The sequence below is a fragment of the Lactuca virosa genome, chromosome 8 (genome assembly GCF_052849685.1).
Source record: "Lactuca virosa cultivar CGN04683 chromosome 8, Lactuca_virosa_CGN04683_v6, whole genome shotgun sequence".
Lineage (NCBI taxonomy): Eukaryota > Viridiplantae > Streptophyta > Magnoliopsida > Asterales > Asteraceae > Lactuca > Lactuca virosa.
This window is the reverse complement of record NC_136433.1, coordinates 231,350,435-231,422,523: the sequence shown is the minus strand read 5'-3', so window position 1 is coordinate 231,422,523 and position 72,089 is coordinate 231,350,435. Positions and strand designations below refer to the sequence as shown.

General features: G+C 33.5%; 7 protein-coding genes across 7 annotated transcripts; 4 read left to right on the top strand and 3 right to left on the bottom strand.

The window, feature by feature from the left end:
* The first annotated feature begins 16,514 nt into the window (after positions 1–16,514).
* Positions 16,515–20,630, top strand: LOC145132107 (LOW protein: exocyst complex component-like protein). Its single transcript, XM_079066759.1, has 7 exons — positions 16,515–16,805; positions 17,758–17,852; positions 17,967–18,957; positions 19,050–19,565; positions 19,638–19,829; positions 19,927–20,063; positions 20,219–20,630. The coding sequence occupies exons 1-7, from the start codon at positions 16,710–16,712 to the stop codon at positions 20,508–20,510; spliced, it is 2,319 nt and encodes a 772-aa protein (XP_078922885.1). The 5' UTR covers positions 16,515–16,709; the 3' UTR covers positions 20,511–20,630.
* Positions 20,631–32,974: 12,344 nt separating this feature from the next.
* Positions 32,975–34,208, top strand: LOC145128712 (FKBP-like peptidyl-prolyl cis-trans isomerase family protein). Its single transcript, XM_079063519.1, has 4 exons — positions 32,975–33,373; positions 33,457–33,579; positions 33,662–33,778; positions 33,950–34,208. The coding sequence occupies exons 1-4, from the start codon at positions 33,032–33,034 to the stop codon at positions 34,070–34,072; spliced, it is 705 nt and encodes a 234-aa protein (XP_078919645.1). The 5' UTR covers positions 32,975–33,031; the 3' UTR covers positions 34,073–34,208.
* Positions 34,209–34,288: 80 nt separating this feature from the next.
* Positions 34,289–36,438, bottom strand: LOC145128710 (Mitochondrial transcription termination factor family protein). Its single transcript, XM_079063517.1, has 2 exons — positions 36,309–36,438; positions 34,289–36,181 (listed from the first exon to the last, which is right to left on the bottom strand). The coding sequence occupies exon 2, from the start codon at positions 36,150–36,152 to the stop codon at positions 34,389–34,391; it is 1,764 nt and encodes a 587-aa protein (XP_078919643.1). The 5' UTR covers positions 36,153–36,181; positions 36,309–36,438; the 3' UTR covers positions 34,289–34,388.
* Positions 36,439–36,839: 401 nt separating this feature from the next.
* Positions 36,840–39,036, bottom strand: LOC145128711 (uncharacterized). Its single transcript, XM_079063518.1, has 3 exons — positions 38,697–39,036; positions 38,173–38,575; positions 36,840–37,895 (listed from the first exon to the last, which is right to left on the bottom strand). Exons 2-3 carry the CDS (start codon positions 38,551–38,553, stop codon positions 37,092–37,094), a joined length of 1,185 nt encoding a protein of 394 aa, XP_078919644.1. The 5' UTR covers positions 38,554–38,575; positions 38,697–39,036; the 3' UTR covers positions 36,840–37,091.
* A 14,889-nt stretch (positions 39,037–53,925) lies between these two features.
* Positions 53,926–55,312, top strand: LOC145131316 (uncharacterized). The gene is made up of 3 exons (XM_079066024.1): positions 53,926–54,069; positions 54,154–54,928; positions 55,062–55,312. The coding sequence occupies exons 1-3, from the start codon at positions 53,926–53,928 to the stop codon at positions 55,310–55,312; spliced, it is 1,170 nt and encodes a 389-aa protein (XP_078922150.1).
* On the top strand, positions 55,309–56,724 carry LOC145131315 (uncharacterized). Its single transcript, XM_079066023.1, has one exon. The coding sequence runs from the start codon at positions 55,309–55,311 to the stop codon at positions 56,722–56,724; it is 1,416 nt and encodes a 471-aa protein (XP_078922149.1).
* A 9,193-nt stretch (positions 56,725–65,917) lies between these two features.
* NPR3 (NPR1-like protein 3) lies at positions 65,918–69,386 on the bottom strand. The gene is made up of 4 exons (XM_079064354.1): positions 67,928–69,386; positions 67,096–67,843; positions 66,670–66,867; positions 65,918–66,375 (listed from the first exon to the last, which is right to left on the bottom strand). Exons 1-4 carry the CDS (start codon positions 68,453–68,455, stop codon positions 66,113–66,115), a joined length of 1,737 nt encoding a protein of 578 aa, XP_078920480.1. The 5' UTR covers positions 68,456–69,386; the 3' UTR covers positions 65,918–66,112.
* Positions 69,387–72,089: the final 2,703 nt, after the last annotated feature.

Genomic DNA, 72,089 nt, shown 5'->3' with positions numbered 1-72,089 from the left:
CTGAAAATGTGGCGAGTGAATCCCTAAGAGGAATGGATAAGAACTTGGTAATCAAGGGTGGCGGAGCCTTATATTTCATGGATCAGATCTGGACACCGAAACACGGTGGCTTCAGAGAGTTGGTCATGACCGAAGCGCACAACACACGATATTCCATCCACCCAGGTTCAGATAAGATGTATCTGGATCTTAAAAAGTTATACTGGTGGCCTAACATGAAAGAAGAGATTGATACCTTCGTGAGTAAATGCCTTACTTGCACCAAGGTCAAGGTCGAATACCAGAAACCCTCAGGTTTACTATAGCAACCAGAGATACCGGAATGGAAGTGGGAGCGGATTGCAATGGACTTCATAACCAAGTTGCCCAAGACAACGGGTGGTCTCGATACCATATGGGTTATCGTTGACAGGTTAACCAAGTCCGCACACTTCCTACCTATCAGAGAAACTAACAAGATGGAGAAGCTCACAAGAACATACATTCGGGAGATTGTACGACTGCACGGTGTTCCCATATCCATTATCTCTGATAGAGATAGTAGATTCACTTGGAGGTTCTGGCAGTCGCTACAAAGTTCCCTTGGAACGAGGCTGGACATGAGTACAACCTACCATCCACAGACCGACGGACAAAGTGAGAGGACTATCCAAACCTTGGAAGATATGTTGCGAGCCTGTGTGATCGACTTTGGGAAGTCATGGGATACTCATTTACCCCTTGTCGAGTTTTCCTACAACAATAGTTATCACACGAGCATAAAGGCTGCTCCATTTGAAGCCCTCTATGGCCGGAAGTGCAGATCCCCTCTGTGTTGGGCTGAGGTGGGTGACACCCAGTTAGCTAAAGCACGAGTTCCTGACAGCACTCTCACCGGTCCGGAAATCATTCGGGAAACGACAGAGAAGATCGTTCAGATTCGTGAACGATTGAAGGCCTCTAGAGACCAACAGAAAAGCTACGCAGACAAACGAAGGAAACCGTTGGAATTTCAGGTGGGAGACCGCGTTCTTTTGAAAGTCTCACCCTGGAAGGGCTTGATACGCTTCGGAAAGCGTGGAAAGCTAAATCCAAGATACGTAGGTGTGACAACCGTCAAAATTCGAGTCGGTTCTAGATTTGAATAAACTTAGTTGCACGTATAGGCACGACACATACTAGACTTAGTAACTAGAAGTTAAGATATAACCTATTAGAAACTTGGAAACAATTAGAAACAATGGATAATATGCTTAGATTTCACATTGATATGTGAATTCTACTACTACTTAACTGTAGTGACTATCTATATTTGGGTCACTCTTTGACTCGAACACCTTTTCATGAATCATATACACACATCATGCACTTGACCTAGTAGTAGAAATTAGGTCAAAGTCTCATAGAAACTTAAGTCAAAGTTGAAGACTATGACTAGTATACTTGATTCCTCAATTTCGCTTGAATCTCGGAATCACTACATAGAATGCCAATAAACCGATAAAAATAAATTACAAACATTATTTATAACTATAAAAGAGTTATAATACCATAAGATAATTTAAAGTCTCAAATATTCTATTTATTTTGATATCCAAAGATTTACAAAATCTCAAGACCCTAAAAGTCATAAAAACTCATATTTATAAACTTTAACCTTAAAAATTCTATAAAAATAATTATGAAACTTATAATATGATCTTATAATAATTAAAATTATGAAAATGCATTTAAGGAAAATAAATTTTAAGTCATTAACAATTGCGCTAAATTTATAAGTCAAAAATCAAGGTTTCATGAGCAAAAACTTGGTTAGGGTGTATATTTTATAAAAAGTTTGATATTTTTATAAAAGAATTGAATTTTTTTATAAAATTAAAAGAGAGGGAGGGCATTTTACACTCAAAACCGTCCACCCTCTTCCCAAGATGCTTCCCCTCTTCCCAAAACACATAATCACTCCTCTCTCACACTCCATCTCCTTCACTTCTCTCTCTCTCTCTACACTCTCTCTCACACTCCACCATTTACCACACTCAAACTCTCTCTTTCCCTCTCTAAAACCACGAAATTCTCCAGCCAAGAACATCTCTTAACCTTCAAATCTTCATCTTCTAGGGTTGTTCTTCATGGTAATCACGAAAATCCTTCAATCTCCTTCACTTTTCTTTCTAGTTTTTAAAGGTTTTTCTTGCATTTCCTTGTTCTTCTACACCATTCTCTTAGAAAATTTGTGTGAATGTTCATTCACTTCAGTTTTGATGATGATGGTGGTAGATTTTCACCAAAAACATCTTGCATGTTACAAAATGGTGAAGATCCATGACCTAAACCTAAGTCAAAACCATGGAAATACACTTTTCTACACGTTTTGGTGGAAAATCACCACATGCATCCAAAGTTTTCTTTTAAAAACGAATTTTAAACATTTCAAACTCATGAATGAACTTCAAACAAACATGCATGTGATGATCTTCAATCTTAGAAGCTAGATCATCAAAGTATGTTGTTAAAAGCTTTCAAATATGTTCATGAAGGATTTATTTCCAAATAAATATCTAAAACTCATTTTCTGACCAAATCCAATTTTTCCCAGATTCCCATCAACAAAATAAGATGCTCTGTAAATTTCCAGAAGATAATTCATTTATCTCGAATTACTATAATTAATGCAAGAAAATAGGGCAATAAATCATATAAAATACTTTCTGGGGTCTATAAATCCTAGTTAAATTCGTGGATGACCCCTGTGCTAAATAATGATCCCTCATTAAGTTTCATCGATTTTTGCAACTGTTTAATATGGTTTTGAATTTTCTTTTTGTTTGGCTCCAATAAATCATAAAAGCACTTTATAAAATCTTAAAATGATATATAACAATTTTTCCAGTTACTACCAGAGGTATAAGACTCAGAAAAATATTTTCAGAATTTTTCATAATGCATTCCTATTTTTCCCCGATTTTTGTATTTATAATGGCCTAAAAATAGAAAAAATAGTTCTGCTCACCCAAAATTCATGCAAATTTACCAGAACACTTTGTAGTACATTAGGAGGCTACATAAAAATTTTGATGATTTTTCTCTTCTGTATACTATTTTGCTCCTATTTTCTAATATTAAATACACTTAAATACACAAAATCGGATTTCAGTATATAAAAACCACATTTGGTATTTTTCCCAGATTATTTACTTTGTAAATGAAGTGTACAAAAATTTTGGTAATTTACTTTAACTGTTTAATAATTATTCTCCAATTAATGATTATTTAAGAGGATAAAACAAAGAAAAATAGAAAAACTAATTGAAAAATATCTTTTATATTTTTCACAGCTTCTACATGTATAATAAAAGTGTTACAAAAATTTTGGGTAATTTTGGAAACTGTTTTCTATTTATTTTAATTTTTATTAGAACAAATGTTTAAAAATCATAAAATTGGGTTAAACAGTTTAGAAATCAATTTTTATATTTTTCCCAACTTAAGAATGTTTAATAACAATATCACAAAAAGTTTGGGTAATTTTGGAAACTGTTTTCTATTTATCCCCATTTTTATTAGAATAAATGCATAAAAATCATAAAATTGGGTTAAACAGTTTAGAAACCCCTTTTTATATTTTTCCCAGCTTAAGTATGTGTAATGACATTGTTATAAAAAGTTTGGGGTATTTTCATAACTGATTTCTATTTTTCATGAATTTGTATCTATTTAGAGAATTAAATATATGAAAAATTGTTATACATATTCATAATCCATGAAAATTTATCTAGAAGTCTTTTAGTACATTTAGAACCCAAATCTGAAGTTTGGTAATTTTTATTAACTGTTTAGTATTTTTCATGATTTTATGGTTATTCAAGAAACTAAAATCGTGAAAAATAGTCAGACAAATCAAAAATTCAAGAAAACTTATCTTAAGATCTTTGACTTCAATTAAAACTTAAATGCAAAGTTTGGGAAAGTTTAGAACTAAATTGATTTAGTTTTCAATATTTAATCATTGGAACACCTCTAAAATGTTAAATATTAACATTTCAATAATGAAAATTTTCCACTTAAATTGTTATATAACAATTGATTCTTTGAAACTTAATTTCCACAGAAAAATGTTTGTAACTTATCAATATTAAATTTTGACACATTATTGGCATAATTCTATTGTAGTAGTAAGTATACTAGTGTTAGATTTCGATTAGAGACTCACTAGCGAATACCATTATTGTAGGAATCGGTAGTGGTACACGTGGAACGTAGTTCAAGGCACCATTTGCATCATCTAAATGCATTGTGAGTATTCACCACTCCCCTATTTTCGGTTTTTAAATGTTTTGGGGTGGAAAAGCATGTCCTAAACTATTTATGCTCATTGTATTTTATTTGACTCGTATAAACTTGGTTGCTATATTTTGCATATTGTGAGTATTCACGCACTCCCCTATTTTCAGTTTTTATGTTTTGGGGTGGAAAAGCATGTCCCGAAAAACTATTAGTTGTATTTAAATTGATTTGTATCAAACATGATTGCTATTTTATTGCTATGTCTCTCTATGTATGTCTATGCAACACGGAACATGAGAACTTATCGTACTAAGGCCCTTCCCTTATCTCTAACCATTAACTCTTTGAGCCAATGGTCATTATGGATAGCGCTATTAGGAATTGACAACTCCTCACTCGCCCTATTGCTGGAGTGCATGATACCATATTCATCTATGGAACGATAAGCATAGATCTTGATAGGGCTTCAGTCATAGGTTTGGTTGAGACTCATTGTTTGCTCATACACATACAAACTCGTTTCTCGTTATAGCAATAAACTTGTTATTAATTATAGCAATGAACTTTGTTTCTCATTACAACAGCGAACTTTTATTACTGAAAACTTATATACATGTTTTAGCAATGAAATTGTTTGCTCCTTGTAGCAACGAAATTGATTGCTCATTTTAGCAATGAAACTTGTTTACTCGTTTGAGTAACGAACTTTATCTTCCATGAGAATATGAATGTTGCATCTTATTTGGGCAACATACTTTATCTCTCATGATGACAAAGAACTTTGTTTTTACAAACTTATTTACTCATTTTAACAATATACTTTATTATTGGAAACTTTTATCAAAACTTTGATTTCAATTCATGGAACCAATATTATTTTGTTTATCTGTGAGTACTCACCAACTATTTTTATAGTTGACGCTCGTTTTACATGCTTTTTCAGGAATCATCGAGTAATTTCTTTTAGGAGCATTCGCATGTGTTGTATTTCAATTTACATTGTAATTTCTTTTAAAAGTTGTTCAAACCCATTGTAAAATTGTAATGATTTTTAATACTATGGTTGGTGTTGTATTTTAACTTTTGCTATGAAACCCTTTATACTGCCACGCCTCGTGTTTCTGCTTTAGCGGGGTGTGACAGTAGGGCCTTTCGAGATTCTCGCTAGAATCGGCCCTGTAGCTTACAAACTCAACCTACCGCGTGAACTCAGTAACGTACATTCTACTTTCCACGTCTCGAACTTGAAAAAGTGTCTGTCCGACGACACTCTTGTAATCCCACTCGACGAGATCGAGATCAATGAGAGCCTCAACTTCGTGGAAGAACCTGTAGAGATCATAGACCGAGAGGTCAAGCAAACGAAGCAAAGCCGTATCCCGATAGTGAAGGTTCGCTGGAACGCCAAGCGAGGACCTGAATTCACTTAGGAGCGCAAGGATCAAATGAAACTGAAATATCCTCATCTCTTCGCTTAGTTATTTGTAACTTAATTGTTTAAATTCTAATTTCGGGACGAAATTCTCTCTAACGGGGGGATGATGTGACAACCCGAAATTTCTATCTTGTACAAACCATTCACTTCAATCAAAGTCGGACTCATTTCTGCTAACTTTTAGCACTGTTTAGAGTCTTTTTGAGCATTCTGAGCCTAGTGCATCAAAGGAATCAGTGTTTGGATGTATCAGTTAATGTTCCAAACCATCTAGCAAACTGTAAACCTCCTCAAAAGGAGTTTACGGTCAGGAAGCTTAGCGTTTACGGTCATGGTGACCGTAAACTCCCTATATATGCATAATTCATGATCATTTTGATCATTTCTTTCCTTTACAAGCCTAGTAAACTGAATTCTCTCGCAAGTATCATAAGATCTTCATCTTGATCTTCCAAAAATGTAAGAATTATTTCCTTTGATTTGTTGTTACATCTCTTTATCTAGTGATTATACATGATTTCATCCATGAAATCTCTTCATTTTGATAGATCTTCAAGTGTTCTTCATTTCACCAAGAACACACAGTAGTGTTTTTGAATCCTAATCACCCTTACAAGCTTCTAATCAGTAAGTACACTACCCTTAGCTTGATATATTCTTGAATCACTAGTTAATCACCTTTAAAACATCATTTTTAGCCAAGAACAAGGTGTTTATGGTCTAAGTGTATCTCCTTAGACCGTAAACCATTATAAATGGTGCATTGCGACCATTAAACCCTCCTAAAGCCTAGAATGGAACTTAGAACCCTTCGAAATGCTTGGAAATCATCCTATGCACAAAAGGATGTGAGTTTACGGTGGTAAACTCACTAGACCGTAAACCTTATGACTGTAAGGTCATAGGACCGTAAACATATGGGACCGTAAACCCATTTGAACCATGAACTCAATGGACCGTAAACCCATTGAACCGTAAACACATAGGACCGTGAACCACTTAGACCGTAAACTATTATAGTCATGCCACTTGGACCGTGAACTCCCTAGGCAATGCCATTTGGACCGTAAACTCAATAGGGTGACCATACACCCTAGTTATGCAATCATATGTGATTGTATCCCTTCAATCTAAGAGTTTGCTAGTCTATTAGGGTGTTATCCCTTATAATTAGTTGTTTATCCACTAATCAAATGCACATACATGTCATTATATTTTTATTAGGATCTTTGTGTGCTCAAGGTTTCACCTGACACTCTACATCCTGTTTCCAAACTTAATTCTGTGTCACTCACTACAGGTGAGTTCATACCCCTTAATTTATCCTTTTAAATTATTTTAAATGCTTTTATGGGGGGGATACAAGTTGAAACATTATAGTTATTATATCAATCACATGTGATTAATAACTATCAAACAATGGATTTGCTATACTTTTAGCTGTTTTATCAAACAAACTACTTCAAAATGTTTATCAAACTCTTGTGCATGTTAAACTCTTTATCAAACTTGTTATTACATGCCAAACCTTTTCGTTTAACTCTTTCAAACTAATATATTGTCAAAACCATGTCTAATGCATGTATAGTTATATAAGTAAGGTTGGAAGGACTTAGGACTGATAACACACTTTATTTCATGTTCCTTGTTTGGTTGTGGACTTAGAGTACCCTGTTGTTTGTCCGAGTGTCGTTTGATCCTTAGTTATATATTATGTATATATGTATAGACATAAAAGCTTTTATCTCAGTTCAATACACTCAGTTATACAAACAACTCTACTAGTAAACTATAATAGGTATAGTTTAGGAAGATACTACTCATTACTTCTAGTACAATGAATCATACAAAGAGTCAGTTCATACATGAGTCAAAACATACTATTATGAGAAACTAAGAGAACATACTATTTTGAGAAACAATACATACTATACACTATACAAGAGAACATACTATTATGAGAAACAATACATACTATACACTATACAAGAGAACATACTATTATGAGAAACTAAGAGAACATACTATTATGAGAAACAATACATACTATACACTATACAAGAGAACATACTATGATGAGAAACAAAGAGAACATACTACATACTAGACAGAGAGAACATACATTACACTAGTACATACAATACATATACAAGAATACTATAACATAAATGTGAGCCACGGTTTCGGGGCATGGCATCACCTGTCATGGCCCGATTTGTATCCAGAGTCTCCTAGAAGGAGAGCGTGAATTTGTGTATAGATCTATACTGGATTGACTATCCTACACCTTGTTGCTCGCTACAGTGGGACTTGCAAGTCTACGGGTGCCAAATGTCATTTCTTCCGACGTCTTTCATCGTCGTGTTTTTAGTCAATAGTATGGTACAATCATATCACATTATACCTTAAATAACAATTGGTTTAAGGTAGTAGGTACAACAGTAGTTACTATAATACAACACTACAGTACCTTATTATTTTCCCATTGCATTCACATTGTGAGCTTTTCACATAAAAGGTAATGTAAAACTACATTTTTGGTTAATGATAGTCACACTTGGGAAAATACACACTCTTACAAGAAACAAACATACAGAACATTTTATGCCTTGGTAGAAGGCTACGTTTAGTAGAAAATATAGGATTTTCTAGGAGATACAAACATTTACTACAAACATTTACAAACTTATACATCAAATACTTACAAACATTTTCATACAAACAATGACACTAAAATGCTTATGAACTCACCAGCTTTAAAGCTGATAAACTTTTTCAAAATAACTTGTATTCTCAGGTCATCAGTAGATAGGTACCGATGCCGGGTTTTGAGAAGATGGAGCTCGTTCAAGACTCATCTCTTATTTTGATTTACATTTTTGGTGTCTTATAAACTTCACAGAACACACTTGTATTAAATTATATTATTAATGCAATGGATGATGTTGTTGCTTGTTTACTACTATGCTTTGTTGTGATACTGTACATGACGTCCTCTACCCCCGAACGTTTCTGTCGTTCCGGTTTTGGGGTGTGACAATTTAGTGGTGTAGTGTCATAAAAATCAAGACTTGGTCGTTGGAATCAAGCGATGCATGACATATGAGCATTTTGAGCTAAGAAAGTGAGGGTTTTGTGTGTTTGTGGCCTTATCAGCCATGCAAAGGCTTAAAGTCACTGACTTTATGGAGTAAGAGCTATTAAGGAGTCCAGATCTGTGATATGAGCCAAGGTCTTAACTGATTAAGACCAAATGAGTAGAAAGAGTGAAGCTAGGACGTACGTTGGGCGTAATCCCAGTACCCGCATCGTAGAGGTCGAGCATCCCCGATGCCTGCATGGCAGCAAAGTACGCCTAGCGTAGAGAGCTGGTACGCGCAGCGTACTCTCTTCGGTTGACTTTTTGGTTGACTTTTAGGGTTTTGTCAGTTTGTGGACTATTAAGGCCATGGAGGGGTAAAATGGCATTTTCCCCATCTGTGAGTTTGTAGAAGGGTTAATCTAGCTTCTTGAGAGCCGTTATTAATTAGGGATAATTATCGTATGTGTTAGGCGAAGGCTAGACCGGTGATTCGAGTTCGAGGTTATCCGATTCTTACGAGGTGAGTCTTCTCACTATACTTACCATGAGTGGTATCTAGGTGTGACCGAGGTGTCTTATGTGCTTACTTGTGTATTGTGATATTCTGCATTATGTCATTGTGATTTATGCCGAGTATTATTATTATGAGCTTACTGAGTTAGGACCGGAGGGTCCACCCGATTTGTGGGACCGGAGGGTCTCCACTGAGACACATTGACCGGAGGGTCGTATTGAGTTAGCCTTCGAGTAGCTAATATGATGTGTGCGGTATTTTGGGGAACTCACTAAGTTTTGTTCTTACCGTGTTACGTGTAATGTGTTTCAGGTACTTCTCAGGATCGCGGGAAGGCACAGGCTTGATTATACACACATTTGCACTGGAGATATGTTTTTGGAGGATCCTGGATTTGTAATAAACAATTTTGAAATATGTGTTGATAAATTGATACTTGTGATTTTTGAGAAAATGAGACATGTTTTTATTATGTTTTAAAAATGAAAATTTTGGTTTGAAAATTTTGGTGTTACAGTAACTATTTTTTTTATACACATCTAGGTAACGAACTTGTTGGAAGTGTTCATATATGACAATTATGACCGAATATAGCATGTTACATCCGGTCATAATGATCATATGCGAACATTTTCAACAAGTTCATTACCTAGATGTGTATAAAAAAAAGTTACCCAAATATGAAAAAAAAAACGAAAAAGGTAATTACCTTGATAAGTCAATTCGCATTTTTATCAAGGTAGTAGATCATAATGTTAGTAATATTAATAGATTTAGTTAAATTTCCTTAAATAATATTAATAGATTTAGTTAAAAACTATTTCTACTTTTATATTTAAATTCCTATAATACATAGAGCAAACTTTATTGAACATGGTGTTGTTTTTAATTTTAGTGATTTTCATTTCTGGTATTTTTAGTCTCTAGTAAATTAAAAATTTTATATTTAATATTTTAAACATTAAACTTCTATAAAACGACGATGTGTGTTTTTCTATGTCAAGTCTAGAGTTTTTTTTAATTATTTTTATCGAAGTAGTGTACTTTAAAAAGATATTTAACAAAATGGTGTGATTTTAAAAATATTTACAATTTAGGTTAAATTTTATACCAAATCAAAATTAGAAGGTAAAAAAAATTTGACTTACCAGGATAATTACATTTTCGTTTTGTTTATATTTGTATAACTTTTTTGTACATATCTAGGTAACGAATTTGATGAAAATTTTTACATACGACCTGCTACTTTCTGGTCATAATGATCATATGTGAACACTTCTAAAAAATTTATTATCTATAGATAAAAAGAAAAAAAAAACTCAAATATGAACAAAACAAAACGGAAATATAATTATCTTTGTTTCCAACATAAAATAACAACTTCCTAATGCTACCTGATGCTAAAATGACAACTTCCTAATACCTAATGCTACGATAACATTATCCCCTTTTGAAACAATGATCAAACAGTGATAGCCCTTCGTTTTAATTCAATTTTGTCATCAAACAGTGATAGCCCTTCGTTTTAATTCAATTTTGTCATTATCCAATAAAAAATAATATTATGAGTGATAAGATTTGGTTAAGATGAACTTTTTGCATTTAGTCTAAGGACACCTTTATTTGTTTTTTTATGGAAATAAAACTTCCCTAACGAGGGTTTCCGGACCAGCTTGAGGTTTTGCCTCATGTCTTAGAGTCACTGTAGGCGAACCTCCATAGCCACAAGTGACACCTTTATTTGGGTTAAACGAAGATGATATGGAGTTTAATGAAATTGAATAATATTATTAGTGATAAGGTGGACATAAGATTTGGTTAAGACCATGAATGATCTAGATTAGGGATGAGTTATAAAACCGGAAAACCGGACTGGAACCGGAACCGGTATAACTGGAAAATGCTTAAATGGTTCGGGTATTGGGTTTAAAAAATAGTCTTATCCGGGTTCCGGGTATTCCGGGGTACGGGTCCAATGGGTCCAGGTATTCCAGATATTAGAACCGGATTTGTGGAAAAAAAACGGAAGCAGTTTAGTGGGCTAGGGAACTGGAATTTGAGGGTTACTAAAAAAAATTGGCTACTGATGAATTATGCTCCTCTCCTGCTATCGACATCAACTAGAAACACAAAACCAATCTCGTTTTTTACATATCTCTATATATATTAAAGCAGAAACCTAATTACATCACCTAAAACGATCTGGCCCCTTCAATGTTTTTCATTGATTATTTTAAACCACTGGATCAATTTCGCTGATGTCATCGTAACAAAATGGAACTACAAATACGCATTTCTTACCGTCTATAACCATTTTTCCTCTAAAATAGGGATTGCTCTCTTTCTCTTTCTCTCTCTCTGATGAAGATAATATTAAGAGCCGATGATCTCTCCAATTTCTATCAATGTTCTTCCTCCTCAAGAGTCGATGATCCCTCCAATTTCTATCCATGTTCTTCTCCATCAATGCATCTCCTGCATCGTGTTTGTCACCAACAACTTGAAATTGAGATTCACTGCCGAAGATTATTCCCATTGCACTTTTCTTCTTCTCAAGGTATTTGAATTTTTGTGAATCTGCAACTGGTTTTCCATTTTGATTATTCTAACGGGAATTTTGATTTGAATCACTCTTATTTGGGTTTTAGGTTTATATTATGCGTATCCGATTTATGTTTCTATCTATGGTTTTTTTAGTAATCAATTTGAAATGGTATTGATTCGTTTTGGATTTGACTGCGATTAACGAAATCAAACAAGCTGTTGGATGTGAAGCAAGGTGTAAACAAAGATGGGAAGACAGTCCTCTTGGGTGAAAAATCTTAAAAAAGTACCATTTCGATTGACAAAATGGTTAAAATTCTTAAAAAAAAGTTAATTTGAATATTGCTAAATAACTTTTATCATTTCCGATATTGACCCTTTGGTATAGAGCTCCAGAAGTCCTTTTGGGTGCTACTCATTATTCAACAGTTGTTGACATGTGGTCTGTTGGTTGCATATTTGGTACTCATTCTTTCTGACTTAATTAAGCACGTTATGTATTAAGTCAAAAAAACACTAACGTGTTCTTCAAATTTGAAGACAACAGTAGTCAGAACACAGCCGATGACATTGTTACCACATACACATACTATGATTATACTTATAGATTCATCCATCATTGCAATCTTACTGATTTGGAGGTACTAATTTTGATTTCTACTACCAAACTTTCTTATAATTCGTCAACATTTAGGATCTTTACCCTAATTAAAAGAAAAAAAAATTTGGAATCATATTGATTAGTTATGTTTTGCAGCATGATACTTTGCACATCTGCAATAAGATCTCAATATTTGACTTTACCGGTTAGACTTTGGCCAAAAAGTTACTTCGTCATCCATTAATCTTTGGCTTAAGCCCACTGAGTTTGTTATTCTACAAACAAGATTTTATAACAATAATTTTTTTAATTGTTCGTAACAAACTATGTTGACCAAGTCTATTATTGTCAATTTGTTTTAAGTTTAAAGGTAATCTCCTTAATCTTTGGCTTAAGTCACTGAGTTTGTTATTCCACAAACAATATTTTCTAACAATAAATTTTTTTTATTGTTCGTAACAAACTATGTTGACCAATTCTATTATTGTCAATTTGTTTTGAACTTAAATAACAAACTATGTTGACCAAGTCTATTATTGTCAATTTGTTTTAAGTTTAAAGGTAATTTCCTTATGCCCAGGAGTATAATTGCCAACACGAGCACATACTCTACAAATTTTAATTTCTTTCATAAATCATATATTCTTATTTATGCAGATTATCATTTCAATTATACCGTCAATCATACACTTTCCCAAATAATTATATGTATATTTATAATGTTTCAATAAATAGAATCCAGACATTTATGATTAAATCGTTTAATAAGGAAATATTATCTTTAAATCTTTTCAAATTCATGTACCATTATCAATTTCAAATCCGGTCATTTAATTATATCTTATTAATTATGGATGTAAATCATATATTTTTTATAACTATTTTAACTTAATATAATATTAGGACTCATGTTTTCCAATTATACCATTTCCCATATTTTGTTATGATATATAGATATAGATATCTTATAAAACCATTGTTTACCATTCTATATATCCTTATTAACCTTATATAATATCACGTATCATACAAATCACGAAAAAAAAATTGTTTCTTCAAGCTATCAATCACGAAAAAAAATTGTTTCTTCAACCTCTCTTTACACTTGCTGCTGCCTACTTCCATCATCCATCATCCATAACAGGTTTCATTATCCTCTGCAATGTTTGTTTTTGTTGTTATATTATGAATCATGTATGAAATGGTGTTTTGAATATGTTTATCATGTATGCAAACTGCTTTATTTTTTCCTTTCTTTCGTGTTAAAATATTTGATACTTCTAACTCTTCTTAATTCACATTCTGTCATCGAACTTCCTTTGCCGAATGCTATTTGGTTTTCGTCTTTATTGAACTGAAAACTGTTTTTTTGGTGAAGGTGCAGTTTACACTTTTTCCTTCATTAAAACAACAATCATGACAGCAACAATCGTTGTCAATGTGCATAAAACCAACATGCTGGAATATATCGATGTATTAGGCAACAATGTTTACAAATAATATGGACCATTTATGTTACAATCTCCTAAATAAGCATGTATTCAATATATTCTGGCACATGGATCATAATATAATTTAACTTTCAATGTTGTCCCATATTATCATTAATAACAATTATATTTCAACTATTTTTTAAAAGTAAACACACATTATATCATCCTACTTTGCAAATCTACATTAGGATCCCAATATTTGACTTTACCGCTTAGACTTTGGCCTAAAAGTTACTTTTTCATGTCTTAATCTTTAGCTCAAGCCACTGAGTTTGTTATTCTACAAACAATATTTTATAACAATAATTTTTTATTATTGTTCGTAACAAACTATGTTGACCAAGTCTATTATTGTTAATTTGTTTTAAGTTTAAATAACAAACTATATTGACCAAGTCTATTATTGTCAATTTGTTTTAAGTTTAAAGGTAATCTCCTTAATCTTTGGCTTAAGCCACTGAGTTTGTTATTCCACAAACAAGATTTTATAACAATAATTTTTTTATTGTTCCTAACAAACTATATTGACCAAATTTATTATTGTCAATTTGTTTTAAGTTTAAATAACAAACTATGTTGACCAAATCTATTATTGTCGATTTGTTTTAAGTTTAAAAGTAATTTCCTTATGACCAATGGTATAATTGTCAACACGAGCACATACTCTACAAATTTTAATTTCTTCCATGAATCTTATATTCGTATTTATGCAGATTATCATTCCAATTATATCGTCAATCATAAACACTTTCCAAAATAATTATATGTATATTTATCATGTTTCAATATATAGAATGCAGACATTTATAATTAAATCGTTTAATAAGTAAATATAATCTTTAAATCTTTTCAAAATGATGTACCCTTATCAATTTAGGAACAATCATTTAATTTAATCTTATTAAAAAAGATTTAATTCATCTATTTTTTTTATATATTTTTATTTAATATAAAATCACGACACATGTTTTCCAATTATATCTCTATATTTGTTAACCAACTTTAATTTGTTATTATCTTCACCAATATTCTTTAATTCAATTCTTTGTATAATCATGAGGACCGTTATAGATGCTTCCACAACTCTATTTGATAGAGGTGTTGGCAAAACTGTTATTTCCATATGTTCAGCAAATGGACATTGCTTACTTTTGATTTATTACCATACCACATTAGACAAACCTCACAAATTGCAGATGCGTTCATTAAAATTAATAAGATATAAGTTTTTTTAGACTGTTATACTAATTATTTTAAATTAATATATACTTTTATTTTAATATTTGATATATGTTATGTATGTTAGGACATTTAATATAATTATGCCCTATAGAACATAATATAATTTTAAGATCCATTTATAGGTTAAAATTTATGTAATACACATGTTGATAACATAAATGAGCAAAAATAACAACGTAGTTTGAAAGTATGTTGCTATAAATAACAAAAATTGTTCATGTTATTATTTTTTGTTAATAATTTTTTTTATAGTTTTTAGAATTCAATAAAATTATATATTTCGGAACATAACCCTAAAATAACAAAGTATACTTCGAAATTAAAAAAAATAATAATAATATTTAAATAGTAAATTCCAAAGACGTTTGTATTTTTTTTATGCGTTCCTCCGCGTTTAACGCGAGTTATAATCTAGTGTTTTATTAAAACAAAACATGTACATAAAAAAACAAATAAATTAAAAAAAGATGTAGATAATTGGAAAGGGTTTTCACATGTGAAAAATAAGTGTTTGATAAGTGGACTTTTTCAACTAGTTAACAAAGAAACTGAAAGAAGAAAAAAACTATGTTTTACATACTAAACAGATAACTGGATAAAAGTTATTTTGGTTTCATAGAAATATCTGGACGGAAGAAAACTAAAACTTTAGTAGTAAAAAACCTTCACATATATTGGTTTTAGGATCTAATTACCTTTTATTATATAGCAACATATAACATATGACATAGTTATTGGTTCATGGTTTATTTATGTTTGAAAATCACAAAAATGGACTAGTTTATACATATTTGTCTCATTTTAAAAATAAGAAAGATATGGTAAAAAAACAGTACAGAAAAATAAATTATGTTTTTCAAAACCACATAAATGATAAATTTGAAGTTTATTTTATAATAATTTGATAATAAGATAGGTTCACAAATTATTTTTTCTTTGATTTTCCATGAGTATCACAATCACTAGTCCGGGTTTCCGGTTTCACTTCCGGGTTTCTAGCTATTTTTGGGTCTAATACATAATTCCGGTTCCAATTATCAATTTCCGGTTCCATACCCATTTTATCCGGTCCGATACCCGGAACCGAACCGGAACCGGTTACCGTATACCGGTCCGGTTCTCGGTTCTTATAATCCATCAATGCCGGTTTCCGGGTCTGGGTCATCCGGTCCGGGTTGGACCACTTTCATCCCTAATCTAGACAACGAAGCAGTTATTACCACAAAATAGTTATTTTTATATTAATTTGAAATAAAATTTATTATTTCTTAATTAATAGTAACAATATATTTATTTACAACAAAAATACAAATCATATCGAAAAAACAATAGCATACAATACATGATCCCGTAAATTGTTGGGAAAATGGTCGGGTTCGAGAGAAAAGACCTAAGTCCATTCCATGGACCACTGGAACCGAAAGTTGAAATCGAAAGCTGCAGAAAAGAAAAGCATCAGTAAAGTTACAACAGCCGTTGTGGAGTAGGAGTGTAGGACGCAACTGAAGTTGAGTTTCGTCAAAACAGAACTGGAAATGGACAGCAGCGAAGAAGAAGACGATTTCCCATCTATTGAATCGGTCACTCCACAATCCAAGATCGACACCATCTTTCAATCTAAAACCGAAAAGGTATCAAATCCTTGTCTGTGAATCATTATTCTTACGTATTTTCACCTTTTTTTAAGTGTTTCCTTGTAAGTTCACAAGCTGTTAGAATTGTTACAGTCAAATGCGTTAAAACGACTAAAGGAAACCTAAAAACGGAGAAATCTTATGTTAATACTTGAATTGTGAGTAAGTTAGGTTTTAATTTTAGAAGCCTCGAGTTGATTCTGATCGTAGGATTATTACATTATATTTATGCATCATTATTGTATCTCAAGCGCAATTATTTTTGAAGGATTAATAGTTCTTATGCGTATATATGTGAAGCTCTGGGTAGATTTGTGAAGTCCTTTGGCATTGTACTGATTGAGTTTCCTACTAAATTTCTGATTTTTGGAATCTTAAATGCTGTTATAAATATGTAAAACTTCCTTTAGGAGTTTAAGAGGCAAATAGGTATCACATCTGTGCACCACTTAAAGGTGGTACTCCTCAAGGACAGAAGCAGGATATGTATATATTCAAGAATCATAGTAAAGTTAAACGATGAATTTGTCTGTATTTTTTTAATATAAAGATCAATCACATGCCATTGTAGTTTATAAACAGACCATATCTTATTTTCAGACCACCACTTGTAAGATCCAAGTTCTTCTGAATGCTTAGCATATTCGGTTATTAATCCATCTAGGAAGTAGGAAACAATACATTATTAATTACATGGAAACAAATCTGATTAATATGAATAGCTCTGGTGAGTTTGTACAGTTTGATTTTTGTAAGTTTCTCTCCTTGATGCTTGAATTGTAAACAAGGTTTCAAATCTTTGCTGAATTACTCGGTTCAAGTATGTTACATGTATGAAAAATTATATTGTTTAAGTAATAATTGTTTGTTTTGTGAATGTTTACAATTTGAAATATACATTTTTCTTTATACAGTTATGTAATTGGATACATGTTTCTTTTATTTGCAGGGCATTAGAAAGCTCTGTTTTGAGCTTCTTGATTTGAAGGATGCAGTAGAGAATTTATGTGGCAACACTCAATCCAAGTACTTAGCTTTTCTGAGGTAATATTCCCTCACTTCCCCTTTGTTTCTCTCTTTTTCCCTCTTATCTTAAACACATCTTAACATAAATTCCAAATCTTTTAAGCATTTATTCTAATTTCCACTTATTTAAAGGCTATCCGATGAGGTTGTGGAAATGGAGCATGAACTCAACGACCTAAGAAAGAACATCTCTGCACAAGGAATCCTCGTACAAGACTTACTAAGTGGGGTCCACCATGAACTGAGCGAATGGAGTAAAGCCAACAACACTGAGAAACTTCAAAAAGACACCGAATTCGACTTCCCAAATGAATCACAAGATGAAAAAAGATCATCTTTAGAAAATATAGACCTTCTTCTAGCTGAACATAAAGTAGAAGAAGCCATAGAAGCAATAGAAACAGAAGAAAGAAAACACCCTGACTTTAAAACCTCATCCGATTCATTATCCAATGAATTTTCAAAACGAAAATCTTTAATTGAAAATCAACTTGTTGACATCATCGAACAAACCGATTTAAAAGTAGCAGTTTTGGGTTTACTAAAGCTAGGAAAAGGTCCTCTTGCACATAATCTTTTTCTCAAGTCAAAAGCTGCCCGACTTCAAAAAACCATCCAAATCTTTCTCCCATCCTGCCCGTGCTACCCGGAAACATTTCCGGCTGCTTTATCCAACATTATCTTTTCCACAATCTCATCAACAACAAAAGAAATGGGAACAATATTTGGAGATGATTTACTTTACAACAACCGACTTGTTCAATGGGCAGAAAGGGAAATTGAATTATTTGTGAAATTGGTTAAAGAAAACGCCCCTTCTTCAGAAACTGTTTCAGCTTTACATGCTGCAAGTGTTTGTGTTCAGGCTAGTTTGAATCACTGCTCAGTGTTGGAATCACAAGGGCTAAAGTTGTCAAAAGTGCTTTTAGTGCTTTTGGAGCCTTATATTGAAGAAGTTCTTGAATTGAATTTTAGAAGAGCAAGAAAATTAGTTTTTGATTTTTCAGGAAATGATGAAATGTTGCCATTGTCACCTCGCCTTGCCTCTCCTTTGTCTACTTTCGCTATATCTTCTGATGGAATGCTTGTTGATAGTGGGACCCGTTTCATCTTCATGGTCAAAGTGAGTTGACTTTATTTGAATGCAAGAAATAGCAATGTACTTTCACTGATTTGTTTATTATAGAAATTTACTTTCATTGTATTTTTTTACAGGATATAGTGGAGCAACTAACGCGCCTAGTCATCTTACACTTTGGAGGAAACATTTTAACAAGAATTCTAAAACTTTTTGATCAATACATGGATGAACTCATAAAAGCTTTACCTGAACCTTCTGAAGATGACAGTTTAGTGGAGTTAAAAGAAGCAGTACCTTTTAAAGCTGAAACAGATTCCCAACAACTTGCCCTTTTGGGAACTGCATTCACCATTGCAGAAGAGCTATTACCTATGGTTATGTCAAGAATATGGAGTGTTTTAAACGAAAGCAAGGAAGCAGGAAATGACAATACTGCCCCTCTATTGAATAATGCGATAGATTATAAGGACTGGAGAAAGCAGCTTCAGCATTCACTGGATAAGCTTAGAGATCATTTCTGTAGACAATATGTGTTGAATTTTATATATTCAAGAGATGGGAAAACACGCCCTGATGCAAATATTTATTTATGTGGGGAAGGTGATGATCTTAATTGGAATTCTGATCCTTTGCCTTCGTTGCCCTTCCAGGTAATTTTGTAATTGATGGAAACATTTTTGTCACATTCTTTTGAGTTGTGGTGTTAACATGGATTTATGCAGGCATTATTTGGAAAGCTGCAGCAATTAGCAACAGTTGCTGGAGATGTGTTACTTGGGAAAGAAAAGATACAGAAAGTGTTGCTTGCAAGGCTAACTGAAACTGTTGTGATGTGGGTGATGTCTAATGAAGAGGATTTTTGGGGTGTTTTAGAAAATGAAGTGGCAAAACTTCAGCCACAAGGATTGCAACAGGTAAACTAATTAAGGGCTATATGCAAGAAACAGCAACATATTCCGATTATTTATCGAGTAAAAATTCTACATTATTATTTTTTTTTTTTTTTTGCAGTTGATTCTTGATATGCACTTCACTGTTGAAATTGCGCGTTTTGCTGGTTACCCTTCAAGAAATGTGCACCAAATGGCATCATCTATAATTGCTCGTGCTATAAGAACATTCTCAGGCAGAGGTCTAAACCAACAAAGGTAATAAGGGTATTTAAGTAATTTTACTTTGAAAAATATACTCAGTTATAGCATTCAAAGTTGTTTTTGTATTTGGATGACATTGCTATAATAAACAAATCAATGTAAGTACATTGCTATTTTTTGCATACAATTAATTTTTTTAATCCCACCAGTGCATTGCCAGAGGATGAATGGTTTGTTGAAACTGCAAAGGCTGCAATAAACAAACTGTTGATGGGAGGTGATGGATCTGATGCTTCTGAAATCGATGAAGACCATATAATCTTACATGATGATGATGATGATGATGATGAAGATGATGATGATGAAATACATGATGAAGTGATCTCGGATTCTGATGAGTCTCCGTCTTCTCTCTCAACAATTACTACATCCGAGTCTTTTGCTTCTGCTGAAAGTCAAATGTTGGATAGTCTGTCGGACTTTACAGATCCCGAATCATGATTTATCTAGTGATGTCTAGGATTAGAATTAAAATATTCAAGTAGTTTGCGTGTAATATTTACTAAAAGTAAATTGTTGTGGTTTAATTTGGAAGTTCTATGATAGCAAGTTATTATGCTCTTTCCTAGAACACATCTCATTAAGGCTATTTTCATTTATGAGAAGCGAGAGATTGAGAGTGAGTGCATGTCCTGGTTTTTGGGTGGGATTAGAAAATTGCATTTTTTTTTTTCTGTCATATTGACATCAATCTGAAATACAACTTGTTTTAGAATGTGTTTGTTATGTTGTAGGGTATGGTCAACTTTCATCTTTCATTTGTTGACTTAGCATTATCTTATTTTCCACCCACTCATCAAAACCTAGGACATGGCACCTTTTACTTCACCTCATCTTTTTTTTTTTTTTTTTTTTAAATATTTTTTCTCTTCGAATGATCTCTTCTCGTTCTAAAATCTGAACTTTGAGCCTCTTGGTTTTGGTAATACGCGATTGCTTTTGCCATGATGTCACTTGTAAACGTTGCTTCTTCTAATGTCATCGAATCCGACGAACTAGTTGACAATGACGACATGGTGGTTGAAAGATTTTTTAAAAGTGGTTAAGGACGTGAAAAAAAAAAGTTGTTAAAACCACCTTTAAATCTATATTACCATAATGATAATCGATGATACATGAGAAATTGTTTCATATTAACAAAACATGTTTTTTCAATTTTTTATTATAAAAAATTGAATTTAAAAGTGTTTACAGACGTGAAAAAAAAAGTTTGTTAAAACCACCTTTAAATCTATATTACCATAATGATAATCGATGATACATGAGAAATTGTTTCATATTAACAAAACATGTTTTTTCAAATTTTTATTATAAAAAATTGAATTTAAAAGTGTTTACAGACGTGAAAAAAAAGTTTGTTAAAACCACCTTTAAATCTATATTACCATAATGATAATCGATGATACATGAGAAATTGTTTCATATTAACAAAACATGTTTTTTCAAATTTTTATTATAAAAAATTGAATTTAAAAGTGTTTACAGACGTGAAAAAAAAAGTTTGTTAAAACCACCTTTAAATTAGTGATGAGATTTAGAACCGGAAAACCGGACCACAACTGGAATCGAAACCGTTAGAACCGGATCCGGTTCCGGATTTAAAAATTGGCTTTATCTGGGTTCCGGGTAATCCGGGTGTGGGTCCATCGGGTCCGGGTAAACCGAGTCTAAAAACCGGAACCGGTGTTAGGAACCGGAACCACTTTTAGGGCCGGAACCGGTTTTTGTGAAACGTTTAAAAGATGCATATCTCATTTGTTTCGACCCCGATTGACATGCGGTTTTTTTCAACGTGTAGTTTAGAGTTTGTATATGATTTTAGACTATAATTTTGCCATTTTCAGTTTTATATTCATTGACTTACAGTGCCCCAAAGTCGAGATATCAAAGCTGAAAGTTTTTAGTTTTTCAGTTTTTTTGTATTCTGTGAAAGTATTAAAACATGCATATCTAATTCGTTTGAAGTCGGATTGACATGTGGTTTTTTCAAACTTGTAGTTTAGAGTTTTTACATGAGTTTAGACTATAATTTTGTCATTTTTCGTTTAATATTCAATGATTTACAATCCCATGAAGTCGGGATATCAAAACAGAAAATTTTCAACTTTTCAACTATTTGTTTTTGTACTTTGTATTATGTGAAAATGTTAAGACACGCATATCTCATTCGTTTAAAGTCGGATTGACATGCGGTTTTTTCCAGAATGTAGTTTAGAGTTAGTACACGATTTTATACTATAATTTTGTCAATTTTGGTTTCATATTCAATGAGTTACAGTCCCCCAAAGTCGGAATATCAATATGAAAATTTTCAAAGTTCAACCCACTAAGTAGTAATTAATTACCAAAAAATTCTGGTTTTTCCCTGTTTTCCGGTTCTAAACCCACTTTATCCGGTTCCAACCTACCCACTTTGATGTTTTCGGGTTTTCCGGTTCTAGACCCACTTTACCCGGAACCGAACCGGAACCGGTTCCTATATACCGTTCTGGTTTCCGCTTCTACAAAATCCCGTTAACCGGTTCCGGTTTTTCCTGGTCCAGGTCCATCCGGTCCGGATTTGGACCCACTTTCATCCCTACTTTAAATCTATATTACCATAACACCTTCCAATTTAAACTTATTATCTTTAATTTATTGCTAATAAATTTAATTTCTAAAGTACATGTGTTTGATTTTTATAAGATAAAATATGTTTTCGCATTTTCGCAAAATATTTATGTTTTTGTATGAGCCTAGTTGTGTGTGTGTGTGTGTATATATATATATATATATATATATATATATATATATATATATATATATATTCTAAAGTACATGTGTTTGATTTTTATAAGATAAAATATGTTTTCGCATTTTCGCAAAATATTTATGTTTTTGTATGAGCCTAGTTGTATATATATATATATATATATATATATATATATATATATATATATATATATATATATATATATATATATATATATTAGATGTGTGCCCGCGCAAAGTGGAGGCGATAAATAGTTCTTTTGGCGAATAATTTTCTTACGAATAAATAATTATTAAATTTTATTATTAGTTATTATGTAATAAATAGTTATCACTTTTAAATAAAATGATAATGTTTAGACTTTATATTTATATTTTTTGTTTATACATTTGATGTAAATTAGTTTATATCGCTGTCTGGTTTAAGAAATGTAAATTAAATTATATATGAAATTTAATATTTTAAAATTGTCGTTTTGCTCCAAATTAAATTTCTTAATAACCTTCTTTAATTCAAATGTTCAAACTTTTGGCAAGTATTAATGATTTATTTATGCATAATTGATTTGTACAAAAAGCTTTGTATATTATACCTCTTAAAATTCAAGATATGGCTAATATGCTTTATAGTATAGTATAACATAATATATATATATATATATATATATATATATATATATATATATATATATATATGTTGGATTAGGTGTCTAAGCCCATAACTATAATTGGTATGTACTTGAATTGATAGCAGCACAGTCCTTTTGGGTTGCCCTCAACCTAGCAACTGGACAAGGAAATTATGAAAGGAGAGATATTAATTTATAAGATTAATAAATTAATATAAATGATTTATTAATATGTTAATGGATTAATATATTAATTAGAAATCATTATGTTTAAATTAATTGTTAGCCAGAAATTAATCAGAATTAATTTTGGGGTTAAAAGAATTAATTATAAAGTGCAGGGACTAGTTTGCAATTAACTAATAGTTGAGTGGAAGGTTCCAGAACCCCCTTGGAAGGGGGTGGACGAAAAACCTAGGGGAAACCCTAGAGAATTCGTCCAAGGGCTCCAAGATAAGGCCTTGGGTCTTGCTTAGGCCCTAAGCAAAGGATAACTAGGGTTTTCCCTAAACCCTAGTTCCCTCAACTATTTAAGGAGCCTCCTGGCTCACATTTTGTGTACTGATTCTTTGGAAGAATACCTTGGCCGAAATTGCATACTCCCTCTCCTCTCTCTTCTTCTACTTTCCTTCTTGCTAGTCATTGGGTGTGATTCCATTAGAGGCATTACACTTGTGGTGCTAAAGCTTCCAAGAAGATCAAGATCAAGATCAAGGAAATATCAATTGTTTGCTATAACAATTGAAAGGTATGTAAACTCTAAACCCTAGTTTGTTAATTTCGAAATTAGCCTCTCTCCTCTAGGGTACTTGTTTTGCAATTCAAAGTTGTATGTTCAATAGTTAAAACATAGATCCAAAGTAGGTTGCATGTGAACTTAGGAATTGTTTTCTAGTTTATTTGTTTTACCTAAAACCCATCAGTGGTATCAGAGCCTGGTTGTTTTAAATTGAATTGCTACAATTGTTGAATTGCAAATTAGGGTTTATAGCTATTAAACCCTAAAGGCAAATTTTTCGATTTCTAGGGTTTTGGATCAAAGGGTTTTTTCGAAAACCCTAGCCTCCAAAGAACCCTAATCGAAATTAGGGTTAGGGTTTTGAAAACCCTAGCCTCCTCCCTTATGAATTTCGAAATATGCTAAGAGGATAACTAGGGTTTCTTGTTTTTGGATAATTGTTACTTAATTAGATTAATTGGATAATTATCCTTACCCTATTTTTCGAAATTAGAGGGATAAGGATTAGGATTAAATTAATTGATTAATTTAATTAGATAATCCTTACAAGATTTAATAATTTGATTAATAGTTAATTAATAGATAAATATTAAATCTAGTTAATTGGTTTATTTAAATTTGAATTTAACAGCTTAAATTTCGAAATTTATATAAACCCTTGAAGTTTTAAAAAGTTTTAAAACACACCTTATATATATATTATAACTAAAGGTTTAATATTATATGTATAAGAATATGGTCAGTCAAATCGCTAGTATGTCTCATTCACGAAGCTAATCTATAAGGGGGGTATAAGGAAACTGCCTATAAAATGGTAGTTGAATGGGTGTCCACTCTCACCCACCGCTTCCTTGATTAGTGGAGGGTCGTTAGCAGAACGGATTTGATAGGACAACTACTTCTCATTAAAAGTATAATGACATTAAAAGTACTAGAACATTATTTTCAAAAATCCCAACTCTAGTTACTTTAGGAAAAATGTGAAAAGTATGCTAATCCATGAAATTGCACATTATGCTTTATTGGTCGTTAGTGGAGCGTGTGTGGTTAACCAGCACACTAAAAGGCACTAATAAAGAGTAGTAATGGGTATCTCATAATTGTCATTTTGATGGAGCGTGTGTGGTTTACCAGCACATCAATAGTTAATGATAAAGACAATGAGGTTACCAAGCACATTTGCATGGTTATTCACATCTTGTTTGTGATCCTCGGCATCCCAGTCACAAATAGAAGAGCATAATCTGATATTAAAACATGCCATTGAATAGTTTCAATGTATCTCAAAAGAATTAGGAATTTCACTTCGTTTGTTTCGTCTAATGGTGGAATTGGTGAATCGTCATTCACCTACCTTTATGAAATTTGCACTTGGATCTCGGCATCCCATTTCTGAGTTGTGAATCTTCATAGTTGGATCCTAACCTTGATATTATATCTTTGGGTTATTTTATTAAGGTATCTTGAAATCTAACTAAAACTTTTTTTTCAGATGTCTACTCCTGGAAACACTTCTGCTTTGTCCTCCTCCAACCAAAACTTCTCTTTGCTCAATATCTGCTCCAAAGTCGTTATGGATGGCTCAAACTATAACGATTGGATGCGCAACATCAAGATGGCTCTTCGTTTCGAGAACAAAGAATATGTTCTTGAAAAGGAGCTCAAAGAGCTTGATGAGAATGAAGCTACTCCTGAAGATCTTGCTGCCTACAAGAAACATTACGATGATGCTACCAAAGTGGCATGCATCATGGTGGCAACTATGTCCCCAGAACTGCAGAGGTACTATGAGGACTACTGGCCTTTCGAGATGAACAAGGACCTTATGGAAAAGTACCATAAGCGAGCTCGTCAAGAAAAGTTCGAAGTAGTCAAGTCACTCATGGCTTGCAAGATGAAAGATGGGGAGTCGGTTGTGTCACATGTGCAAAGAATGCAACGCTACATAGAGCGTTTGGTCAAGCTCAATATTCACTTTGATGAGGAATTGGCCATTGACATGGTCTTGAACTCACTTCCTGAATGTTATGGTCAGTTTATTCTAACTTACCATTTGAACAATACTAAGCAGACCTTGGCCCAATTGCACAACTTGTTGCAGACAGCTGAGGCAGGGATGAAGGGTAAAAGTATACCCTCCACACCTACGAGTGCCCCTGTTTTGGCTATTGGACAGGGAAAGGGGAAAAAGAGGAAAGGTCCTCCCAAGCAAAACTGGAAGAGCAAGGCTCAAGCTGGGTCGTCTAGTAATGGCCCAAAGGCTAAGCCCAATGGTTCCACTCCCCATGTTTCTGATCCAAAAGAGGCCGTTTGCTTTTACTGCAATCAAAAGGGGCATTGGAAGAGATCTTGCCCACAATATCTGCAAGATATCAAGGATGGCAAAGTGAAGCCATCTTCGGCGGGTATTTACACTATTTCTGCTAATAACTCATTATCTTCTCGTTCATGGGTCCTTGATACAGGATGTGGTTTTCATATCTGTTCTGATTTGCAGGGACTAAAGGAAAGTGAGGAGATAGAGCGAGGAAGGATAAACTTGATCATGGGAAACAGAAAGTCTTCACCAGTAACCAAGATCGGAGTTTATCAGCTTCTGCTTAGTAATGATGTTAGATTAGATTTAATAAATTGTTGCTATTCGTCTGAGATGACGAGAAACATTATTTCATTTCATGCATTGTTCAGACAAGGTTTTACATATTCTTTTAATGATTTGAATGGTTCAATTTATGTTTATAAGAATGGTGTTTTTATGTTTGAAGCTTTGCCTTGTAATGGTGTGTATGAAACAGTGACTTGTGTTGATAGCCTAGGAAATAGTGTACTTAATATTGACTTGTCTAATAGTGTAGACAAGGCATGCTTGTGGCATTGTCGTCGTGGACACATTAACAAGAAACGCATAGCCCAACTCCAAAAGGATGGAGTGTTGGAATCATTTGACCTAAAATCAGATGATATGTGTGAATCTTGTCTTTTGGGAAAGATGACAAAATCACCATTCACAGGGTCTTGTGAAAGAGGTGAAGGTCTGTTGGATCTCATACACACAGATGTGTGTGGGCCATTCAGATCAACTAAAAGAGATGCTAATCGATTCTATGTGACTTTCACTGACGATTATAGCAGGTATGGATATATCTACTTGATCAAGCATAAGTCAGAAACTTTTGAAAAGTTCAAAGAGTTTAAGCATGAAGTCGAAAATCAATTGGGCAGAAAAATAAAGATACTTAGATCCGATAGAGGCGGGGAGTATCTTAGTATCGAGTTTAACGACTATCTGAAAGAATGTGGGATAGTCTCACAATTGACTCCTCCTAGGACACCACAGTTAAATGGTGTAGCTGAGAGGCGCAATCGAACCTTGTTAGACATGGTTCGTTCTATGATGAGTCGGGCTTCGCTTCCCATTCACTTCTGGGGGTATGCCTTAGAGACAGCCGCCCACATCCTCAATCTTGTCCCTACAAAGAAGGTTGCCAAAACACCTCACGAAATGTGGACAGGGAAAGTTCCCTCGTTAGCACACATTAAAGTCTGGGGTTGTGAAGCTTTCGTAAGACGAGAGACTCACGACAAGCTAGCAGCTAGAAGTGAGAAATGTGTTTTCATTGGTTACCCAAAGCAGTCTTTTGGATATTTGTTCTACAGGCCTAGTGAGAACGTGGTCTTTGTAGCACGAAGAGGAGTCTTTCTTGAAAGAGAGCTCATATTCAAAGAGGACAGTGGGAGCACTATTGACCTTGAAGAAATTCAAGAGTCAGCCAATGAAGGAACCTTAGATGACACTAGCACTCAACCAGAGGAAACAGTTCCTGTTGAACCAATCGATAACTCATTACCTCTTAGAAGATCCACTAGGGTGAGTGTGCCACCTGAGTTGTATGGTTTTCATATTACTTCAGATGGTGACACATTCATAAGTGACAGAACACTGGTAAACTTAGATGAACCAGTCACTTATAAGGAAGCAATGGCAGGTCCAGAGGCTTCCAAGTGGAAAGAGGCAATGGACAGCGAGATTAAGTCCATGTATGACAACCAAGTTTGGAATTTGGTTGACAGTGCACCAGGTCGTAAGACAGTTGGGTGCAAATGGATCTTCAAGAAGAAGACAGACATGGATGGAAATGTGCACACATTCAAGGCTCAACTGGTTGCAAAAGGCTTCACTCAAACCCCGGGGGTTGACTATGATGAGACCTTCTCGCCAGTGGCTAAGATTAAATCTATTAGGATATTGCTCGCCATAGCTGCCTTTCATGATTATGAAATCTGGCAGATGGATGTCAAAACTGCTTTCCTTAATGGGAAGTTGGCTGAAGATGTTTACATGAGTCAGCCAGAGGGTTTTGTTGATGCAAAGTTCCCCAATAGAGTGTGCAAGCTTAAGAAATCCATTTATGGATTGAAACAAGCATCTCGCAGTTGGAACCTTTGCTTCCATGAGAAAGTCAAAGAGTTTGGTTTCTCTAGAAGTGAAGATGAGTTCTGTGTGTATATCAAGGCTAGTGGGAGTATAGTAACTTTTCTGGTGTTGTATGTCGATGACATATTACTCATTGGTAACGACGTTCCAACCTTGAAAGAAGTTAAGTCTTGGCTTGGAAAGTGTTTTGCCATGAAAGACCTTGGAGAAGGTGCCTATATTCTTGGGATTAGAATATTGAGAGATAGAAAGAAGAGACTAATTGGACTTAGTCAGAGCACATACTTGGATAAGGTACTAAAGAGGTTTAGTATGGAAAATTCCAAGAAGGGAGAGCTACCTATCCAGAGCAATACCAAATTGAGTAAGACTCAATGCCCGAGTACAGATGTTGAAATAGATGACATGAGTCGTGTACCTTATGCTTCCGCTGTCGGATCGATCATGTACGCTATGACATGTACTCGCCCTGATGTGGCATTTGCTTTGAGCATGGTCAGTCGCTATCAGGGAAACCCAGGTAGAGCTCATTGGATAGCAGTTAAGAATATACTCAAGTATTTGCGAAGGACAAAGGACTAGGTCCTTGTGCTTGGTGGCAGTGATACTTTGAGAGTAGATGGTTACAGTGATGCCAGCTTTCAGACGGATAGAGATAACTTCCGTTCTCAGTCGGGCTGGGTGTTTTTACTGAATGGAGGAGCAGTTACTTGGAAGAGTTCCAAGCAAAATACGGTGGCTGATTCTACTTGTGAATCAGAGTACATAGCAGCAAGTGAAGCGTCGAAAGAAGCAGCTTGGTTGAGGAACTTCATCGGGGATCTCGGAGTTGTTCCAACCATCCAGGAGCCTATGGAACTGTTCTGCGATAATGAAGGAGCGGTTGCCTTAACAAAGGAACCGAGAGATCATGGTAAGACCAGACATATCGACAGAAAGTACCATTTCATCAGACATAGAGTAGAAGAAGGCCATCTTATAGTAAAGAGGGTGTCATCTGAAGATAATCCAGCAGATCCTCTCACAAAGGGTCTGAGTAGGGCTAAGCATATTCAGCATGCTCGGAGCATAGGACTAAAAGATGATATTAGTTTTAGTAGTTTGACTAGTTTTTGAAACTTGTAACAAAGTAAATGTAATTGACTTTTGGTGATTAAATAATAAAGTATTATTTATAAGTTTGGCTACTACCTTTTGTCAATTGTTTATTATTGTGTTTCATTTTTGCATGTTTTACTTCCTGAATAATGAGATTATTCAAACTCCACAGTCGCTCGTACTCTTGGAAGTAAGTAGTGAATTAAGACTGTCATGAATTGGATTGCAGATTGTCTAAGGATAGACATGGCAATAGAATTGCTGCAACGTTCATGAGTACTCAGAAATTGAGATTTGAGTATTGGATAAACCCTCGCTCAGAATATTACTTCATGGAATTCATCACGAGTAATAGTGAGACGATAATATCTTATAATCTTGAAACAAAGATATATGAGTTGTAATTTACAAGTCGGTTGTGCATTGGTGATACGAAAACGCATCAGTAACTTGGTGTTATAAAACGTATTGTCATGCATAATTTGATGAGTAAAAGATACAAGCATATGAGTCAACGTTTATTCGTTCCTTTTGCCCTAACAGGAAAAGCGATATCTGTGGGCCCCTAGATGATTTGGTGTTGACTTATGTGCTGGGCCCAGCCAGGACTAAATTGATGTGTTCGATTAGAAGTCCTACATCATCACAAATCAGGAATCGGGAAACATAGATTCTGGACAAACAGATTGATTACATTCCATGTCTTTTGTCTGGGGATATCAAGCAGAACGAAGGGTTATATGATCACTTATCTTAGGACACGTAACTGACTGGGTCAGAGTTCGGCAGCAGCTTTTGGAAGCTACAATTTGCTGGTCAAATTTAGAAGGCATACTAGCAATTATAGTTACAGACTTATCCAAGTGGGAGACTGTTGGATTAGGTGTCTAAACCCATAACTATAATTGGTATGTACTTGAATTGATAGCAGCACAGTCCTTTTGGGTTGCCCTCAACCTAGCAACTGGACAAGGAAATTATGAAAGGAGAGATATTAATTTATAAGATTAATAAATTAATATAAATGATTTATTAATATGTTAATGGATTAATATATTAATTAGAAATCATTATGTTTAAATTAATTGTTAGCCAGAAATTAATCAGAATTAATTTTGGGGTTAAAAGAATTAATTATAAAGTGCAGGGACTAGTTTGCAATTAACTAATAGTTGAGTGGAAGGTTCCAGAACCCCCTTGGAAGGGGGTGGACGAAAAACCTAGGGGAAACCCTAGAGAATTCTTCAAAGGGCTCCAAGATAAGGCCTTGGGTCTTGCTTAGGCCCTAAGCAAAGGATAACTAGGGTTTTCCCTAAACCCTAGTTCCCTCAACTATTTAAGGAGCCTCCTGGCTCACATTTTGTGTACTGATTCTTTGGAAGAATACCTTGGCCGAAATTGCATACTCCCTCTCCTCTCTCTTCTTCTACTTTCCTTCTTGCTAGTCATTGGGTGTGATTCCATTAGAGGCATTACACTTGTGGTGCTAAAGCTTCCAAGAAGATCAAGATCAAGATCAAGGAAATATCAATTGTTTGTTATAACAATTGAAAGGTATGTAAACTCTAAACCCTAGTTTGTTAATTTCGAAATTAGCCTCTCTCCTCTAGGGTACTTGTTTTGCAATTCAAAGTTGTATGTTCAATAGTTAAAACATAAATCCAAAGTAGGTTGCATGTGAACTTAGGAATTGTTTTCTAGTTTATTTGTTTTACCTAAAACCCATCAATATATATATATATATATATATATATATATATACACACACACACACACACACATAAAACTTGTGCCCGCGCAAAACGGCGACAGTAAATAGCTCTTTTGACAAATAGTCTGTTACAGGGAAATAATTATAAGATTTTATTATTATTTATTTCGTAATAAAAAGTTTTCACTTTTAAATAAAATATTTATGTTTATACCTTATATTTATATTGTCTGTTTATACTATTGATGTAAATTAATTAATATTGGTATCTAATTTAAGAAATGTAAATTAATTTAAATTAATGAATTTAATATTTTAAAATTTTCATTTTGCTTCATATTGAATTTCTTAATAACCTTCTTAAATTCAAGTCTTCAAACTTTTGGCAAAGTATTAATGAATTATTTATGCATAATTGATTTGTACAAATAGCTTTGTTATTTATACCTCTTAAATTTCAAAATATAATTGATATGCTTTATAATATATATATATATATATATATATATATATATATAACCATTGGATTAAAAAAAAAAGATTTTAGCCGTTGGCCAATTAGAGCAGGAAAAAGAACGTAGGGTACCTTCATCGTACCTAAATCGCATCCAGGGTTGGTGTTCCCTGATGCGGTGAAAAGCCTAGGCCATCAAATTGCATGGTGTCGGGTTACTATACCTTTAAACATTATATAAGAGAGACCGAGAGTAAGTTTATGTCCTACCTTGTTCCTCATTTTTTTGATAGGATAAAAAAGTTGCACTTATTATCCCATTGACATGGTCAAATAGATACAAAACATACCACAATATGTTCAATTCTCTCCGATGTAAGAATCAAGATGTTTAGAATGTTTTTTTATATGTGAGAAAGACAACTAGAGAGAATATACACTCTTCTAGGGCAATTTTCTATGTTGAGTTTCATTTGCTAGAAATTAAAAACAAGTACATGTCCCATCTTTTTGTCTAAGAAAATCAATTTTATCACATTGACATGAGTATCGGTGAATGTCAAACGTAGTACAACCATTTTTTGTCCTAAATAATATAAATGTTACACCACCATCAAGATGGTCTAGCGATGATCATTTGAGATTTAACACTCCAAAATGGAATGGTCTGAGGTTCAAATCTCACAAGCTTCAACTTTAAGAGGACATGCCGTTCAAAAAAATAATGTGAATATCATGTTAAATAATTTGGACGGTGGTAAATATTACATTCCATGTTATGAAAACATAATAAACTCTAATATTCAAATTAAAATATTTGAAAATAAGTCACCAAGATAGATGTGTATTTCACAAAAATAGTGGTCTCGGGTTGAAATCTCACAAGTTTCAATCTTAAAAAGTCTAAATATCTTCACATAAAATATTAACGGTAGGTAACATAGATGTGCATTTCACATCATATTATCCTATATTGGCGTTAAAACTTTTTGAAAAAATACTGGTAGATGCATATTTGTTGTTATCTAACAATAAAGTTCATCTTCAATGCAATTTGGATTTGTTAAAGGACTAAATAGTAAATAAATATCTGGTGCGAAGTCAAACAAAAATGTGGAAGAACCACACACGCAAAGAAGGAAAGGATGATGCTAAGCTACGGCGCGTCTACGTCATCTTTCCTTCTTCCTCACACCGTGACGTTCTGTACTTACAACTCTCAATCTCATCATCCTACCACCACACACGGTGGTGAATCGCATCCGGTGGTAACAAGACGAACTTTATCTCTTCTCGCAACAGCAACGGCGACGGTGACCGCTGCAGCGTTTTCAGTTCCAATTTTGTTTTGCGACTCTTCCGTTCATTGCTCAGAATCCGCCGCCGCCGCAGCTACTCCTCAATTCTCCGAACTACCTGAATCTGGAGGTGTGAAGGCGCTGGATCTTCGAATTGGTGATGGCGATTCTCCCGTCAATGGCGATCAGGTTTCACCTTTACTTTGCTTTTTTCTGAATTCATTCCGAGATTATTTTTTTCTTTTCAAACTGCTGATAAAGTTCCTACACAGGTTGCGATTCATTACTACGGACGATTAGCTGCTAAGCAGGGATGGCGCTTTGATTCAACATACGACCACAAAGATGAAACCGGTGAACCACTTCCCTTCATCTTCACTGTTGGTTCAGGCAAAGTAAGTATCAGTCGATTTCTCTTTCTATTTGATTCTGTTCGATTACTGGTGATTTCAACAGTGATTTGTTAACCTAATTCAGGTGATATCAGGGATTGAAGCAGCTGTTAGATCCATGAAAGTGGGAGGTATTCGTCGTGTCGTCATCCCTCCATCAGAAGGATATCAAAACATGTCTCAGGAGCCCATTCCACCAGATGTAAGCTTTCCAAACCCATAATAGCAATATCTACTTCGTTATTATTATGAGTAGAAATAAAATACATTGCTATTATTGATAAAAAAAATGTAAGTATGTTGACTTATTTATCGTTTTTTTTTTGTTTTTTGTTTTTTGTTGTTGTTTTTTTTTTTTTTTTTTTCTTTTAAGTTTTTTGATAGGCAAAGGCTGTTCACTACCATTTTTAATCCTACACGACTTGCAAATGGAGAAGGCTCTACCTTGGGGATTCTCATTTTTGACATTGAACTTGTCAATGTAAAGCACCTTTAAATTGGCGAGTCTCGTTGTAATTTAGTTTGAAAATTGTATATTTATGTATATTCCTGCTAAGTTCAGGGAGCATTTTGTTAAAAAATTGTATATTTGTGTATACGTAAGTTTCAATGTGTAGACGTAGGTTTCAATATGTGGTATAGTTATAAAGGACATCCATGAAAAGAATGTTATGCTACTGGTAAAAAAATCATTGATATACAATCAACAAACTATGAGAAAATAGGCAAATATTATTGGATTGGAGCGGAATAAATACTTTAAAATGCCATATAAAAGTACAAACACAAAACAAGTGTCTTAATCTTAAATATCATCTCGAATTCAATGATTTTTTCAAACTCTCCCATGTAAAAACACCTTCAGGATGAATATGAACAAAATATTTCACAAATCTCGCATCCGAACATGCCAAAATAGTGCTCAAAGACAGCTTCGGCTTCGCAGCACCTCTCTCCAAAAGCCACAAATACATGGAAAATCTTAAATTAATCCTCTGAATATCATAACACAAATATGAGGGAAATGCCACTACAGCTTCCAAAGGATACCCTAATCGATTCTGCAAACAATCAATCTTTTTCTCAAGTAAATCTTTCGTTTGATTTAACACCGAAGGTGCCCTTTTGATCATACTGGAAACCACATTATAATCAAGTCCAGCTTCCACTAAACAATCAAATCTTTCCTGTAATTGACTCCCTCTTCCCCTAAACTTTCTAAGAGCTTTCGATAATTCATCAGAGTTTTCAATGTACCCCAATCTCAACAAAAAGTTTTTCCTTTCCACAATCGTGTTAGAATCTTGATTATCGATTGTTTTACTATTACTACCCAAATTCACCAATTTCATAGGATCTTTCTTGATTGCTTGACATAATTCATCTTGTTGTAGCTTCAAACTGTTCATTACAGTAATCGGACATTTTAAAGAAGTGGACCCAAGAATTTCCATATGGGTAGTCACGATTCCCGCGATTCTTTCTGTTTCCATTCCGATTTCGGTTAAAAAACAGACAGCTGTCCATAGATTCTTGGCACATTTGGATGATAGAATTTGGGGGTTTTTCAAGAAAAGGTCGTATATTTGGTTCATTTTGAGCCCTAGTTTAAGTAATTGTGCTACAAGGATGTAAATTTGTTTACCTGAGCCTTCAAAGAGTAATGCAGGGTTACCTGTGAATAAAATTTCCATCTGTTTATCGTTGTATCCCACTTGAACAAGAAAACTCATGGTGTCCAGCATTCTGTCCCAATTCAAATTTGTTCTTTCAGAGATATTAGTACCAATCCATTCACTTCCAAATCGGAATCTTTTGAGCTTTTCAAGAACAACAAGAAAGTTATTATCAATAAGTCCGATTAAAAGTGAAGGGCAGCATGTTATGAGTTTGATAACAGTTGATTTACTCAACCCTAATTCCTCATAAGCTTTAAGTTTCTTCAGTAACACTCCATGCTCGTATTCGAATATCTCTTTTGTTTCCTTATACATTTTGCCAATTTTGATTCTGGGAATCCCGTAGCCACAAAGAGCATGGAAATTGTCAAGTAGAAGAGAATCATCTCCTAAAAAGATTAATGATTTGGGAAGTAATGATGGGTACTCAGAAGGGGGTAGACCTAAACTCTCCAAGAAAGGTTCGAATTCATTGATGGGATTATACCGAAAGTACTTTGATAATGCTCGTGATACATCTTGATCGTTGTCAACCACTGATAGCAGGTTTTGGATGAAATTAGGGGAGTTCTTGCTGATGTGTTCTGCATCGGTGAAATGGAAGCCTCTAGTGAAATGTAGATAATCAAAAAGTGCAGTTTGTGCCTCTGTTCTTACCACCCGTGAAATTCGATTTCCACTGACAGGAGCTTGTGATGGATGTGAACAAACGACGCTAGCTTTTACTCGAATTGTGGGTTCTGATATGCAAAAGTTTCGTCTTTTGAATGATACGAAAGATAGCCCGTTTCCAGTACAGGCATTTTTACAAACAGTTGGTGAGCAAAGCAGATGATGCAGTTCAGAAATCATGTCGGAGTTCCAAATTCGACGATTACTTATCCCGCGAATCAGCATAGCAAAGTTCACACTACCCAGAAATAATTCTGTAAAAGAACAAGAGGGTATTCACAAATTTATTCAATGTCTAGCTTTCTCATATGGGTTTTGAGTTAAAAAGTAGGCAAATTCAAATTAATAGAGCACAAAAGCAGTGGAATCAAGATCACTTACATGACATTTTGTTTCTTCAGTTGAATCTCGAAAGTAATGCCCATTAGATTGCGTAATCTGATGAGGTTGCGATGGAGGATTCTCCTAAAGCCCTTCTTTAGGGGTTTTTTTCGGCTTATATTATTGACTAAAGTTACGCACGCACCCTCTACATTATGGTTTACTTTAAAAGACCCCATTACAAAAACCATATTTTGTATTGGACCCCTAACGTTTCTTAATTTAAATTATGACACTAAAAGATTTTCTTTTGAAAACTCATTTGTATTTGTTTGTTGATTATTTTCTACTTTTATTCAATATAAGTGTGATATGGATTACAATACAAACTCACATATTATAAAACTAATAAAAATATAAATCATAAAATTCAAATAACATTTCATTAAAAAAATTTAAAAATAACAAAACTAATAAATAACATCAAAATTTTCAAAAAAAAAAAGAAAAAAAAAACTTCCCAACGGTGTTGGATATGTAGGCATTTGTATTTTGCAATATGTTTCACGAGATTTGATCGAGTGCAATTGATGAAGTTTAATGGATTATCTTATCAAGATTCCAATTTCCATACAACTTTACCATTCTACGATACATTGAATCATTTACTAAAAGCAAATCATCCGTTATAGGCTTGATAAAAGCTTCATTTTTTTAGTTTCTCATTGTCCATGTCTTCTATATTTTCCCAAACGAAACAAACACCCGACAAGAAAATTTACGATCATACATTCACCTTTGACTTTTTTCAACAAAGTCAAATGCATGAAAAAGAAACAGGCTTCACCGAGTGTATTCATTATAACAATCATCACTTATAACAGAAACAAATCTCTCAAGCCAAGGCAGCTGGTCAAGGTCCTTGATAGTGTTATCAAGATACGAGCCACCATCATCTGGCGGCGAAGATGGAGGTTCGTGGTGGTCACCAAGGCTAAAACCACCACCTGCAAGAAATCTTTGAATCAATGCAAGTTGTGATCTTTCTTGATCAGAATAAGCATCTGTCATGTTTGAAAGTGAACCAAAAGACTCCCATGCCCATTCCTCAAACTGCTGTGAAGGGTTGGAACGAGTAGTTGGGGTGAGGGTATTTTCGTCATTTTCTTCTTCTTCTTCTTCTTCTTCTTCTTCTTCCTCTTCCTCTTCACCCCATATTGCACATTCACTTACGTCCATCTCCTCTAACAATGTGTACAAGGCAACGGGAAGAAACACTTTGCATTCAAGGGTAGAAATGTAATTCCTACAGTTCGGGATTGGGCACCTAATGGGAACCTCAAATGACCGAACTTTTTCATCAACATGTGATTTAATACAACAAGAACAGAATTTATGTGAACATTTCAATGTGATCATCATGGGTGTTGGTTTATCTTCACAACAAAGTACACAATTTTCAACCGTTTGATCATCTTTGGTATCATGTACAATCCCGATTGCCACTTTTGCTAGATGCAAAGGGTACTTGAGATTGACATCATGAACATGTTTTAGAACAAAATGTTCAAGATTTTCAACATGTTCAAGTATTTTTTGCTTCAATGCCATGAGAAGTGGATTCTTGAGGGTAGAATCATTTGTAATCTGCCAAAAAACATGGGTTAGATGCGGAAATAGCAATCTACTTTCAATGATTTGTTTATCATTGCCTCCAATTATAGCACTGTACTTTGAAAAATCTATAAACTGTTGCAATGTTATCCAAATACACACCAAATTTCTTTGTTATAATTGGGTAGATTTTTCAAAAAATAATGTCCTTAAGAAAAAAGTTATAGGTAAAATGCTATAATTGGGTAGATTTTTATGCCAAAAAAAACACATCAAAAACAATTGTTCTTAGGCAAAAGAAACTGCTCACCTGATCAAATAAGTTCTGGGAATCGGTAAATGCATATACCCTTTTGATGTTATGCTGAATTGCCTCAGATAGACCATCCATCAAAGCTAAATATTCAGCTACTTCTTCAACAACAAAGAATTCAAGTCTTTTCTGAACCTGAATCGAAGGAACCTTGTTAGGTCGTTCCATGATCACTCCAATTCCAGAAACACCCAATTCATTTCCTGGCTCTGAAATCGATACACCCTTGAAGAACATTCGAACCGAAAATTCATCAAGCTCGTAATCACCATTTTTCGACTCCAAATCCGCAATTTCTTCAAGTTTCTCCTCATCTGAACAACAACTTCGAAATTCATCTTCATCGTCTTCGAATTTCGACACAACTTTATCCTCCATTTCCAGCTGTCAAGTTCGAATTCTGTAAAATGTAAACAGAATCAATCAAAGCAAGTGTAATGATCAGTAACATGGAAAGGATATAGGATTTGAAAACATATAAAGTTTTAGAAAGAAGGGGAAGTAAAGTGAAGCTTCCATACATGTGTAATGATGGATTTGGTACTGAATTCATAAACAAATCGTTAAGCGATCTCTGAATGAATAATTTTTTTTATCTGATTCACAACAAAGCACTGGACTCTGATAATCTGTTTATAATAAGAACCCTAATCTGACAAATCTGTTGCTTGTGGTTACACACAGACCACTTTTACTGTATAATCAATAATAAAACCCCACAAAGAATAAACAAATCAGAAAGTTCAAAATCCGATTTCTCGCGCTGGGGAAAGGAATAGAATCCTCGATTACTGTTGAGTTTTGGCGTAATATGGAAGCGAAATGATATGCTCCATTTTTTTATGGATATGAATATTTACTTCCATACAGTTCAATAACTCATATATATAAATCGCAATATCTTATCTCATTTATGTGAAAATAAGTGACCTCAAATTGTGTTTTGTTATCAAAGTATTAAATTTGTAGCGAATACTAGAAAAAAAAAATTAACAAATTTAATACAAAAGAAAAATAAACGATAGTAACCTCGCCCCCAACATATACCAAAAATACCTATATTTTTTATAAGCTAAACCTATTATTTATGAGAAAAAAAAGGACAACTCTAGTCTTTTTTTTCCTTAAGTTTTGCCAAGAAATAGTTAGATGGGTTTTCTTAGGATATGAGTTGGACTCTTAGAGGAGGCGGAATGATATTGGTAAGATTGGGCAAAAGCCCACACCAACTCGGCATGCTGAGTTCGGTGACTAAACTCGGTAACATCTAGCCGGTGAGAGACAGAGAGAGTGTGTGAGCCATTTACCAATTTCAAAAAACTATTCATTTTTTACCTTTTTTTTTAAATCAAGTTTTACCATTCTTTTCAACTTATATAAATACCACTTACTACCACATTTTATACCATATTACATTATTCTAATTTATATTCAATAAGTCTTCATATTTGTGAAAAAATAGTTTTCCCTTCCAACCCAAGAACTCCAAAAACTAACAAAAAACACCCAAAACACAAACCCAATCTCACATTTATCCAAAATCAAAGTGATCGCCCTACTTATTCACATCCTAATTTCCACTATTTTGGTGCATACTACCTTTATCTTATCCTAAACCAACCACAATTCTAACCCCAATCTCATTCCCAACCACAAATGCAATTTCAATCTCAAGTCTAATCACAACCTTTTATTTGTTATATAAGTATTTGACAAAAATAACCGTAAGCTTTTGAAATATGTAAAATTACATAAAAGAACGATTGTTTAAAAGGGATAAATATGTAAATATATTTTTAAGGGCAATTCTGGGAATTGATTTGCAAGCACAGTAGCGTTTTGTTAAATGACACATGAAATAGCTTTTAAATTTGAAGCGTTTTGTTTAAATTAAAAGTTAAACGCTAGTATTGTCAAGCGAAACTTTTTGTCTAAACTAGAATGTTTTGTCAAAAACTAAAAGTTTCTAACACTCTGTGCTAAAAACGACCATATCCTATAGCCTTACGCCTTAAATATCAATCTTTTTCGGGGCCACTCTGAAATTATGAAACTCACCCCAAACTTCCAAATTAATTGAAATGGTTGTTGTTTTGTGGGTTTGGGGCCTCGTTACCAAAACGATGTTGTCCTGTCTTTTCATCCTTCGTCTTTGTATGAAATTAGGTTTAGCAACTGCAATACAAAGTTATCATTTTGGGTGAGAAATTATGCAAAAAAAAGGGACATAAAAGAGGCAAGTTTGATAATGTGAACCATCTACTTTAACAATATTTACAGATTTTATTATACAAATCTTACATACTTATAAAGCTTGCATTTTCTCTTGAATTTCATGCATTTGAAACCCCCAACAATAATTTGCTAAAACCTCATGCATTTGAAACCCCCCACAATAATTTGTTAAAACCTCATGCATTTGAAACCCCCAAACCTTTTCACCTTCTTAATAATTAATCACACATAATCAATGGTAATTCATATGAGATAATAATTTGCTAAAACCTCATGCATTTGTATGGTATTAAAACATGTTTGAGTTTTTGGGTTTTAGACTTTAGTAAATGGGTAATCCGTTCGATACGTTGGATTTGAAGCTATCTTATTCGAATTACCCAAACTCTTATTTTCCTTATTCAAATGTTACTTCAATGCCAAACAAAAGATAAATTAATAATATATGCTCATGCATATTTTGTACAAGCCCCAATCAAAATACAATATATCATGATCATACAATTAAGTGTTTCTTTTATTCCATTTTTGGCTTTATAACAAAAGTTTGTTTACGTGGCGAAGAAAGAAAACTTGAAGATGGATATTTAGGTTGGATGTTTATATAAGATTTGTTTTAAATATATAATAAGCAACAATTATAAATAATAAAATCAAATTACATGGATATGTCATATTATCCATGCAAGTCTCTTTTGAAATGCAAATTGTCTATCTTATCACTTTATTATTTAGTGTATGTTTCACATTTTAATAATAATATTAAGTGTTTCTTAAAAGTCTTCTTTAACTTATTATTAATAATAAGTGGTTTAAAATTAACGAATAACAATTTTAAATGATAATAACATCAAATTATAAATTACATTTAGCTATAAATAAATTGTATTTTAAATGAACATCATTATTGAAATTAAAAAATGATCGCATAAGTAAAAATATAATTAATCAATAATAATAATTGTTAAAAATAATACTAAATAGATAATTATATTTAATTCTATTAATGAGGAATGTGAGTTGATGTCAATGAATATTATTGTTCAAAATAATTGAGAATATATATATATATATATATATATATATATATATATATATATATATATATATATATATATATATAAATTAGTGTAAAAATGTTATCTCAAAGTTAATGTCAATAACATAACCATTTTAAACATATATTTTTCAATATTTTAACAATATATTTTTAATCTTCGCTGCGCAACGTGCGAGAATTCATCTAGTACAATATAATTCAAGCATTTAATCCCCTATTTTAATAAATAAGTAGACTTTGTACACGTGGCAGTCAAATAGCCACCCCCCAATCGATTTTTCCCACTCTTTCTGATAATGTTAATTTCTGATATTGCCCTTCAAGTAACCAATCGATTCCTAAAATTCTGGACGTCAATTTGAATTCTTCCTGCAACATTAAAAAAATGGAAAGTAAATAATCATTATTTAATTTCAAACGATAAACGTATCTTTCAAATATATGATGCTTATCAATTCCTAAAAACCCGTAATTTACCTAATCGATTTATCTTAAATACATTGTCACGGTTATTTTCATTCACAGCGATTCCAAATTTCAGAGAAAAAGAAAATTTTCCAAAATATCTTCAAGTCGCCTTCTGTTATTGCTTTAAGGTATGCTATTAAATTTTTTTGTTATGATTATTCATTGTGTTTTTCTTGAAGTCGCCTTCTATCTGTTTCTATCTCAATCTATTTGTCATTGTTATCAATCCGTTTGTGTATCTGTTACCTTGTGTGTATATGTATATGTATCTGCTTCATTCTTATCATTATTCACACTGTTGGTGACACGATGAAATCGCTAACTTCAACTAGATCTATGTACAAATAAAAGTCGATATACAAAAATGGTCACCAATAATAATTTGCGGTCATGCTACGATTTTCACTGAATGTATTACTCACTGTTACTATATGTATATATTTTCAATAGCAATATAATAAATTCTTTATAGTTACTCTTTATGTCATGCTACGATTTTCACTGAATGTATCTAAATTGTTTGGGTATGCTTTGTTCACTGTGACTGCTTAATGAATGTATTATTCACTGTGACTATCTGAATGTATTACTCACTGTTACTGTATGTTTATATTTTCAATAGCAATATAATAAATTGTTTATAGTTACTCTTTATGTCATGCTACGATTTTCACTGAATGTATCTAAATTGTTTGGGTATGCTTTGTTCACTGTGACTGCTTAATGAATGTATTATTCACTGTGACTATCTGAATGTATTACTCATTGTTACTGTATGTTTATATTTTCAATAGCAATATAATAAATTGTTTATAGTTACTCTTTATGTCAATGGTTTAAACATTGTATATGTCCTCATCTATCTATTTGGGTATGCTTTGTTCACTGTGACTGCTTAATTGTTTATTTTCTTGACTGCTTAACTGCTTAACTGCTTAACTGTGAATGTAGCACCTCAAAAATAACAAAAATGACCGTTTTGCCGATGGTCATACAAAATTGATATTAATTTCAATATGCTATGAATTGTTTGCAGGAAATGAATATCGGCAGTAAAATATACCTAAAAGACATTGAACATATCGCTGATGATTCACATCTCAAACTACGGGTGTTAAAGATTTGGAATTTTATAAAAAATAACCAGGTTTTATCGATTGAAATGATCATCATGGACGAGGAGGTTGGTTAACTTTTTTTAAACCCACTAAATATTTCATATGTTTCAATGAATAATTTTTTTTATTTGTTTTATCAGGGTACAAAATACCAATCTCGTGTTTTCAGTCAAAATTTTTCCAGATTTCGTGACCTTTTAAAGGAAGGTGAAAGTTATATCATTTTAAAACCAAACATGGCGGCTGTTAAAAATGGTTTTAGTGTTACCGGTCAGAAACAGACCTTAACTTTGGATTGTAAAAGTATTGTAAAAAAATGTGATGATTTTTCGGGTCCAGTTAATGGTTTTGTGTTTGCTGATTTTAACTCTATTATCGAACATAAATGCCCAAGAGACTCATTCTTTGGTTAGTTGTTTAATTTTATTCCATTCACTTTTATAACTTGTGAAATTTATTATAAATGTTAGTATGTTAGTATTTAACTTAATCTTATATACTATTTTTTATTAAAATTATGTAGATGTTATTGGGCAAATTGTCTCATTTAGGCCTCTTGAGACAACCAATCCTAACCCATCAAGACATTACATAAAGATGACTATTACCAACTTACAGTGAGATGATATTTATTTCATTTATTTATTATTTTGAATCATATTTTTTCATACTAATTAAATTAATTTTTTATTTAGGTCTGTACACCTCAATATCACTATATTTGGAAGTCAGGCACACCAAATGTCACAGTACCTGAAAAGTAACACCACGGTTACTTGTGTTGTTATAGTGATGCAGTTTGTCAAACTTAACGTTTGGAATGGTTTGTAGTTTATTGCCTAATCTGTTTTCGAATCTTCTTTTATTGACTTATCTGTTTTTACAGGAATTGGTCAAGCTCAAAGTCATTTCGATGTAACCAAGATGTTCATTAATTCTGACATTGTGGAAATTAATGACTTTAAGAAAGAGTTCGTTTTTTTTTTGTTTTTTTTAAACATATTTATCTTATAATTATTATTTAAATGAATACAATTTCTTATATTTAATAATATAATTTTAAACATTACAGGTTGAAAGCAGATAACAATGGTGGTATGTTTGAAAAAAGCATAACTACACTTCCAAGCTACTCTTCTTCTTATATAGATGATTTCAAAGGGAATTTCCCTTTAAAAACTGTTTGTGAGATAACAGAACCACTAAAGGTATATTTTATTGATTTTATATCTTTTAATTTTATTTAAATATTGTATTTTTTTTAATTTTACATTTTTTTTATATAGGAAATGAAAATTCTATTAGTTGGTTCCATTGTGAATATAACACAGAATCTACCTTGGTATTACGAAGCGTGTTACAAATGTGGAAGCAGGGTAAACAATGTGCCCAAAACCAATCTTTCCTATACCGCCCCCGGCAAGATGGAAGATAGTGTTGTTATTAAGTGTAAAAATGCAGCTTGCAATGATTCGAATTTTCATACTGTTATAAAGTATACACATATCTATTTATATTAATTAATCATTTCAATCTTTCATCAAAATTACTATTAATCTAATTTTTTTTAGGTATATAATTCCAATCAATGTACAAGATCATACTGGCACCATTGGATTAACTCTTTTTGATAGAGAAGCAAAAAGGCTGTTGGATATAAGTGCATTCGAGTTGAAAAAAATACATGAAGCGGTATAATATTTTATTCATATTTTTCTATCGAATAACATTTTATTTGTTTTAATATATTAAACAATCTTCTTACAGGCTGGCGACAGTTTGCACCTATTTCCAAATCAAATGAACGTCTTGAAAAACCGGAAATTTGCCTTTCTTGTAGATATTACATCCTACAATGTCACCAACTATAACAACATCTTGATAGCTTCATTTTATTTACTTCTTTTTATAGTTTATTTTAGCATATTTCATTCACAATTTAGATAATTTCCATGCATATTTTCCTTTTTGTTATTTTATGACCACTTTCGGGTTCTTTCGAGTTTTGTGAGCTTAATTACAGATTTTAAGGAGACTAACGGAGCGGGATCTTTTGGAAAGCAATTGGACTTGGAGAACAACGAGGATTTTAGGCTTGATGGCTATAGAGGTGATGCATGGAGTGGGATTGTCAATTATTTGAAGGGTTGGAAGAATTAAACTTTAAATTTGAAAGCCACGGGAGAATTCTTGAGTGTGCAAGATCGATGTTTAGGAATTTGCGGAAGTTTTGAGTGATGTGGAGAGACAAATTGGGCTCAAATTGAAGAAATATTGAAGAGAAATGGGCTAGAAGCAGATTGGATTCGAACTGGGCCAATGGATTAGCTGTGGGGGCCCAAGACTTGAAGAAGCCCAAAAATTTCCGTCGAAGTCACGCGGCCCGCGTAAGATTCCTCGCGGCCCGCGTGGATTCCTGACAAGGGCAATTTCGGGATTTTACTTAGAGCTCTATATTGGGAAGGTTGGTGTGCCTCTTTAGCATAATCTTAGAGGTCCGATTTTGATACTTTCTCTCTGGAGTTTGGAGCATTTTTTGAAGGCCAAGAACCCTCAAGAACTTCACCATTTCATCTCTTAATTCTTGCTAAATGTTTGGTACAATCTTAACTAACTTTGTTTCCTTGAGTTTAGTCATGCTTGGCTAAACTAATCTTGGTTGACTTTTGTTGAATCCTTTGAACTTTTGTTGAATATTGAAGAATCCATGAATTTGTGTTTGAATCTTTATGAAAATGTTTTGTGTTTTAACATCTTATCATTACTTGCATGTTTTTATTCATGAGTTTAAATGTGTTTGTGGTGATTAGTTGGCTAATTTCTTGATTAAGTAAAGGATCTTCAAATTAGCAAGCAACAAGTGATTCTTGTGTTAGTTTTACTTCACACAATCATAAAAACATTTTCTCCAACATGGTGGTGAAAGCATTTGACCCCTCTTGGATTTGGTGATTTTTTTGGTTCTTAATGCTAGTTGACTTTCACTAATTACATGCTTAATGGAATTAGTGACTTTAACTAAGGAAATTGTTATGAGCTTCTCTAACCATTTCAACAATTAAGAAAAGTCTAGGTAATCTCAAGCTCCTTGGATTACTATAGCCAAATTAAGGGTTTAAAACAAGTATTGCACCATTTGATTCTAATGATATGTTCATCAAAAGTCAAAGTGAGGAACCTTAAGTCAACCATCCTTCTCTTATTGATTTTACATCAAACTCTTATTCTTGTTGAAATTGTCTATTTAAATCTTAGTTAATTCTAGTTTGTTTCAAGTATTTCAAAACACTAAAACCCCCAGTTTTAATTTATTGTCATTTTCCAAGTATTTTTACAAAGAGATTTTTCATAGAGTTATTAAATTGAACCAATCCCCGTGGATTCGATCCCTTTACCACTATACACTATTTTAGTGTGTAATAATTAGGGTTATTAATTTTGTTGGCCTCGACAACCACCACATCTACACCGTTGTCAAACTTACAGAAGATGTCTCCATTGTTTCCGAATTGGAAAGTAAACTAGAACTTATGGTACATAATGTTTTAATGTTCAACATTTATATTTGTTTTTTATTTACATACATAACGTTTTACATATTTCCATTTTATTTTCTAGAGTGTTCAATCAGTCTCCTTAAATGAAGTATCACTGCAATCAGATGATGTTGTTCAGAATGTTGAAAAGGTATTATATATTACAACATTAAGTTTTATTTATATTTAATTATTCCAATTGTCAACTTATGTTTTTTTAATTTAGGATGTGATATCACAAACGGATGAGAGTTTTACTCCCTCAACAGTTGATAAATCATCCGCAACAAGTCCAATGAAAATATCAGGTGATTTGAAGCGCAACCTCCATGACATTTATGATGTTGATGGTGGATTTGATTTCAGTTCAACAAAATCTAAAAGAAAATCAATGGGAGAGGGAAATCCACTTTTAGTTCCAAAAGTGGAAAAGTGAGTTTTTTTTTGGTTTAACAAACAAATAAATTTGGTTCATGTTGGTTAAGTTTTAAATAATGTTTGGTGATTTGGTACGATGGTTGTTGGAAATTTAGGTACTTATTGGACAAATTTTAAGACTATGGTTCATTTTAATTTTTTTCATTTTGGTTGATTTATCTATTGGACTGGTTTTAATATAAACATTATTTTTATCTAGATGTTATATTTAATTAAAACGTACATCATTTTTTTTAGGTACAACATTCATTTTTTCACTCATTCTTATCACATAAACCACCCACACTATTATTATACAGAAACTTAGTTTATTAAATAAAATCTGATGTATTATTGTACAGAAACATAGTTTATTAAATAAAATCTTATCCATTATTTGAAAGTCAAAATCAATCAACTTGACCATGAAGGTCAGAGAAGAAATGTAGCAGCAAAAGCATAAAAATAGTCAATTCCATGAGAGATTTGTTTGTCTTTTCTGTTGTAAATAAATATCTAATATTTGGCATAATAGTAGCCAAAAAATGTATTCCATTATTACGTGTTTATAAATGTTAACGTCTTTATAGCTTCAGCTATGATTATGGATGTTTAAATGTTTTCTATCAAATCATTTCTATTTTCTAATAACATAACCAAGTAGAAATCATTATCTGGTGATGAATGGTTTTTAAGGATTAATCAATTGATTCATTTAGGTCATAGGATCATATCCATTATAACATTATGCACAAACTTCTAACAATATTAATTTCCCTAAAAAACTTGGGATATAAAACCAATTAAAGCTAAATACATAAGAGGGGAAAAGGGTACCTCCAAATCCTTTCAATTATCTCACCTTTCTTGATATGTTGTTCAAGCAATTCAGCCACATCATCTGGGGTAACATAACCATACCTTATACAACAAAAACACAAGAAAGTATTCATAAGAAAAATGACTTAATACATTCTTTGGCAAGTAAATGTTATAGACTCTGCTTCAAATAGAAAAATAAGAATAAATAAATGGTTATGGATTGTCTTACCAATGTCCAGACACTTTTCAATCTTCAACTGAACTATTTATTATCAAGTTCCGTGCACACTTATGTCCTCCAACATGTGAGCAAGCAATCGCAAACACCTGCTCCTTCAACGCCCTAACACCTGGACAATAAAATATATTTTTACTTTATTTATTAAATATAAATTTTAATTAAGTACTAAAGACGACATGTCTGCAAAAAGGATGCAATTACCTCCATTAAAGTCCCAGTTTGATTTTGAATCACGGACGTCATATGTTTTCCATTTTAAAATCAATCTCTGCATTCAAAAATCAATAGATCAGGAATATTCATATCTTGATTTCTAAGTCAAAGATATCAATATAATAGATACTCTATAAATTCCGTCCATGTAACTGATTGTTTCCTAATTTTATGTAATCCCTTATTAAATGCAAATCCTATATTAAAATTAAATTGATTTCTAATGTACTAAATCCAATAAAATCAGTAACACAATATTATCCAATACAATTTCAACAACAATAAATCCATAAAATCTGGGATTATATTTTGAAAAATATTAAAAGAATTATTTTATATCTATAAATATACCTCAGAACGTGAAGAGATAATTTTTAAATTCCTCATTCGTCTTCTTTGTCTTTCAATTACATCTAAGATTGCTCTTTCGGCAAAGTTACATCAAGATGCTCCATACAAGTTCTATTCCACATTTCAATTCACACGTCAACTGCTTTTGATTTAAAAGTCTCTTAATTCCTGCAAGATTTTCATATTCACATCAGGTTAGTGTTTTGAAATTACATTACATTGGTTTCTGTATGTATGTTGAAATTACATTACAACGTTTTTTAATCTCTTCATCTCTAACAATATCTACAAATCCTCAACCAAAATGTTTTACCTGTTGTGAAACAGATGTCACAAACCATAAATTAACCAAAATATCAATTACATTTCAACAGACATTGATTCCTGCTAACTGTAAGAAAATTGCTCGGTCAAATACACCTTAGATGCTGCAAACATGAAACAATTACCTTAATACCCCTTTGTAAAAGATTTAGATGGAAAACATGAAGCTACATAGGGTTATAAGTTATATAACCTGGATTTGGGAAGAATCTTATTCGATCATTTGGGCAAGGAACGAAAAGGGCGTTTTGGGGGTTAAAGTTAGCTTGACAAACCAAGAAAAACCAGGATTTGACAGACTATATGCAAACTCCTCTTTCGCCTTTACGCAGCCTTCAGATGTCGGAAACTAAATGGAACCCGTAGTCGTTTCTGATCCCACACTGAGACGTTATCTTTAGGGTTTCCATGGAGAACTAGGGTTTTACCCCCTGAGATCATCCGAATGAAGAATTGTGTGAAATTGGGGAAAGAACAAATGGAACTTGAAGAAGCCCTAGGTTGGAAATAAGGATGATAAGTGGTAATTTCCATAGGGAAGGAATTGAGGTCGGCAGTGGAAGAAAGAGAGTCGGGGTTAGGATTTTCTTTTCTCAACTGACGGAGACTATGTCGCAGGAGCAGCGGTCATCGTCGATGAAATCTTCCAGCTTCCGTTTGATGCGTTGTTGAACCCAATCGATTGTGGGGGAATCGAGGAGAGTCAGTGAGGGTTAACCGGCGACGACCCTCTACGTCGGTTGGAGTCCATTGAAACAAAAACCCAATTACATAATGGTGTGAAACGAAGTCGGTTTTAGGTTTTTTTGGTAGGAACACACACACACACACAGAGAGAAAGATAGAGAGACGGAGTGATGAAGAAGACGTCGTGAGAGAGAGTTGGTGGGGAGAGTATTGCCATTTCTTGACCTAATTAATTAATTAATTAATCATCAAGATTGTTATGAACCTTTTAAAGTAGTAATTGTTAGTTGTTACTAGATTCGAATATGAAGTTTTATTTTACATGTAATGCAGAGTAAAATGCCTCCCAATGACATCCAGCCACGTGTCTTTGTCTTCTTTAAAAACTTATACATGTAATAAGGTGAAAGAGCTTTGTAGACTTGTGAGTTCCATGCGAATATATTATATAAACCAAGTCCATTAATGCATATCAGCCATAACAATACAATTGGAGCAAAAAAGAAACCAACTTTGAAAATTGAAATACATTATTTGTATCCGACTCCAACCCATAATAGAATGTGTAGTTGAAAATTGAAATACATTTTGTAATGTTTTGTAATCATAATTTTTTGTAGTTGAATCACAACATACTTCTTTATAAGGCCTTAAATAATCCCCTATCCCAATCCTAATAAATAAAAAAATAAATAATAAATTTAATAAATAAATAAAGAAATAAGTATAAAATTGCAACCTGACATTTGCTTAGCCCCTATGCAATCTTTAAATGTCTAACTGAAATATCAAAACTGCCCTTCTGTTACTATTCAACTCTATAGTTATTAAATACAACCTATTCAATTGACTTATTATATATAAATAAATAATACATTAATAAACTAATTTATAATTTATATGTACATTTTAATAAACCATTTCAAAAAAATGACACAATTAAATTGTATTGTTTTTCCTACTACTTAACAAGAATACTTAAAAATGACAAAAAATTGACTTTATACCCATTTCTTCGCTAGATAATTATTATATGAACTACTTAATTCTTATCTGTTAAGCATATTATTTTATAACTAATTTTATTTATCTTAACTATTAATGTTGCAGACTTACAATGCATTCACTTTCTTCTAAAAAGTCTGTAAAACTAAATAGTTTCTATTTAAATAATACAAAAAAATATTAATTTGGGTACTACATCAACAAATCTAGCCTCAACAACTACAGCTGTTAAAACTTCGATTTACAAAGGTAAGTTTTTTCATATACAAATTGTATTATTGTTATTTATTATTTTTTAATTCACATAATATTTATTTTAATAACATACATATTTATTAACTTAAAAAAATAGATAAATTGTCAAATTCTTCGTCCGCTGCAAGTCAATATTCTTCGAAATTGGTAACCGATGCTTACAAAGGTACGTTTATTTATTCAATATTATTATATAAACATATTATTTACGTAATTATACATTTCATATCCTGTCATATTATCTGTTATGCAGAAAACAGCAATAACATGTGCCACTTGCAAGCCAGAGAGAAAAGAAAACAAAGAAAAATATATTTGCAAAATAAAAGATCGAAGAAAATGAATACAACATCCAACGTTCCAAGTACATCAATATCGCATCTCTTAAAAAATATAATTAATTATAATCCTATTATTTTTTTATTCCATGTTTTACGGTTATTTTACATTTATATACAATAAATGATTTCTCATATTTTTTTAATTATCTTGTAATATTATATGATTGCAGGTTGTTAATATGTTTTATACATATGTGTTTAGTTTTCATAAATTTTTGTTATTTGCAGATCAATCAACCAACATTGTTGGTCAAACTCAAAATGTCAATTCATTTAATTCACCCGGAATCCAAAATACAACCGTACAATACTCTCCTTCCTTTACAAATGTTAGAACTCTATTATCTAACATTACAAATGTTAGAAATCCGTTATCTAACATTACAAATGGTAATAATTTATTGTTTTTAAAATATACTATTATTAATTTTCTTTATAATCCGGATATAAGTATATATATACTTATTTTATTTATTTTCTTCAGATAACATCGGTTTCGATAAATATGTCACTTCCAAGTTACCAGACAAAAGACAGTACTATGTACTTTCAAATGATATGACATCAAAAAATGCATCTACAATAACTGCTTCTTCATCATCAATCAAGTTAAATCCATAATGTCATAAATTAAAAAGAAAGACGACACATTTATCCCCTATCCCGTTGATTGATTTGACAAAAAATGTAGAAAATATACATCAAGTCATAAATGAAAACCTTATAGTTGGTATCCCAAATGGTAATAAAAAAATAATAATCATTTTCATTTTTTTTTACATTTCGAATACTGGGTTGTATATACTTATAAATTTCACTAATATTTTTTTCATCAACTTTTATTTTACAGAATATTTGGATCATGGTGATCAAAATGTTGTATGTCAAACATGTCATGCAAAGTTATGGAGAAATGAATCCATTAGAGGTAAAGAAAAAGGGGAACACAGATTATTCTTTATGTTGTGGTTACGGAAAAGTTCAACTTCCAGATTTAAAGAGAGCACCCCCAAGTTATGAAATAATGTTTCGAAATATGGATTCTAAAAGCAAACACTTCATGAAAAACATTAGACGTTACAATTCAATGTTTTCTTTTACGTCGATGGGTGGTAAAATTGATTCTTCAATCAATAGAGGAAACGCTCCATACATTTTCAGACTGGGTGGTCAAAATTATCATAGTATTGGAAGCCTTTTACCAGCAAAAGGATCGGAACCAAAATTCTCTCAGTTATACATTTATGATACTGAGAACGAAATTTCAAATAGACAAAGATGCTTTGGGTATTTTTTTCATCCTTCTTATTCATAATTATTCATTATACACACACACACACACATATATATATATATATATATATATATATATATATATATATATATATTACTAATATTATGTATAATTTCATTTATTTTAGTGGGGGAAAAGATCAATCAACGTCAATTGATAGTGATATTATTGAAGATATTCAGGTGATGTTGGATTCAAATAATGTGTTGGTTAGATCTTATAGGATGGTAAGAGATACTTTTCAGAAAAATCCTCAAGTTGATATGAAACTACAACTTATCGGGAGAAGGGAGCGAGATGGAAGAACATATAACCTACCGACTGCTTCTGAGGTTGCCGCTTTAATTGTCGGTGACATTTGTGATTCAATTGAAAAGAGGGATATTGTTGTTGAAACAAAAACTGGATTTCTATAACGTATCAGTGAATTGCATCCTTCATACCTTCCTCTTCAATATCCACTGCTATTTCCATATGGAGATGATGGTTACAGTGTTGACATTCTTCATAGAGGTGTGTCATTTACAACCAACAGCAAGCGGGCGAAATGTACAATGAGAGAATATTTCGCTTTTAGAATTCAAGATAGAGATCATTCGTTCTCCCTCATTCTTAATTCAAAAAGATTGTTTCAACAGTTTCTGGTAGATGCCTATACTATGATGGAAACGGAGAGATTGCATTACATACGTAGGCAACAACATGTTTTTAGATGTGAGTCTTATGAGAATTTACGTAACCAAAAAGCTCAAGGAACCACGAATATCTCCAATGTTGGACAACGTGTCATATTACCTTCATCCTTTACTGGTGACGCACGATATATGCTGCAAAACTATTTGGATGCCATGTCACTATGTAAATGGTTTGGATATCCAGATTTTTTCATAACCTTTACGTGTAATCCAAAATGGCCAGAGATTAAAAGGTTTCTTAAGGATACTTCACTTCAACCAGAAGACAGGCCTGATATATTATGTAGGTTGTTCAAGATCAAGCTCGATGCATTTATTAAAGACTTAAAGGAGAATAAAATTTTCGGCACAGTTCAAGCATGTAATTAAGATTATATATTTTCATTATTGATAAAACATTACTCTTATTATAGTATATTTTTTATATGTTTTTATTGTCTAATCATATTTTGTTTTTTTGCCAAATATTTTGCAGATGTTTATACCATTGAATTTCAAAAGAGAGGTTTTCCGCATAGTCATATATGTTTATTTATGCATTCTGACAACAAGTTACCCACTGTTGAATTTATCGATCCGATAATTTCTGCCGAGATACCAGACCAAATTGAAGATCCATAATTGTATTCACTTGTCAATGAGTTCATGTCATGGTCCATGTGGAGCTGAAAATATGAATTGCCCATGCATGGTGGATAAAAAGTGCTCTAAAAACTTTCCAAAACAATTCTGTAATCATTCGTCTGTTGATGGAAATGGTTTTCCGTTATATAGGAGAAGAAACGATGGTCATTTTGTAGAAAAATCGGGTGTCAAGTTGGATAATAGAAATGTTGTTCCATACAACAAATATCTATTAAAAAGATATCAGGCACATATTAATGTTGAATGGTGCAATCAATGATCTTCTATAAAGTATCTGTTTAAGTACATAAACAAGGGTCCTGATAGAGCTACAGTTGCTGTTGTACCAACAAACAATGAATGTGAAAATAATGACGTGGTCGATGAAATAGCTGAATATTACGATTGTAGATATTTATCTGCATGTGAAGCATCATGGCGAATTTTTAAATATGATGTTCATTGCAGATATCCTTCTGTGGTTAGACTACCTTTTCATCTTCCTAATCAACAACAAATTGTATATGGCAAAGACGATGATATCGACGAGGTTCTGGACAAACCTTCTGTTGTTGCTTCAAAGTTCACATCTTGGATGGAGTGTAATGCAATTAATAGTGAAGCACGAGATCTTACATATGTTGAGTTTCCTACAAAGTTTGTTTGGGTATTAAATGGTAGGTTTTGGAAGCGAAGGAAAGCAGGAAAAGCCATTGGTAGAATTCATTCCGTTTCACCTAATCTTGGCGAAGCATACTTTTTAAGGATTCTTTTAAATAAAGTTAAAGGTGCGACGTCATTTGATGAAATTCGCAAGGTAAATGGTGAAACGTATTCTTCTTTTAGAGATGCTTGTTATGCACTCGGGCTATTAGATGATGACAAGGAATACATCGATGCAATTAAAGAAGCAAGTCATTCTGGATCTGGTTTTTATCTACGCTTCTTATTTGCCACATTTATGATGTGTAATAGTATGTCTAAACCAGAGATCGTTTGGGAAGATACATGGGAATATTTGGCGGATGGAGTTCTATATAACCAACGACAAAGGTTCAAGTCTCCAGGTATTTAAATTATCTTCTTCATTTCTATTTAAAATAATTTATTTTTCTTATCAACATCCATTAAATAAGTATTATAAATATTATTAAATATTGTATTTTATATTTTCTAATTAATTTAAAATTTATGGTGTAGACTTATCACTCAGTGAAGATGAAGTTAAGAACTTAACTTTGTTTGAAATAGAACAAATTTTACTTCAAAACAACTCCACTCTAAAAAATTTCAAAAAGATGCCTTACCCAGATGTTGAATCAGTTTCTTCTTCGAACAATCGACTTATCGTTGAGGAGCTAGATTACGACATTCCCGTTCTAAAGAATGAGTTTGATCGTATGTTTCTTGCATTAACAATGAGCAACATAACATTTTCCTTAACATCATGAGTGCTGTTAAAGAAAATACAGGAGGTGTTTTCTTCGTTTATGGTTATGGTGGAACGGGTAAAACTTTTCTCTGGAAGACAATATCTGCAGCAATCAGATCTGATGGTAATATTGTTTTAAATGTTGCTTCAAGCGGTATTGCTTCGTTATTATTGCCCGGTGGTAGAACAGCACACTCTAGATTTATACTTCCATTTGAACTTACAGAGGATTCTTTTTGTAAAATAAATCCACATGGTGAGTTGGCTAGCTTAATAAGAAAAACCTCTTTGATAATTTGGGATGAAACACTTATGATCCATAAGCATGCATTTGAAGCTTTAGATCGAACTTTGAAAGACGTATTAAGGTGTGGAAATTCTAGCATCTCAAATATTCCTTTTGGAGGGAAAGTTATTGTCTTTGGAGGAGATTTCAGACAGATTCTACATGTTGTTCCGGGTGGCAGCAGACAGAACATTGTTAATACGTCTTTGAGTTCTTCATATTTATGGCAACATTGCAAAGTGTATAGATTAACAAAAAACATGAGGCTAACTGTTGGAAGGGATCAACCTGATATAGAAAAAATAAGAGATTTTGCAAATTGGTTATTGGATATAGGAGAAGGCAAACGCGGTGGTCCGAACGACGGCGAAACGATTATCGATATTCCGAATGATATTCTCATTAATGATCCAGATGATCCTATAGGTTCATTAATTGAGTTTGTATATCCTTCAATTTTGGAGAAGTATAACAGTACAAATTATCTCCAAGAAAGAGCTATACTTGCTCCAAAGAATGAAGTTGTTCAGGAAATAAACGACCGTTTACTTAACAAGTTTCCAGGAGATGAGGTTGAATATTTAAGTTCAGATAGCCTATGTCAATCCGAATTTGTCCATGATCAGTTTGATGCAAATTTATACTCGCCTGATGTTTTAAATGGTCTTAAAGTATCCGGTCTACTAAATCATATGTTAGTTTTAAAAATTGGTGTTCCAGTAATGTTACTGAGAAATATTGATCAGAAAAACGGCTTATGTAATGGCACAAGACTACAGGTGATATCATTGGGCAAACGTGTTATTGAGGCACGTATAATGTCTGGAACTAATATTGGAAATCAGACTTTTATTCCAAGAATGTATTTAACTCCATCAGAAAAAAAAATTCCCTTCAAATTCACAAAAAGACAGTTTCCTTTGGCGGTATGTTTTGCAATAACTATTAATAAGAGTCGAGGACAACCGTTATCGAAGGTTGGTTTGTTTCTCAAAGATCCGTTTTTTTCACATGGGCAATTGTATGTTGCGTTATCTAGAGTTCAAAGCAGAGATGGATTGAAATTATTAATTTTAGATAAAGATGGTAGACTCACAAATAAGACTTCCAATGTTGTTTATAAGGAAGTTTTTCGCAATTTATAAACAACTTTTTTGTAGCATCTTTTACTCATTTTTTATGTTAATTTCATTACATACATATTTTGTTTGTTTTGTATCAAATCAATTTCGATGTTGTTTTGGGTATTTTTGTCTTTATTTAAATGTATGTTTGCATTATATAAAGTAATGACTTTTATAAAATATGTGGATTTATATTTGTATTTAAATACTTAAAGTTTACAAATTTACTAAAAATAGAGAACATATCCTAAGAAAAACACCAACATTGAACGAATTTCAACGTTATAGACAGTAAGCCTAAAAAAGAAACACATGACGCAATAAATCAATGTAAAGTTTAAAAAAAAACATATGAAAACAACAACAATTTCTATTAATCTTATGTGCAATCAGCATAAACGATTAACAAGCAGTAAAAAGTAAGGATTTTAAAAACTACATTTGCTATTAAATACTTACAATTTATTGTGTAATTAAATACTTACAAATGAAAAAGTTATTTAAAAATAATATATAAGTTTTCTAACTTAATGATACATTATTTATTACATAATTATATTTAAAATTCTATTTAACATTAACACTCGTGGGTCCCACGGGTTTTCACCTGGTGTATATTATAAAAAAACAAAGTTAAAGTAAGAAATCGAAATTTTGATAGTACAAATATGTAAATATGGTTATTTTTACATCAAAATATATACATACATGCTAAGTACATTTGAAATAAATTTATAAATATAACAAAACTAGGTGTAAGACCAATGTATTACATGAGTTCATTAAAAAAAATTAAATATGAAATTCTAAATATTTGAGAAGTTTGAATTTATATGAAAAATTAGAAAAATATTGAATTATTAAAATTAAAGTGTTATTTCTCTTTTAAATTTAAACAAATAATTTAAATAAATAAACAAAGGAAACTAATGGGCTTTAATTTACAAATTTTGAAATGAAAGGAAAGTCAATTAATGAAATTGAAATGCATTTATTATTATTTTTATTGCAATTGATACATGTAGTTAAATATTATGTGGAATTTAATAAAAATGAAACAACCACAAAATGCCATGTGACAAAAATTTAATTGAAAATAACCACAAAATGACATGTGCCCAAATCAATGAAAGTGTGACATATGACAAAAAAGATTTTCATTTATTAGGGTAGATATATGCATGTACAATAAATTTGCATCAAATTTATAAACTCGAAGCCTTAAACAAACTATGCGAAAATCAATTCCTCAATGTGAAACTTGCAAAAGTGAAACGTGTAACATATGTAAGCATAAAAGATATGACATCAAAATTATAAAAAGAAAAGCTTGTTTAGTTGTTTTATTTGGTGTTATTTTCTCATTTTCTTCAAGGCGACAATGGAAGTATGAAACAATTGACACAAGTGAAGATTGAAGACTCAAAAATCTGATCCTTTTATTAATCGCTATATATATATATATATATATATATATATGAGACCTTATCAGAAACCAAAGCAAACTAATAAGATAAGACTAATCTATACATTCAAAATATATTTATCTATAAGATAATACCCAATTCGGGATAACTCCAACACCCCCCTCAAGTTGGAGCATGGGGATCAAAAATGTCCAACTTGTCAATAATGCGATCAAACTGTGTTTTTCCAAGAGCCTTGGTTAGAACATCCGCCAATTGTTCAGAAGTATGCACATACGTAGGAGACACCAGTCCATCAGTAATCGCATCACGCACAAAATGACAATCGACTTCAATATGTTTTGTTCGTTCATGAAAGACAGGATTGTCTGCCAAATGTAAGGCAACTTGATTATCACAATGAAGCTTAATAGGTTGTGAATGAAAAACTCCCAAGCTTAAGAGAAGATTTTTAAGCCATTTAAATTCACATGTAATGGTTGCCATAGATCGATACTCGGCTTCTGCGGAAGAGCGTGAGACAGTATGTTGCTTCTTAGTTTTCCATGCTATAGGCGAGTGCCCAAAATAGACAATCCATCCGGTCAAAGAATGACGAGTAATAGGGCAAACAGCCCAATCGGAGTCACACCATCCTTCTAAAACTAGTTTACTATCAGAACTCAAGAGTATGCCACGTCCTGGAGTTCCTTTTAGATACTTAACCACACGAAGTGCCGCCTTCCAATGTTCCGTACGGGGAGCTTGCATAAACTGGGAAAGTATATGAACCGAATAACCAAGATCAGGCCGTGTAACAGCCAAATAAATAAGTCTTCCCACCAACCGGCGACAGGCTTCTGGATCAGATAACAATGCTCCACCAGCAAGCCCAAGTTTGTGATTTTGTTCCATCGGGAATCCAGCAGGTTTGGCACCCAAGACACCGGCTTCTTTTATGATATCAAGTGTGTACTTGCGTTGACAAAGAAATAACCCTTTGGGGCTTCTTGCCACTTCAATTCCCAAGAAATACTTCAAAGCTCCAAGATCTTTCATGTGAAAACACTTATGAAGATATGTTTGGAAAGATATGATGGCACTAGAGTCATTGCCTGAAATAATTAAATCATCAACATAAACCAGGACATTAATTTGAATAGAGCCCCGTGTGTAGGTAAACAAAGAGTAATCTGAATATGATTGGCGGAAACCATAATCTTTAAGAGATCGAACAAGTTTAGCAAACCAGCAACGCGAAGCTTGTTTGAGCCCGTAAAGAGACTTGCGTAATCGACACACAAGATTGGGGTTAGAGCACCTGAATCCGGGTGGAAGTCGCATGTACACCTCTTCAGTCAAATCACCGTGTAAGAAAGCGTTATGAACATCCATTTGATGGAGCTCCAAATTTTTGGCGGCTGCTACAGCAAGAAACACGCGCACGGTGGTCATTTTAGCCACAGGTGCAAATGTCTCATTATAATCGATTCCTGCCTTTTGATGATTCCCAAACACCACCAGTCGTGATTTATACCTCTCAATTTCACCTGTAGAGAGATATTTGATTTTGTAGACCCATTGACTGCCAAGCGCTTTCTTTCCTGGGGGTAAAGTTGTCAAGGTCCAAGTACCATTGTCTTGAAGTGCTCGTATTTCTTCTTGCATTGATTTTTGCCAAACATCAGATTTCATTGCTTCTTTAAATGAACGGGGTTCATGACCAGCAACAATGGCGGATAAAAAATGCTGATATTTGGGAGAAAATTTATCACAAGTAATGTAATGAGCTATAGGATAGGGATTACCTGAGGAAACTGATGAAGCCGGGTGTGAGCGAGACGGGACAGTACGCGTATGAGAGATGAAGTCGCGAAGGAGAACCGATGGAAATTTTTCACGATGGCCCCTACCAAGTTGATCTTCGGTTGCAGCAGTAGGAGATGGCAGTGATGATGCATTGTGAGGCTGTTCCGGGATGGGCTGTCCAGGAGAAGACTGTTCCGGAGTGAGCTGTTCCGAAGTGGGCTGTGACTCAACAGTGGGCTGATCGGAAATTATGTCCTCCGGTTCGAAATAATCAGGTAACTCATTTAATGTAGGTGTGTTTGGTTGAGTTTGTAGATTAATGTCAACATAGGGAAAAATGTCTTCAAAAAATTTGCATCTCTTGAAACAAAGAATGTTTTGGTATCAAGACCGTATAGCTTCCACCCTTTCTTACCAAACGGATATCCCACAATCATGCATTTACGACTTCGACTGGCAAATTTATCACCCTTAGCTTTTTGATTGTGTGCAAAGCAAAGACACCCAAATGTTTTGATTGTAGAATAGGACGGATCCTTACCATATAAAATTTCAAAAGGGGTTTTATTATCTAATAGAGAAGACGGTGTACGATTGATTAAATGAGAAGCGGTGAGCACACATTCTCCCCAAAAAGTGACTGGCAAATGAGCTTGAAACATTAGGGCACGACCAACATTTAAAAGGTGTTTGTGTTTTCTTTCAACACGACCATTTTGTTGGGGGGTACCAACACACGAGGTTTGAAAAATAATACATTTAGTAGTAAAATAATCCAGTAAACAATTGAATTCAGTTCCATTGTCACTTTGAACAATATTAATCTTTTTAGAAAATTGTCTATCAATCATAGCAACAAAGGACATGAACGTTTGAAAAACTTCAGTTTTATCAACCATAAGATAAATCCAAACAGCCCGAGAGTAATCATCTACTAAGGTTAAGAAATATCGCGCTCCACAACTAGAAGGGTATTTATAAGGACCCCACAAATCACAATGTATTTTCTCAAAAATTCGACTAGTTTTATTATTACTTACAGAAAATTTATCTCTAGAATGTTTAGCCCGAAAACACACTTCACAGGCTTTATTCAAACTACCCCTTATATCACTAGTAGGAAGGAGGGATTTCACCACTTTTTCTGAAGGATGACCCATTCGTTTGTGCCACAATTCCAATATTGATGAAGCTCCATTGACCGCAACACGATGAATAGATTCTCCTTTTCCAAAGTAATACAGTCCGTCCCGTCTAACACCCGCTCCAATCAGCGTCCTCGACCGGTCCTGTATAGCACACATATGAGAATCAAACTGAGTAACACATCTCATATCATCATTTAATTGTGACACCGAAATCAAGTTACAATTCAAACGAGGAACTAAGAGTACACTTTTGAGTGTGATTTTGTCAGACAATTTGACACTACCCTCATGAGTAGCTATGACCTTCTTTCCATTAGGCAATCCGACAAGAGTTTTTGGAACCTGTCGTGTATTATGTAACCAAGAAACATCACCGGTGACATGATAGGTTGCCCCAGAATCAATAATCCAAAGTCGTTTTTGAAATGTACCGTTTAATTTTTCTTCAGGAATTTTAGAAGTACTCATTAAACCTGTTAGAGCCTTCCACTGTTCAGCAGTGAACGGTAAAGGTGTTCCTGTTGTATGCGCCTGGCCTGACCCAATATTCTGAGTAGGCCCAAGTTGTTGTCCAGTAGAGATGGAGTGGGTCCGATGAGAACCCCTTCCTCGTCCGCCTGAACGACCGCCACCTATACTCCCTCCATCACTTTTACTTCTGTCCTCCCACCACTCCGGATATCCGACCAGTTCGAAACAGGAACTCGAATCATGACCAGATCTCTTGCAATGGGAGCAATGCAAGGATGATTTGTCCACCTTCTCTACACGACCTCCTCTTCCTTTGCTTGAAGTTGCTCGAACGCTAAACCCTAACACATCCGCGGGTTTATCTTCTACCACTACATGAGCAGTCCTCACCCTCTCATCTTGAATCACAAACTGATAGGCCTTATCAAGAGATGGAAGTGGATCCTGTGACAAGATACTAGTGCGCAGAGTGGAGAAAAGGTCAGTGTTCAACCCCATAAGAAACTTGTGAAACATATCAGTTTCTCTTCTTTCTTCATGTTTAGATCCAGCTGTACATACATCACAACAGGAGCAGTCAATAAGAGGTTCATGTTTATGCAATTCTTCCCACAGTCCAGTCAATTTTCCGAAATACTCAGAAACTGGCATATTTTTACCCTGTTCACACTTGGCGATCAATGACTTCAGCTGCTGAATTCGTGGTCCATTGACCACAGTATATCGCGATTTCAAAGTCTCCCACAACTTCTTTGCATCACGATGTTTAGACAAGGAACACTTGACCTCTGGATCAATTGTGTTCATAATCCAGGATACTAACATTGCATTAATCGTATTCCAATCGGCTTCTGTAACAGGTGGCACCCTTTCAGTAATCGTCCCATCAAGAAACCCGAACTTTCTTCGTGCTTCCAAGGCCATCTGGATGTCACCAGCCCAGTCATCGTAATTGTCTCCTCGGAGCCTAGTCGGCGTGATAAAATCCCCTGGTCGATCTTGGGGACCAAGGTAAAACGGCGAGTTGGCTTCGATTTTCTGAGAAGCATTCGCTCCAGAGGGTTCTTCTCCCGATTTAGTCATGCCGCAAGGTTATATTTCAAACCTGCTCTGATACCATGAAACAATTGAGACAAGTGAAGATTGAAGACTCAAAAATCTGATCCTTTTATTAATCGCTATATCTATATATATACATCTGTGAGACCTTATCAGAAACCAAAGCAAACTAATAAGATAAGACTAATCTATACATTCAAAATATATTTATCTATAAGATAATACCCAATTCGGGATAACTCCAACAAAGTATGAGAGAGATTGAAAGTGTAACGTAAAAATAGAAAGGAAAAATGGAGGAATTTGTCGTGCTTTTCGCTCAAATATGATAATACTTTTTTGACTTTCACATTAGTGGAACACATTACGAAATGTATGACTATTTTCTCTATTTCTAGAGAAACTATTACATTAGTCCTTTTATCTTTATTTATTTATTATATATAAAGTGTTTTGATGGAAAGCCTTTTGCTAAGTGTGTCATTCCGGTACTTTGCTCTATATTTATCAAATTAAAGGAGGTCTCCAAGAGTGGAATTTATTTATTGATGATCTTTCGTTCACGAAGATGAGGATGGTAAGCACACTCATTTTTGGAAAGACAAGTGGTGTTGTAATCTTACTTTAAAGAAGTCATTCCAATGGTAGAACCTGGTGAACCAGACGTACTACTTCTCAACCTTCTGTGAACTTTTCTTCTCTTATATGCTTGAAGTGAATAAGAATTGCAAGGTTTCGAAGAGGACAAACAATAGTTATGGGGTTATTTTTCAGGGGCACCAAAGAAGAAGAGAAGAACACTGAGAAGGAGCATAGAATCTGTCAAGGTGGAGGGTTAGGGTTGTCGTTAGTTTTAGCCTTTCCACAACTTCAGACACTTGGTTGTAGAAAGAGGACATTTCAGACTAAGATGGTTGATGGCTGTTAAATTGGAGGTGGTTACTACTGTGTGTTGTTTTAGATGGGTGAGATGGTCGTTGAGCAGGCTTAATTGTTTTGTATGACGTTTGGTTTTGAACAAAATTTTTGGGTGTTAGCAATTTATCATTACGGGGAATTGTTTAAACTCTATTGTTTGTCTGTTATGTGGTTTAGAGGAGGAAATTGTGGACCATCTTTTTTTGAGATGTGAGTTCTAGGTTCACATTTGGCTTTGGTTCGTGGTGTGGAGCAACTCATTGTCCTCGATTCCTTGCAACAAAGAGGATCTTCTCACTTTCCTAAAAGACTCATTTCATGGAAAGAAAAGAAGGTAACTCATGGTGGCTTTATTATTTTCAGTGGCGTGGTTAATTTGGAAAACTCGTAATTATTTAGTATTCAAGAGGAAAAAGTGCTCTTCGTTAAAAACGACAAATGAGATTCGCTCTTCGTTAAAAACGACAAATGAGATTCAATTAGTTGCATTTAACTGGATCAAAAATAGATCTCTTTATAAATATATTTGTTGGTTTGATTGGTGTTTTCCTAGTTTATTGCTTGAAACTTGTAATGTTTGTTCTCTTGTTTCTCCGGCGTCTTGCTAGTATTTTAATGTAATTGTGGCAAAAAAAATAAAAAATATTATACTTTAATTTAAACATATATATTAATTATAAAATAAACATTTTGACAAGATTCTAAAATCTTATCAAAATAAATCCATATACAATTAATTTAGTACTTCTATCATCATACAATAATTCACAAAAGGGAAATCTCCAGAAAAAGCCCTAAAATTTTAGTCCAATTTATAAAAAAGTCTCAAACTAAATTTTGTTTACAGAAAAGCACAGAATACCGGTTAAAACTTCGAAAAAACCCTTTTCGGCCGGTTTCACAGATTTTGCCGGTATTCTGTCCTTTTTCGTGAGTTTGCTTAAAATTTTGGAACTTTTCCAAAAATTACATAATAACCAAAATATTTGGATTTTTTTGAAAATTACCATGAAATTAAAGGATATTATTATTAAACAAATCATTTATAAACATAAAAAATCTTTTTATTATAAAAAAAGGAAATACATTTGTTGCTAATTTCTAGAAATAAATTGGTGGTCTAAGTCTTTCTCTGTTGCTTACTGACCACTCAAACTCTCTACGTTCTTCCTATGCATTATTGTGGGTATGATGGTGAGATGTACTTAGTTAGCATTCCTCTAATGTTGGTGTTCCTCTTATATTGTTTAACCTAACTACCAACCAACATTCATACCTCACATGTTAAGAACCATCAGCTAACACACATCTATAAAATGTGAAAAGTGAACCGTGAATGATAATTTATATGGAAACATGTGAAGGGTGATTATCTATTTAAATTGTCGTTTAAAGTTTACTTTTCACTCTCGATAGATGTTTGTAATTTTATGGTTGTTACCGGGTAATGTTTGGAGGTTAGGTGGTAGTTAGGTTAAAGAACATAATTAAAGATCTATATGTTCGTGTAATGATATTTTCTAATAACATGTGATCATATAGAATCATGTCTAATAGCAAGTAGACACTTATTGATTGTGTATTAATAAATATTATCAACTCTTGTATTGGTCACGCCTAACAGAGTACTTCTCATTATCACACCCACAACGATTCATAGGAAGAACAAAGAGACTTTGAAGTGGTCAACAAACAATAGAGAAGTACATAGTCGACCATTATATTCCTAAAAATCAGCAACAAATGTATTTCCTTTGTTTATAATAAAAAAATATTTTTTATGTTTATAAATGATTTGTTAATAATAATATCCATTAATTTCATAGTAATTTTTAAAAAAGTCCCAGTATTTTGGTTATCGGGTAATTTTCAGAAAAGTCCTGATATTTTGAACAAACTAACGAAAAAGGACATACCGGCTAAATCTACGAAACCGGCCAAAAAGGGTTTTTTCGAAGTTTTAGCCGGTATTCTGTGTTTTTCTGTAAACAAAAATTAGTTCGCGACTTTTTCATAAATTAGACTAAAATTTTAAGACTTTTCTAGAGATTTCTCATTCACAAAATCCAAAGATAAAATAACCATAATGTAATCATTCAAAGCTAAACAATAATGAAATCTAACAAAACTACATAATTCTCTTTTCGTAGCAAGCAATTAATTCGATAACAACGATGCCATGCACAAACCACAACGATTCAACATTCGAATTTAGCATAAAATCATAACCAAACTATCATCTTTTTTTCTTCTTTTTCTCAAACATAAACCTATTGTACTTCAGAGTTCAGACATACAATGTGCCATCGTTTTGGTACCCTACAAAATCTTTACAACATACATCCAAAACTTAAAGCTACGAAGAGTATCCGGACACTCACATTTTTAGCGCCAAATGAGGAATTTGCAACACATTTAAGTGGATTAGACGATGTAAAAAAAAAACTTAACCGATAGATACATGGAGTCCTTGATTTTCTCTCTAAAAAAAAGAAACATGTGAGACAGATAAGTAAGATAAAACTGTGTCTAGTTAATGTAAGACTACAGCCATCTAACATAACAATCTATTCAACGTAAACACATAAAATACACATTTCACGAGTATTTTCGTGTTTTATTCTTCCCCCCATGTCTCACTGTTGGGGAGTACATCGATGAAGACAAACCACGATGAAGCTCGGCTTTATCCTTTGTGAAGGCCCTTTGGACATCTTCTTTAAGTTCAACAAATCGAGTTCTTTTTATTTCTTGTTCTTCTGGAGTACCCTTCTCCAGGAAAAAAAGATCTGGTAGATCGTCTTCCATGAACTTATCAAGAACCTCCGAACAATGAGGAAAATATCGCCTACCCGTCTCCACTGTATCCACAAAAGAAAATTTTAGGCTTATGTTAACTTGTTGTACTTACTTTTCGAGAAATAGCAACATTTAAATTATAGCGTAGTCGCCCAAACACAAAGCAATTTTAACATCTAGATTTTTCTTAGTAGAATGTCTCAATACGAGAGATTAAAAGTGTAATGTTGTATTTGGAATTTTCAAAGTACGTAAACTTAATAAGAAAAAAATCGAAAATACAATGTTAAAAGTTAAAACAGAAAGAAATGAAAGTTAGTATGATACTATAATCAACTATTGAATTGAGAATTTACCTGTTCTTGAAAGTGCTTCCATTCTAGAAAACAATCTTTTGTTTTGTACCGAAGGTGTTTCGTTCAAATCCATCTCCCTTAAATTACCATTTGACCCTTTTGATGCCAAGAGACCCGGAAACTCCGAGGTTGTTTGGGCATGTGCGATTTCCATAGCTAGTTTAGCTTCCGAAGGAAACAATAATCTTGCAAACGCCACTGCATAACACATTAGGGTTAAATGCAAGAAATAGCTACTTTAGCATTCTACTTTCATTCTTCATATTAAAGCATTGTACTTTGAAGAAACTACCACGTTATAGTAATTTCATTGTTATAATTGGATAGATCTTTCAAAGTTCACAGCCTTATCAAGAAAAAACTTGAAAATACAACGTTGTAATAGGAATAAATGAAACTTGGATGAAGATAAGTTGCCAAAATTACCTCGATTTTCCAAGTAAAGCAACTTCATATGCAAATCATCTGCAACAGCGGAAGAACAAACCGAAACATCTCCCACCATAGGATTCCTCTTAATCTCCCTCTCCAAAACATCAATACACATCCAATCTTTATTCCTTTCTTGCCCTCGTTCAATCTTCACATTATAATCCTTTGGTCTCGTTAACCTCCGACAAATACTCACAGCACTTTGCCCATCAGCCGTCATCTCCGCAGCCACCGCCCCTTTACTCAAAAGCGAGACAATAATCGACGGCTCCCTCCGCATCGCCGCCACATGCAGCACCGTGTACCCTCGCGCGTTCCTCAAATTGACATCCGCAAGATTCAAATCGAGAATCTGCTTCGCGACTTCTTGATTACAATACGCGACTGCGTAATGTAAAGCGAACGCTTCGTTTAATGTGATGTTTGACTCGGTCAAAATTAGTTTGACGAGTTCGACATCGTCGCAATCGAGGGCTTTGTGTATGCTTTTGATTCGTTTTTCACGTAATGCGTCTTCATCGGATTCGACTGTGTGCTCGTGTTCAGGGTTGCGAATTGATTTGATGATTTGGAAGACTTCGAATGGAAGCTCTTTTTGGAGGCAAACGTTGTCGAGATTTGAGCGCGATATACGATCGATACAACGAGTTGAAATGTGTTGTAATTGGCAGTGAAAGGCCACAACGAGGATCGGGATTACGTCTTCTACGAGAGCTTTGTCGATGAAATTGAGAAGTCGACGCTGAATATTCGAAAATGTAAGAATTATCAAATCGTAAACTTCCAATTTTAAACGTTAGATGATCAATTTCAATTTGTTTTATACCTGAAAAAGCGAAACCAACTCCGGAATTAGAAAAACCGAAGCTGCATAAGTCAATTCAACTGCAAAATTAATAGCAGGGCGACAAGCATCATGGAGGCATCCATCATCCACACAAGTTGAAACCTCTGGGGGAGATGACTTCAATTTTCCAGTATAAATATAACTTAAAAATACAAGAAACGCATCATATCCAACATTCCCATATGGCAACAACTCACTCATGATGTATTTCGGTTTCCCATCCTTTTCAACACACCCTTTACTTTTCTTAAACAAATCGCTAAAGAACTTGCTTCTTGTAGCTAAGATACACCTATGAATGCCTACGGGAATCCCCTCGATAACAACTTCGGCATCACTGTAATCGGAATCGGAATCAGATAAGAGCTTCTCTAAGTTTGAGCTGAGTTTGTTTAAGCTAATGATTTCAAGATTTGGGCGTGTATCAGGGATTGGAGAAGAGCCGTTGGATATGTGAGATGATGAGGTGAAGCTTATCGATGATGATGGTTCTGATGAATATGCCATGGATTAAAGTCGAATTCCCAATATGGAAATGAAAAAAATCACATGAAAAAAGATTTTAGGGGTTAAAAATAGAAACTTTTATGGCTAAAAAGCAAGAGCTCGGATGCCTAACATGAAAGAAGATCAGGGGTTTAATTTTTACATACAAAAAAGGTCAAATCTTGGAACTTCCATAGATAAAGAACAAGAACTCAAACCACAAAGAACGTTTTGCTATGATATAGTTGGAAAGGACATATAATGGATCAAATCAAGGCTTATACATGTACAAGTGAAAAATCAAAGTCAAGGTCAACTTTAGAGATTCTGAAATCCGAGCAGCAAGACCACAAAGCAATTGAAGAGATTAGTGGCAGAGCATATAGTGAAACCCACAAACTGATGGATCTTAAATGATTATACTGCCCTTTTATCAAACTAAGATCGAGAAATTTCCATATTTTTTGCTACAAATTTATGGTAAAACAAAGGCCTAACACCCCAAATCAAATCAGCTTTTCCTGATTCTGAGATAAAACCCATAGCATGAATCTTCATCAAAACGTATATAAACCCCCGAAACTTGTTCGAATCAGCTATACACAGAGTAACAAATCTATTACCAGAACCCTAATCCCCAAATCTTTTCTTCTTTTCGTATTTCGAACGAATACCCAGAAAAAATAATCACTCAATAAGCAAAACCCATGTGGAAAAAAAAAAGCGAAATTAACGTCGAGAAACGGTAAAAACGAAATCAAACCGATAGAATCAAATGATTGATCTATTGAAGAAGCTTCAAAAGACTTCCGAAGAAGCTATCGTGGAAAATGGGAAGTACCGAAATAGAGATGAGATGATGCAGTTGAGTTGAGGTGACGACGATGATGGCGTAAGGTGGCTTGCCGCGTTTTGCATACGCAGTATACGACGTCAGCGTTGTAAATGCTGATGAAGTCTTTTCGAAACGAATAATTGCATTAAATATTTAGGACGCCAATCTTTTTAAGAATTATAAAAGTGGTCCTTGTATTTTTTTTTTTTAAGAATTATAAAAGTGGTCCTTGTATTTTTATTTTATTTTATTTTATTTTTTTTTTATTTTTTTTTTTTATGAACATGCAAATTTTAGTCTATATTTTTGGGATGACATAATTGTAAGAATGGTCTTATTACGAAAATTGTCACTCTGGTCCAAACAAGTTTAGACTAGCATCATCGGTCCAAAAGTTTTATTTTATTGCGAGTTTGGTTTAATTTGTTTTAAAAAAAAATTATGTCGATTTTGCCATTTGTATTTTCTTTTTTCAGTTTTTTTTTATTATAGAAATGAGAAAAATACCCCATTTCTCTCACACACACATTCAAAACACTTTAACATTTAAAACTTATACATATTATACATATAATTTGTGACATCCACATTTTCACCGCTAGAAAAAACCGATTTGTTTATGTTTTGTTTAAAAATCATAGTAACATTTTAAAGAAAAATGTTGCGAAATTTGTTCCCAAAAGATAAATATGATAAAGATTTATCAAAGCATTTCCGAAGAAATGTATTTCATTATATTAAAACCTCGGGATGTCATGTTTGATACAGATCAAAAGCATAAATAGTACAATATAGGCCTTGCAACATTTATTTACATCTACTGACCTATAATCCAAAATCCTTCGTCAAGTCATCCAACTATGTTCTTGTTCCACTACCTGTAATACATCTACTGACTTATACTGTTTAAAACTTGAATAAAACATCAACTCAGCAGTCACCTCAAATAAACAATTAATATATTTACACATACCACGTATTTTAAGGTAAATACTTCATATATATGTGTAAAATGAAAGTGACTATACACTCACTTGATTTGATGATAATCAGGCAGCAATTCGTTTCCTAAAACGTTCGTTTCTAATAAAACCGGGAGTTTTATTCAGAAACCGGGCTCTGCGAGGGTCGGGCTTCGAAACCGAAAAGATAAATTTTCCGGGCTTCTCGGGCTCTTCGTGGCGTATTCTGGGGATTATAATCGATACCGGGGCTTTGGGGAATGTTAAGATGAAGAAAATATGAAGAAAGGGGCTAAATATGGCAAAATTCCAAAACTAACCGAGAAGGCTCACATGCCCTCTCTATATATAGGGTCCGAAGGTCGGCTTAGAAGGGTGGGGTCCGCAAGCGAGGGTGCGCAGGTGGCTGCACATGGGCTGCGCGTGCGAAGGGGCTGCTGGCAGCTCCTGATTGGACCGAGGCCTAGTGGTCCGAGGTAGAGGGGTTCGTGGCTCGCTGCGAGGGCTCGGACACGTGAAAGAGGACACACGTCGGACAGGCATTGGACCACTTCGGATTTGCAGCAGCTCGGATGACTCAGCACTTATTTCGGACACGTGGCATGCTCTAAGCGAAGGTGACGTGGCCGAAGCCACCTATGCGAAATTTCTCGGTTTTTGCGCCAAAACTTCTAAAATCCATAACTTTCGCATACGAGCTCCGTTTTTGACGTTCTTTATATGCACGCGTAGGTAAAATTACACTCTACAACTTTCGTTTAGACTTCGTTGGCTAATTTTGAATTTAATTTTTAAATTATTATTTTTAACAGACCGGGACAGGAAATCCGTTAAAAATTCATAACTTCTTCATCTGACGTCCGTTTTCGTCTGTCTTTTTACCGTTGTGCTACAAATGATGAGACCTTCGATTCTCGTTTAGGTCGTGTCGGCTAAAAATCGCTCGATCTAAAATTCGAGTTTTTAGCTGTCTACTGCTAAGCTGAAACTTCGAAAAATCATAACTTCCTCATACGAAGTCAGATTTGGGCGTTCTTTTTATGCCTACTCTCGGTTTAACGAACATTACGAGTTTCGTTTAGATCACTAAGGCTAAAAAGTAGTTTATCGAAAACTCACTTTTTACGACATTCGGCCCCGTGCCGGTTTTGTCGCGAAACTTCGACAGGTCATAACTTCTTCGTTATAACTCAGATTTCGACATTCTTTATATATCCGTAATCCTTGTCACGCCCAATACAAGTTTCTTAATAGATATCGGCTTTATCTAATATTTAATTTTGACGCTCATTTTTATTCTTAATTAATTAAACCCTAATAATTAAGCATAAAACACATAATTCACATAATATTCACATAATTCCTTTTCATTTCTTCAAAATGAGTTACAAAGGTTAACCTAGACTCTAATGTCATTGTTAATGTCTAGCCTAGAAACACGAGCATTACAATTCTCTCCCCCTTAGGATGATTTCGTCCCCGGAATCACACATCAGCAAACAAATGCGGGTAGCTACTCATCATGTCACTCTCCGTTTCCCAGGTGAGATTTGGTCCATTCGTATGTTTCCAGCGCACAAGCACTAAATCGACCATCTTGCGTCTCAGCTTCTTAGTCTTACGGTCAACGATTGCCTCAGGTTCCTCAATCAACCTCTTGTTTTCATCCAACCTTAATTCAGAAATGGGAATTATGTCGGGCACATCTCCCGTGAACTTTCTCAAATAACACACATGAAAGGTGTTATGAATACCCTCCAATTCTTCCGGTAATTCTAGCTTGTAAGCTTGATTCCCGATCCTCTGAAGAACTTTAAATGGTCCAATAAACCTTGGACTCAACTTTCCCCTTTTACCA

Excerpts from the sequence above, each read along its gene's own strand:
- LOC145132107 (XM_079066759.1), top strand. The coding sequence starts at position 16,710 with ATGGACAGCAGCGAAGAAGAAGACGATTTCCCATCTATTGAATCGGTC. Across the intron at positions 17,853-17,966 it reads AAGTACTTAGCTTTTCTGAG|GCTATCCGATGAGGTTGTGG; the intron begins GTAATATTCCCT and ends ACTTATTTAAAG. Across the intron at positions 19,830-19,926 it reads AGCCACAAGGATTGCAACAG|TTGATTCTTGATATGCACTT; the intron begins GTAAACTAATTA and ends TTTTTTTTGCAG.
- LOC145128712 (XM_079063519.1), top strand. The coding sequence starts at position 33,032 with ATGATGCTAAGCTACGGCGCGTCTACGTCATCTTTCCTTCTTCCTCAC. Across the intron at positions 33,374-33,456 it reads CTCCCGTCAATGGCGATCAG|GTTGCGATTCATTACTACGG; the intron begins GTTTCACCTTTA and ends GTTCCTACACAG. Across the intron at positions 33,779-33,949 it reads AGGAGCCCATTCCACCAGAT|TTTTTTGATAGGCAAAGGCT; the intron begins GTAAGCTTTCCA and ends TTTTCTTTTAAG.
- LOC145128710 (XM_079063517.1), bottom strand. The coding sequence starts at position 36,152 with ATGCTGATTCGCGGGATAAGTAATCGTCGAATTTGGAACTCCGACATG.
- LOC145128711 (XM_079063518.1), bottom strand. The coding sequence starts at position 38,553 with ATGGAGGATAAAGTTGTGTCGAAATTCGAAGACGATGAAGATGAATTT. Across the intron at positions 37,896-38,172 it reads CCCAGAACTTATTTGATCAG|ATTACAAATGATTCTACCCT; the intron begins GTGAGCAGTTTC and ends GTTTTTTGGCAG.
- LOC145131316 (XM_079066024.1), top strand. The coding sequence starts at position 53,926 with ATGGTGGATAAAAAGTGCTCTAAAAACTTTCCAAAACAATTCTGTAAT. Across the intron at positions 54,070-54,153 it reads TCAAGTTGGATAATAGAAAT|TATCTGTTTAAGTACATAAA; the intron begins GTTGTTCCATAC and ends TCTTCTATAAAG. Across the intron at positions 54,929-55,061 it reads ACAAAGGTTCAAGTCTCCAG|ACTTATCACTCAGTGAAGAT; the intron begins GTATTTAAATTA and ends TTTATGGTGTAG.
- LOC145131315 (XM_079066023.1), top strand. The coding sequence starts at position 55,309 with ATGAGTGCTGTTAAAGAAAATACAGGAGGTGTTTTCTTCGTTTATGGT.
- NPR3 (XM_079064354.1), bottom strand. The coding sequence starts at position 68,455 with ATGGCATATTCATCAGAACCATCATCATCGATAAGCTTCACCTCATCA. Across the intron at positions 66,868-67,095 it reads GCTTTACTTGGAAAATCGAG|TGGCGTTTGCAAGATTATTG; the intron begins GTAATTTTGGCA and ends TGTGTTATGCAG. Across the intron at positions 66,376-66,669 it reads GGAAGCACTTTCAAGAACAG|TGGAGACGGGTAGGCGATAT; the intron begins GTAAATTCTCAA and ends TTGTGGATACAG.